Genomic DNA, 72,089 nt, shown 5'->3' with positions numbered 1-72,089 from the left:
GCGCTAAAGATACTATGCCGCTCAGTTGTCTTCATCATCTATTTGATATTACTTAAAATCATTCTCGTACGTTTATATTATTCAAAGTTTGTCATAACTACTGTTTCTTTTCAAAATACACACAAAACACATTTGATGATGGATAGCTTAAAGATCACATATACTTTAGGGGGGGTACAAATATATAAATCACTAACTGGCATCGTTATAAATGAAACCCCGTCATTAAAACTACTCATTTCGATTTTTAATTAACGTAAATCTACCTTTTTGACAACAGTGCACAATTCTCACCCGCGAACGAAATTTCATCCAATCAGAGCAGCGCGTCTCTGTGACGTCATATGAGGGCCGATGCAGAATTCATGTACATTTCAGGGGGGTAAGTTATTTTGTTTACAGGTTTGTATAAACCTGAAATCGTGACAGCTGTTGTGAAAAATGAAAGCTATATGTTCTCACAATCTACTGTCATTTAATTTTGTCTCCTGCTTCGCCTAGTTTCCGAGTTACAACTTGTTTTCATAGACGATTCTGTCAAAATCGATTGGTGTCGCTAGGCCTTATTTGTTCGAGCCAGACGCTAGTGATAAGGAAAACGATGACCAGCCTCGCTCATCACGGTTACGGTTAATTTCTTCAACCTAAACAGTGCGGCATTAAGAAGGGTGGATGCCCATATCAGATGCAGTTTTTTTGAAAAAATCCCCAACAGTTCTTGTCTGATTGTAATAAAGTATCAAAGCAGCGTGGGCTTTTTCAGGTTTTCTAATGCCTGGATGGTATAATGACTGATCCAACTTGATCCCATTTCTGTGTTTTTTTACCTCGATATTTAATCATGTCATGTAAAAATAAGACGTCTCTTACGTATGATATCAAAAATTGACATTTGATTTATTTGAATAGTTAAACTAAACAACCCTACTTTGCAACTGCTAGAAGAATCTGAAAATTTACTTAGGTAAATAGGTACATACAGTTTTAGCATACAGCAAATGCTTATATGTATCTCATGCAACAATGAAATTCTGTTCGTATTCTCAAAACAGTGTCAGCCCATACGTTTTCACATACAATACAGCAATTAATACTCCCTTGTTGTAACCCGTGTTAGATGGTATGAACCTACACATGTTATTTGTCATCATTCAATTGATGGTCAGTTAATGAAATTATACCAGGTATAATAAGTGGCAACACCACATAGATTACCCGACAAAGGTTCCCATTTGGCATTTCTTGTGTTTGGAGTAAATACTCAACAATATAAACATCGATCAAAGGATTAACCGATAGCACGCTGATTGATTAATTACTTTTATCTTGCACAGCTGATTTGTCAAAAAGTTGTGTTTATGTATGTAGATTTACTAATCTATACTGAATACACTCTGTCGTGTCTGTGCCTGTGTAAAAACAACGCCCTTTTTTCAAAGGATTATCCCGCCAATACATTGATTGATTGCTCAGTAATGGCTAACTAAATTACTTTTTTTGTAAAGAATGGCGGACATTATGCAATTATTTGCCAGGTGTGCTATCTTGGGTGAACAATGAGACTATACACCAATATGAAATACCTGAAACGATATCACTTTTTAGTACATTAGACTTGGAACAGCTGCAGATGAATGTCATATCACTCGTTTTTGTGGATATTGAGGGATACATTACTCGAACAAGGTAATAGCCTGACATTGTAGCTATAACTTTAATCTCTTTTAATTTTAATATGTTGTATTTTGTTTTTATTGATTTGTCGTAGCATTCAACAGAATCATTGTTTTCGCCGTGAAGTGTAATGAGACAGACAACATACACTAAAGTACTGTCGGAAATGCTAGAAAAATGCTTTTCGACTTATATATAAAATTCAGAGGTATTACAGTTACTTAAATAACAAATATCACTTTAAGAAACATCTACCTAATGTAGACCGAGGGAATAAATTTTGAGACATGCCCGAAAATGCGTTTTTACTGATGAAAATACCAAAAAACTTAGAAAATTAAGGGGTAGTGGGACGTTATTTGATACAAACATTAACTGCCTGTGTTACGTCATCAGCATGCACGGTATCGACAGGTGAAATTGACACCTGAGCACACGCTCGGGCGAGGCGTAATCTCAATAGATGTGTTCTTCAAAATGTTGAATATGTGTACGTATAGTATACGTATTGGTTATGTAAGGGATCATTTGTGTATGTGTGTTTGTTTTGAAATAAACATACGAATTACTGTACATTGGAAAGAATCCTATCACTTGTGTTATCTTATCGATTGATTGTAGAAATGTGCAACGTTTTAATAAATGTTTTGCATGTCAACAGTATATTTCATTGCAAAAATATGGATGTAATTCGGTCAGTTTCATCTAGTTGTGAACATTGGCCAAAGACTTAACGAAGTCACTGGTGTAGCTTTTTTTAGAATATATATATTCTTCTTCTCCTAAAGTTTGTAGACCGCCCGTCTAAGTACTCCCTTGTCAAAGTTGTCAAGGATGGTTTTACGTCCCGGTTTTGCTTTTGAGACGGTCCCTGTCTTGTCTGATTTGTTTACAATATTGTAAACGTGTTGGTAAGACATACTAACAGCTCTACAAGTTCTGTAATAAACCATTTCTATACTGATGAAAGGTTTACCTCTGTCTTTTTCAAGTACAAAAAACGTATAAACCTTTGCAACAATCGTCTGCAAATAGTTGGCCATAGTGGACGCTGTGATAAAGTTGTGCATACATGACGGGAAACTTATTTATCAAGACTTAACATTTATATTAATATTTCTTCAATAAAGAAACGATAATTAAGTAAAGTAACACAAACATTCAACATTTATTTGTTTAAGAAAAACGTTAATTTATATTTTTACATGACATGTATTATTAGCATAAATGTAAAGACTTTTTCAGATTTCTGTTGTTGAACTCTGAAAAAATCCTAAGTTGTTGTTTTGGTACCAAATTCTCTCCTGAAAACTGCCCTTTAAATGCATGGGAATGTTAACTCAATTGAAATAAAAAGTAGGTACACTATAGGTGAGTTGATATATTGACAACATAATACATTTATCACCTTTCTAAAGATATTAAGGCTAAAAAGCATTTTTCTAACATTTCCGACAGTACTTTAATTGTGATTCACATTGGCAAACTATAACTGTCTAGATATTACAGTCCTGTTATAAATTCACTATAAGTATCAGCATATCGTCTGTTTTTTATTTAGTTTCAAAATGCATACAAGTATGATAATAAACTAATTAGCATTATAACACCAAATATAAAGACGTACATTGACGAGTATCTACACACTGGTGACTGGACGTTAACCACGTGAATGTAGCAAGACATTTATCGCGCAGTATTGTCACTTCGACCCCCTTGTTTGTGACAAGTGTCACCTGTGGAGGCGGACACGTCACCTTTTGCGAACACATGGTACTATTGTTTCATTTGATAGTGTTTCAAAAACACGTGCTCATCTTGAATTCGGAATCGTACGAGTCTCATATGTCTTAAAAATCCTCGAAATTTTAACAACAAAACAAACAAAGTTAACAAACAATTGAAATAGTGAGAAATGTCAATCTATTTCCATGTCAGTGTATTTTGGTGATGAAACTCGTGTAGCTTTTGTCGTGCTATGTCGTCAATGATGTGGTCCCGTTGTACTAAATGTATGAGCACACTAATGAAGCTCCAAGCAGGTTCCGGAAATTATGGCTCTGGCTTATTTTAGACATGCCACATATGTACCTTAAATGTTCTCAATTTCAAGTCAGTATGTTTCCGTTTTCGACGGGAGAGTTGCTGCATGAAGTAAGACAAATATCACAAACTCATATTATGGTCCTTGGGGTTTATTCTTGCTGAATATTAACCATAACACGGTCGATGTTTCCTCGGACATTTTGCGAGTAAATAATATCGTCGTTATAACTTAATTTGCCATAGAAAACATCAGTTACAGATTAATTAATCAAAAGCAACAAAATCCTTTCCACCTTGATACCGGCTCATACAATGTCAGAGATTATGGTACCAGGGGGCTGAATATAGCTGAAATAACATCTCTTCTTTTTCTTCTTCTTGCGTACACTTTCCTCAGTCTAAGCATGTTCTCCACTCACAATAGCCAGCTGGCTACTTATTGTTTTCAACTTTACCCTAGTCACATTATGAGAGCATTAGAGAGAGAAAATAGTGTGCACCAGCTTTCTCAAGATAAATTTGACATTTTAATATTCCCAAACCGGTGTGGAATGGTAAGTTACAATCCACCAAGTATAACGTAAGGGAACAAGTGGATGTTCCCTGGCATTTAGGAGAATTGACCATTACTTTACAAATGTCTCCCAATGTGTCGGGGGATACAGATTTCAACGCGTGATGGATATATTGCTGCAGATAGATGCAACAATATTGTTGCCAAATGAGTGATAAACGCAATAGTTGAAAATAGATGTAATTCCTTGTGATCAGCTTACCCTGTTGTCTTTACCAATGAGTACTAAATCTGAGACGGACGTTTCTGGGCTAAAAGCTGACATCGATGCAACATAACAAGCATCATTTTGATGGTACAATGTGTCAGTGGCTTGGAAATTCCACTCCCTAAGTGACACAATTACTCCTGTTTTTGGTAGATTGATTCAACTGTCGTTGCTTTCAGAGACGTCACACCACGGGATTACACAGTAATTGTATGACGGTTAAAAAAAGCCTGGAAGCTTGCAGTGTGCTTTTCTTGAACGATATATCTGTACATGGCCTGTCTTTAATGACAGTTATATTTACTTGTTATATGTGAACGCCCCAATTGTGTCAAGATACTGATGATTCACTTTATGTTGTCACGCTCGATTGTTACAGACTGGCGCACCAGATGGCTGTGGAACAGCAGAACCTCTACATCATAATTATTGATAAAGTAAACAATGACATAACTATAATATACCCAGATAGCATTCCGAAGTCTAGAATGTCTGTAGATTCCGTTTGGCGTTAAAGGCAAAACAACGATAAAACATTCCTGAAAGGATCCACTCAAAAGGGACAGATGGCAAGAAATGTTCAAAATAATGGAAGACAAAGCTTCCAACACAACTCATACTGCTATCAGTGTATGCAAATATCACAAAGAGGTTGGTTCATCATTGATTCAAATCGTCCAAACATATACTCATGCAAACTCTTGAGTGTGTGAATGTCTTATTGGTTCAACCCAGTCACACATTATATAAACTAACAGGTTGTCCGGTTCTACATTTGGTCATAGTAATTCCTCAGACCAAGCTTGTGTTGCCTGACTTGAAATAGAATATACGGCGGTCATACTGTCATTGAGCTATTTTGACTTATACCATACGTTGTTCCGGAAATATTTCAAGGCATATGTTTATGCTGGGGAGAAGAGAGGCAGGGTACGCTCCCCTTTTCGCGAACACCTAGAATCATCTGTATTTCTTAGTGATTCATAAACATATACTCTGTAATCGTATGACATGGTGACAATCGGTTTATGCCCGGACTGTCGACAACAAGAAATAATCCGTCCAAATTACTTGTCGACAGTCCGGGAAAAGGGAGGTGATGTTCTACATGAGTGACTTCACTCCCAGTGTTCTCGAAATTAACAAACCAATTAAAACAGAGTGTGATATATATAGTAGACAATATATTTATTCAGTCAATATAACAACATGCATGTATCATGCATGTATCATATGTCACACAATATAACATATTTGTATATATATTTCATAAAGCTCACACAATATATTTGTGTGTGTGTTTTATATAAATAAGTGATTTCTGCAGGTGTATAAGTAATAAATATATAAAAGAACATCCTATTTTTCATTTGTCGACAGATCGGGCTGACACCGTCACAATCACTGGTTCAGTCCCGATTTCTTTACATCATACAGCTGTAATACTGTTGAAACAAATATCTCCTCATGGTATAGTCTGTATTGTACAATCGACTGCTTTTGGCAGATATTTCTTATGGATGTGGACAGGGTTTTGTCGCTTCTATTGTAACTATTTATGAAAAAGTAACATTTTATTCGTTTCTTTCAGATTATCACGGATGCATATCCAAAAGGGGTGAAAGAGATACTGTGTCAAATGCAAGTGACAGAATTCGATTGGAAGGAGTGGACGAGTATTCCATTATCCACCAAGGACCTAACTTAATATAATTAACCTCTGTTTAGTGATGTTTTCTTTGTATAGCGGGGGACATAAGTGTGATTCAGAATCCTTTATGACTTTTACGAATACCTGCAAATACTTTCTATACACGCACAAAATACTCCATCCACGTGACCTCGCGGCCGAAAGTTCACAATAAGGTTCGGAAGGACCAGGTCAGCCACAACCTCGACAACTGATGCTTGATACTAAAATTGAATATTTACAGTTATGAATTGCTGACATGATAAAGACGTTTAGATGCGGTTCTTAAACTATTGTCAGGTCCATTGCAATGACATGTGAGTTTGGCCTTCGTTTCGTGTAAAAGAACTATTGTAATTACACTGTTGTGTATAAGAAAATGTAGACGTACAGCCATGATTAAAATAAACAGCACAGTTCGTCATTGAAGGACATAATCACTATTGCTCATATCTATCCATCACAACAAGCATTACATTGAACATGAAAGATTCGACACTAAAATTTTATTGAAAGCTTGAATCATTGATGTGGAAGACCCCTTGAGCCAAAATGCATCTCGTCTACGACACAAGCAATAAACTGGACGTTTCTTTGATAAAATATATCAAGTTTTCTGGATAATTATGACTACAACCACGAAGATGCAGATGAATATGAGTGCCTGTATGCAGCCGGTCTATATATCAACAACAGTTTTACTGTCATCTATGGGTCATATTCGGATTTTAATTCTCAGGACTGTCACTCCCATGAGTCCGATGACAACTTCAAAATGTATTTTGACAACCGGGCGATATTTCAGAAGCTCCTTTCCCACCTATCACGAAGTGGTCTTCAGAAGTGTTGGTTGAAGGGTAATGGATTTTCTTTATCAATGTCTTGTGACGTATTCCATTTGGATACTTGTATTTATGGCCATCAAACGTTTCATGGCCGTGACGTTTCCAATGAGAATTTCTGTGATGTGGAACCTAAACCTTGCCCGACTAAGTATGATTATTCTTGGTATTGTTATAACAGCAATATATTCCCACACCTTCTGGACAACTCTGTCCCACGACGGCATTCAGTGTGGCATTGCGGAAGAATATGGTTTCTTTTTACAGAAGGATTTGGTATTGGATTAACGCCTCTTTGTATTCATTCATTCCATCAGTCATTCTCATTGTGTGTAACCTGCTCATTACGTTTCGTGTTAGGAAATCTGGACAGAGAAGGAGTCGGCTTTACTCTGAAACTGAACTTGAAAGGGGAACTTTTTTGAATCGATACGAACGACAACTTACTATTATACTGTTGACGGTCGCTGTGGTGTTACTTGTTGTGACTTTTCCAAGGACCGTCTTATTGGTGGATTCTTCATGGACCCCTGGTCGATGGTCCCTGAACTACGCCAGAAAACGTCTCCTTTACGTTTTTCTTGTATGACGCCACGCATTCTGTAAATAATTATTCATGCTTCATCACCGGCTTGCGAGTCTCACGTGTAAGGCCTGCGTAAGGAAGAAACAATCATGATGCATTCGAGGTACAAGTAGTCACATTTCAAATGTAATATCAAGCCCCCGCTAGGGATATTATAAAAGGGCTAATCATTTGGATATCGCTCGAGATGTAGAAAGGCGACTCTATATGTCATTTTTGTAGGTGTGGCAGCAAAGGTAGTAGGTGGCTTTGAGATAACACCGTTCGATGGCTTGACTTAGGTGATGACTGATACAAGCTGCGAATTCAAGAGTTCTTAGTTAGTCTTGTCTTGTGTGACTCTGCGATATCACTATGTCTGGCAGATTGTCAGATGTCTCTCATGACGGTAGATGAGTTTGTGACATGGATTCATAGCAAAAACTGAGTCTCTGAGTTGTTCAATTTCTTCGCATCTGATGGGTGCCGAGATGGATACAATTTATTAATAACATTTAGTATTCATTTACCCTTGACAAGCCAACTCCTTGATGTAACCTTTCCACCTTTTACTTATATCGGGATGTTTCTTGCCAGAACATTCATCCAAGTGTAATTTATTTATCAATAATTGCATCTACGGATATCTGGTATCATGGCCAATTGCTTTTTATATCCGTGTGTAATAACATGTCTATTATCATATTCAATAATTAAAATACTGTATTTAAACTTTGACTTTCAATGTGCTCTATTGTGCGAGCGCGCGCGTATGTGTGTGTTTAATCGTCAACGCTCGGGAATACCCAATCTTGACATCCTAAGAGACGGATTCCGTTAGTTGTAAAAGACAAAATAGCAAAATGATTATACACGAAAAGCTGAGGCTTATCACTTAATTCTATTTGACAGCAAGCTCTGTGCATTCTCAAGCTTTATCATGACCATTATCAAGCAGATTTGTTTGTCCAGTTTAGATAACTGTGAACCATGGACAGAATAAGCTACCAAGGCATATGCTATTATTCTTCATCGTTTGCAAAATGCAAGACATAACGATGCAGCCAGATAGATGTTGTTTCACGCCACAGTAAGCAATAGTGCAGCAATGTGACATCGGCGTGAAAACAACAGATTTAATATAAGTGAAGCACTCTTTAACTTCATAGTACATGAACAATGGATGTTTGGAATATACATGCTGTTTGAGCATTCGACACTGAACGTCATTTCACGTTTTTAATAGAAGCGTACGTATATAATCCGTGTCATCAATCTGTCCATGTTGTGTCATTATTGTCAGTGCCATCACTGTGTCACTATTGTGTCATTGAATCAACTATGTAGCATTGACGTCAAAGTGTCACCAGTGTGATGACATTGGTTCAGTATTGGCTAGTGTAGCCTGGATGGCTTCGCTCGCCATGCCTCACCGAGACATGGCTGAGTGCTACATCATTGGGTAACACATTGTATCATTGTCATTATGATCACTAATCACAATGTCCCCATGGTCCCTAGTATGGTGATCTACCTTCAGTTGTTGGCGATCTATAGCATATTTTTTTATATTGTATTGTCATTGATAGTTAAAATATTTTAGATTTGATTACTTGTCTTAAATTTATTCCTGTGATAATCTAGTTGTTCTACTTAGGGACTTACAGTGCCTTTGCTACCTGCACGGACCCTAGTTGGATTTATACCATCCCATCAAGCGCATATGAAAGATAACATGGTCGTCCATGACCCACAACCACCAGGAACTGCCGACTGCCGGATGTACTTGAAACCTGATCCCGACCAATATGATCTGGATGCCGAGGATCATGGGGGTGACATTTCACAAGGTCTTCAGAATATTTGAAATATCCATTGGCGCATATTTTTACCTTGTGGTGGCCTTTGATTGTGTACTGTTGCCTCCATCTGCATCCGAGTGCCAAGCGTATGGAATCTGAACGGATTTCTATCAGATTAATCGCTTATGGCAAATTTCATTAGTTCGTCTTATTTGGGACAGGACTTCATTTGGAATAAGATGATCAAACACGCACAGCACATCAGGATGTCTTGTTTTGTTTTTATTTCAGTATATTTCTCACCTTGACGTAACTAAGAACATCCTCTTTCAATACAGGTAAGAGCGGCATTTGGTATGCTTGAGACACATACCTTCACTTTCGGACTGTTAGTTGCATTTTCTTCAAAGGGGTTTGAAGTAGCGTAATAGTATTGTCCCACTGAAATTCCATTTCATTCAAACATTGTTTCATACCACATGTTTTAATGGTAGAACATGTATTTTGTTAATGTATGTCTAATGGACTACAATTGTCAATGGCTGAAGAGATGATGTAAATACAGCTTGGGTTCATGCAGGTAGCAAAGGTACTGTAAGTCCCCATGGCCCCTAGTATGGTGACGTACCTTCAGTTGTTGGCGATCTATAGCCCGTTTTTTTATTTTGTAATGTATTCTCTTTCATAGTTAAAATATTTTATATTTTCATACTAGTTTTACAATTAAATCTTTGATATGCTAGTAACTTTTACTATTCTCCATCGATAGGTTTTTATTATTTACCATGATTTATTATGAAATTAAAACTCTTTAGTCACAATAAAGCTGAAATATTGTCGAATAATATTAAAATCAAAACTCAGTCACTCACTTTCGGGCATGATAATAACTTTATACGTGTCCCTCTTTTCCTTGAAGATTTGAAGTTCCAGTAAGGATAGTTTTAGTTAAAGAGGGCACCAAAAGCCCATCTATTAATTTTGTTTAGGTAAACAGAAACTCAAAAGATTCTTGGGTTGTTATGCAAGTTATCATTTAATATCTTGTTACTAAGTGTTTCTCATTAGGGATCCAATGTTTCAGCTGGAGGAGAAACAGATATCTAAGGTGGTACTTTCTCTCTTCCTCCGATTTGCTGTCAAATGTCATAAATTTACCCTGAAAAATAACTGAATTTGGACGTGTGAACTAGAGGTTGACGGCATGGTTACGCGACCTTTGGTTACAGTGACACTGTATGAAACACTAGTAGCTGCTAGGGGGTTCGCAAATATTCAAAGGCGGTGGGGTAGCGTAGTGGTTAAAGCGTTTGTTCGTCACGCCGAAAGACCCGGGTTCCATTCCCCACTTGGATACAATGTGTGAAGCCCGTCGTAATATTTCAGGAATACTGCTAAAAGCGGCGTAAAACCATACTCACTCACTCACTGACTCACAAATCTTGAAACCTGTCTGGTCGCAAATACGAGGTTTCGTCATATGATTTTGTCACGTCAATGGTTGCTTTGATTTGGTCTGTAGGGTTTATACGCTTTAGACATGAATTTTGAAAATCATGGACGAGGTTTTTGTATTCAGAATGCTCTACATTACTTGTTCCAGTGAATACAAGTGTACTTAACTGCGTGTTGTTTAAAGTCGTACTCAGCAATATTCCAGCTGTATGAGTGAGTGAGTGAGTGAGTGAGTTAATATTTAACGTCACATCGGCAATATTTCAGCCATATCGTGACGAGAACATTTGATATCTATATATATTATAAAAAAACCTGCCGACGATGGACAGTAAAACAACTAGAATATCACAGATATGTATGTACAACTAGTAATTAAATCTAAAACGTTTTAACTATAGGGGAAAAACAAAACAGTATACAAATGGGCTATAAATCGCCAATAACTGAAGGTAGATCACCATACCATGGGGACCATGGGGACTTACATTACTTTTGCTACCTGCATGGACTCTAGTTGGATTTACAACATCCCTTCAGCCATTGGCGACAGAAGAGAAATGTAACCATAAATTAAAAGCTCACATATTCTACGATTAAAAACGTGGCAAGCCTAAATTTTGCCTGTTACGATAAGCATGGGTTGCTGAAAATCACATTCGTATCCGGATTATCACGGGTACTTTATGTATCTAATGTAGATCTAAATACTTTGTGTTAACGCAACGTTGAACTGTATTTCGGTACTATCCCCCAGGCTAAGGTTGATATCACTGGTAAACAAACACTGTCACAAACTGAGATGACTATTTACTACTACGTCAATACCAAAATATCTACATGTCATAGAACATACTAAGGATCATACTGCAGATCCTTACATGTTAAGGGAGATCATTCTTCACAACATCCTGCTGCTACAGCCTCATTCACTCTTGTATCGCCGACCTGCAGACTGTTGCTTTAACCGTACTCCTTCATCCGGTCAGCAAAACAAAATCTATAGTAATTACTCGTAGCAGTTGTCAATTAGTCTAACACGTGGGCAAACTATTCTGCCTACAGCGGTGGTGTTGTGAACACGTAGTGTCCATGTGGCTCGCCACGTTGCTGCTTTATCATACCCGAACCCGCTGGACTAGCATGGAACAGCGGACATGGTGATATGTCCTATACTGACTCTCGTAAACCAGCTCTGTGGTTGGTCTGGCTCCCTCGTGTTATAGACGGGATCCCAATAAGGATATAATTGGTGGCGGATATTGCTACTGAGCCAGTGGTCAGATGGTTCAAGAAGCCAAATACTTTTAATGGTACATTGTCAGGGTTCATTATTTACGAGGATTGTTGATCACTTTGAGTGTACTTTTCCTAATTAAGATGGTTAATATCCAAAGAGCATGAGTAAAGAGTTTTGTTTCATTAGTCCATAAAGGTGTTAATTCAGGCGATTTTATACTGAACATATATTTTGGGATCATGACTATTTTGAGGGATAAACTTGTTAAATTGTGTGTTTACTATAAATAATATCGCAGGACCCAGCTAGAACCCAACCATTCAATGTGAGGTACACACAAGGCACAAACCTTCTGAAATCAAAAGGAATCATAAGTAAACATCCACTGTACGACTTCAAGGTAACATCACCATGTGTTTGTGAATCCCTATTATATAGTGATGAGGCCAGCTGTTCGCTAAAGGCGACCTTATCTTTCCCCCATGACAAGTATTCACCTAGAAACAATATTTGTGATTTGTCAAATTGGAATTCAATTATGACATGTATGCCTAGAACGATGTAACACTGATGAAACAAGTAATCATCAAGGGCCGAAAGCAGCGCCTTGTTACATGGTAAGCTTGATCCACGATTGTTTTGAGCTTGTGAATGTGGGAACACTTCATCGTGGCAGTGACTGACTGACTGACTGAGTTTAGTTTTACGCCGCTTTTAGCAATATTCCAGCAATATCACGGCGGGGGACACCAGAAATGGGCTTAACACATTGTGCCCATGTGGGGAATCGAACCCGGATCCTCGGCGTGACGAGCCAACGCTTTAACCACTAGGCTACCCCCATCGTGGCAGTGGATAGTGATGGACAAAATCACATTGAGCTCTGCACTTCAGAGCACCAGGACGACATCAGTGAGGAGCTTTCATATAGTTGGTGGACACTGTCGTGAGGCAGAGTGATTCTGGTTCGTTACTCCAATTCCCGGCGTCCTTACTTGTGTCAATTAACACTGACAGAAAGCTTGAAGTTGTCAGCAGAACTGAAAGGACAATCTTAAAAAATGTCTGGATCGTTAGTGATCTGGCCGTCTTAATGAGTACATTTACAGACAGCACGTGTTGGAGTTTTCCCTTACCTCTACACAATACGCTGAAATGTATACATGATTTGACGACTGTACTGGGACGGTTTACAACAAAGGAGATGAATTTATACAGGAACGACCGAAACATGGTACTAAGATTTCAATCATTGGTGTTTGAAGTTGCAAGTTAATGATTCAGAGTTGACCTGAAGATACGAATAATGAGAAAACACGAGTGACAGCAAGTTTAATACTAAGTAATTTGTGTCTCATGAAGAGATAGGGAAGTATTGATTCGGGCGTTATTTTGGATGCAAGATTTTCTCAGGTGTCTGTTAATAAATGTTGACAGTTTGTCACGGACGACGGTACGGGCAGTAGGTTTACAACACTCCTTACGTAACGTTTGCGAGCATTTTGGATCACAGCCACAATAGTTGGAGTTTTCGTTTTTGCTCTTTTTCTCTTTTACTGCAACCGATGTGGTGTATTCTTGAATTTACTCCTGGTGGAACACTTTTATGGAAACATTTTGATTGCAATACATTTAGGCAAGTATTAGGCCTGATTATTTGGTAATGGCATTTCCTTCTGAAATAAAAACACAACTGTAAAACTCTCCCCTCTCTGCTGGCCTGTTTCTTACACACTTTAGAATTTCTTTTCGAGTTGGTGAGTGAGTGAGTTAATATTTAGCGTCACATCAAGCATATCGTGACGAGAACAATTTAATTTATAGCAATGTTAAATTAAATATATTTATAACGTAAAAACCTGTCGTCGAAGGACAGTAAAATACTAGATTACCACAGCTCTTAATTTAAACTAGTACGCTATCATAAACATAAATCACTAGAGACAACAGTGCAATATAAAAGACGGGCTATAGATCACCAACAACTGAAGTTTGATATCCATACTACGGACCATGGGGACTTACAGTACTTTTGTTACCTGCATGGACCCCAGCTGGATTTATGTCAACTCTTCAGCAGCTGGCGATTGTAGTCAAATTTAGCCACCATTAAAATTACAAAAATACTACATTCAAAACATCTGGTAAATTTAAATTTCCTTTGAATGTTTCGGGACTTACGTACTCTCTCAGGAGGACAATAATTTTACAATACTTTAACCCCACTTGAGGACACAGCCACAAACAATCTAATCTGCTATTCTAAACTACCAATCATTAAAATACATCTATCTGCAAAATATATCAGTCAAAATGACAATTAAATCAATTTATTTAAAATAATTAAATGAAAATTACCAGAAGTGAAGAGATCCTTAACAGTTTTCACATTGAAATATTTATCCAATTTTCGAGTTGGTCAATTCAAAACATGGGAATTGAGCGAATACACAAACACACACACACACACACACAAACCAAATTGTACCACAACAATATGTGTTTACTATTATTCCACACATCAACATGTACTACACACACATAGTTTTAACAAGCATAGATAAAATACGGTTTAGAAAATATAGCACATGTATATTGCAAGAATTGAAGAAATGATATCTGTAATAAGGATTTTCAGACTTTTGTCTTGTGTGTGCGTGTGTGTGTGTGTGTGTGTGTGTGTGTGTATATATATATATATATATATATATATATATATATATATATATATACATATATATATAATACACACACAGTAGTTGCAGCACGGTCATCGTAGTTTGGATCCATAATAATAAATTATTTTCATTTAATTATTTTCTTTAAGTTTTGACCAAATGATTCTCATTCGTTTACCTAACAAAAGACGAGTTGCACATAACCACTGTTACATGTTTTTGTCAGTAAGGCTGTATGCGTACGTGACAGATTAAATCAACTTATGGAAGGAGAAACGGATACTTGTGGCACAAAATGAGACAACTGTTCTTTGTGTCTCGAGCACTATTGTCATGGTAACAGTCGCAATATTTCTGATTCCATCAACAGTCAGCTACATGGTCAGTTGATATATACCTACCGGCAGCAATGTAGACGTCTAGTAGCCTTTGGGCAATTGCTCTGTTGTTGGCATAATTAACATGATCGCCTTTCACAGTATCTTCTAACGTCGACTTGAAGGACAACGTCCGTTACATCACAGAAAGACAATCTAATCGGATGATAGGTTCCGGTCAGACTTAAGGGACCTAAGTACTGGTGCGCGGTAGATGTTTAGGCCTCGAAACGAACCTGAGACTCGAATACTCGATGACAGGCCCCTGTCACACAAAAGGACGCAATATACACAAAATATTTTGTCTTATTCGGCAAGTACCGGTGAGACATTTTCGTCGCAAACTGAACGTTTGAGAATTGTACATTTAGCTCATACACATTTCTCATTCACTGACGCTGTACTGATTAGGTACGTGATGTTTCAAAATTCAAATCAATGTTTGAAAATCAATATACGAGACTTACTGAAGTGAGTGAGTTTATATTGCCTTAAGCTTCACCAGTAATATTACAGCTATTCACGTATTTTCTCTTAGATAAGTGGTGAAATGTGACAAAGAATTCAGGCAATATTTTGAGAAAAAGTGATAATGTAGAAATGGCGAAAAGCGTTCTTAATTTAATATGTCCTACCTTACCATGTGATGAAAACTGAAAGACACCGTTCGGGTGAATACCCAACGTGCGTGGCTGACCGCTAAAGACAATATTAAAATGCCGTTATTATTCATCTCCTCAACAAAATTCTAAACATTTGCACTGAGAAGTAAGTTGCCCTTTTCTCAAACACTTCAGTGGTGCATTCCCACAATGTACACACATATTAAACACATTAAAATGAAACTGCTTCAGCAGACAATTACGACATATGGTTAGGACAACAGTATGAATGTATTGTATTTCTCTACAATCTCAGCAAGTGTGAGTGAGTAAGTATGGTTTTACGCCGGTCTTGGCAATATTTCGGCAATGTCACGGCGGGGAACAACAGAAATGGTCTTCACACATTGTACGCATTTCGGGATTTGAACCCGGGTCTTCGGCGTGACGAGCGGACGCTTTAACCACTAGGCTACCCCACCGCTCCTCTCAGGAAGTGAGCGAGCGGAGTAATATGAATATAAAAAGCAACAATATTGCTTCTATAATCACAACTGTCCACGTTAGAGTATGCAAAAGTTTTTATTTCTTTATGGATCACTGTCAATCACTGATGATAGTAGATGTTCGTAATAACGTGGGCGTATCATCCACGGAGTCATGAACACGTACAGATAGTCAACACTTGATAGTAATTATCCTCTAGTGTCTGCCAAAACAAATAGCATTGGGCGGTAAGGGGAAACATAGCGATGGTCAAGTTATGCGATATCAAGAGAACGCATGAACAAGTCAATACAGAGATCTCTATCAAATATAGTTCGTGTCACTTGTGTGGTTCACGTTGTAAATCAACTGGTTTAGGTGATGGTGATGTACAAAGTTGAAAACGTTTGAGTTCTTTTGTGCAACAGTCTTATACGTTTGGGATCGACATGGTAATTAAGCATACTTTTCTCAATACACTCTCAGAAGATAATATTAAGTCCTCACATGGTAGCACAGCAAAAAATGACTTCGTTTCCGGACACCGGAAACCTAACTGAATCAAACTGGAAACTTAAGTTTCAGTTAAGATTCCGGACCAGTAGGTGTGCGGACAAAAAAAACTGTGGACAAAATCCCCCTAGGAAAAAAAAAACAGGACAAAAACCCATTGGGACAAAAAAAAACATCACAATTTGGGCACTAACCATCTACACAACCTGATGTTATGTCCCACACCCTTCGTCGGACACCACAGGCGATGTCAATTCGGGGGGTTAGGACTGCAGCCACCTTCTGTTTTCTTTTCTCAGTCCAGTTAATACTACTAGATTCATCGGGCGCTGTTGGAGTTTCTGGGGGGGGAAAATACAATTCATGCATTCTGAAAGTTATGTCCAACATGTATTCTTGAGAGAGGCACTTGGTCTAATTAGATAATTTTATTACAGTTATGTTGTGGTGTGATAATATGTAGCCCATCATGTCAGTTAAATGACTAAGGGTGTTTCAACTCTGGTGTCAGGAAGTGTATAAACCGGTACAAATGGTTTTATATAGTCCAGTTTCAGGAACTTACAGATCGGATTCTTTTGTTTCTTTAGCATCTACCGCGTGATTTTGATTCTTTCCTGAAATATGCCATGACGGTGGTCGCCCTTGCTCTTCCAGGTTCCCCAAAAGGCTTCTATTAAGAGAAGCAAATGCGTTCATTTTGATTTTTCAAATAATATATTATTACAATCCGACACTCCTTATTTTGATTATTATCTTATTCACCATGTATCAAGTGAGTGAGTGAGTGAGTGAGTTAAAATTTAAAGTCACTTTAGCAATATTTCAGCCATATCGTGACTAAAACAACATACATATTAACAATAATTAAAGATAGAGTTAATATCCTGTCAACGAAGGACAGTAAAAAAACCTAGAATATCACAGATATAAATGTAAAACTAGTAATTAAATCTAAAACATTTTAACTATAGAGGACAACACAATACACCATGTATCAAACCAAAAAAACGAGTTGATGACAATTATAATTTTGGTTTGCATTTATGTGTAAAATGGCGGAGGCAATGACATTCGTAATCTTATAAAAGTTAAAACCCAACATATATGGTATTATCATGTCGAGCAATAATAAAACTTGGAGAAAGTTATTTTACCTTAAATAAGTCCGTTTTAGTGGATTTTCAAGGGACCCCACGAACTTGTCCATGATTCTTCTCACAACCGTCTAAAACATAAAGAGACACGCATCTGGATTATGAACATATGTGGATTGGTAATATTTTCCACCTAATTATCATGAACTACTTATTTCATCAATATTTGTTTCTTTCTTTGTTTATTTTTTTTTTTTTTAACATCTTTATTTCCACATTTTACATAGTACATGAAGAATGCATTCACATAAGTATATTCATACAAATATTCATATACAATATATCAAGTATATTCAATACACCCTCACAAATCCCCTTCATACAATGAATAAACGTCTTTGAAAATCTTATCTCAGTGATTCCAATACTAATAATAGTAATTAAATACATTTATTATATGTTTTCTGACCTAGTATTTTCTGTAAATAGATTGTGGAAAGATTACCAGAAGGTAAAAAACTCACTATTGCTGCATGTAGAGTACGCATTATATTTTGTAATTTCATAGTATTTTGATACCTCGCTTACTACATGCTTGAAAATTGGAACTTGTTCTTTTATTTTTTGTGTGTATATTACCTGTTTCACAACAAGACATATTGCATTTAAAGAATTATTGTTTTTCCCTTTAAATCCAAGTAAGATGTTTTCAGGGGTAAAGTAAATGTTACCTTCAGTTACAGTCATTAGCCATCCGGTCAAACTCTCCCAAATCTTTTTAACATGACAACAATTACAGAGTAGGTGGTCAATTGTTTCTAGTTCCTTTGAACAGAATGTACATAAAGGTGTGTCCTTTAGACCGATCATATTTAAGAAAATATTTGTGGGTATAATATCATATAATATCTTCATCTGTGAATATTTCAAATTGCTACATTTTGTGGATCGTTTTGCCATCATATATATGTTTCGTAGTATTGTGTTATCATACTGTGTTTCAAAGACTCTTTCCCACTTTTTATGTGCATATGACTTGTTGTAATTGGAGTCCAGTAAAGAAAGGTAGAAGGGTTTGGTGCCTTTGACCTTTAGATTTAGTTTGGATATATTAAATGGAAGTATTGGTGAGAATGGGAGTGTTTTAGGTAGAGTGATTTGTCTTCTCTTTAAGCAGGCAATTATGGAAGATTTAATACTGTGGTATCTTAAGATATTTGTTTTAACTTGATATATACCCAACCACAGTATAGAATTCCCCTGTGGTTGGGTTCATTAGATCATATATAAAGTGTATTCCTGCATTGTACCAATTGTTTATAAAATTTGTTTCGTTACCTATGCTAAACATGTAATTAAACCAAATACATTGGTTTAACATGTCATTTGGGTTTATTGTTTTATAATGCTTTTGTAAATATGATCCCCATGCAGAGATTACATCTCTCCAAAATGGATTTTTTATGTATGGTTTTATATGTTTTTCCAAATATTCAGGATCAGCTAACCAAAGTCTTCCGTAGTTAGGTATACAGTTATCCACTAATGCTTTCCATTTGCAGTTACTGGAATATAATTTTTTTATCCATGCTATTTTATGTGCATAAATATTATTCTTAATGAGTGGGACACTAATTCCTCCGTAATCAGGTGGCATAGCTAAAACGTCTCTTTTAATTTTGTCCGGTTTGTTTTTCCATACAAATTTGAAGCAGGCTTGTTGAAATTGATTTATTATTTCATCTGGGGGTGATGGAATTGAGGAAAATAAATGATTTAATTTTGCAAGTGGTAGTGATTTCAAAACAACATTTCTACCGATTGGAGTAAGTGTTCTTATTGACCATAATTTCATTTCCTTCTCTATCTTTTTGAACTTATTATCGTAGTTCAGTTTCACCATTTTGTCAAGGTCTACATCAAACATAATACCCAGTACCTTGAAGTCACTTTGAGTCCAATCTAAGTTCCAGTCTTTACAGAGTTTATATCTACATCTTTTCTTTGAACCTATCCAGATCAGTCTTGTCTTGTGAGCATTAACTTTCAAGCCAGAAAACCTTGCAAAAAAGGATAAAATGTTCAACAAGGCATATAGACTACTCTCAGTGCCGTCTAAAGATAAAGAGGTATCATCAGCAAATTGTGCAAGAACATATTCAATACTTCCCTTTTTAATACCTTTTATATTTTTATTATTTCTGATAAGTATAGCTAAAATTTCTGCGCATAAAACAAAAATATATGACGATACCGGATCTCCTTGGCGACAACCTCTGGCTATAGGAAAAAAGGTGCTAGCAAATCCATTTACAAGTACACTTGATTGCATATCTTTAAAAAAAGTTCTGATCCACTTCTGAAAACTAGGTCCAAAATTAAAGAATCTTAACACATTTAGTATAAAGTTTCCGTCAACTGAATCAAAAGCCTTTTCAAAATCTATTAGAACTAATAGTCCTGGTATTTGGTAAGATTCTGTGTACTCCATTAGATCGTATATCAGCCTTGTGACCTCACCAATATATCTTCCTGGTACAAAGCCTTTGATCATCATTTATTATTAGTGGTAATACTTTCTTCATTCTATTAGCTATAACCGCTGATGCAATTTTATATGATGTGTTAAGAAGAGAAATTGGCCGCCAATTTTTTAAAAATAGTTTTGGTTTGTTTTCTTTTAATAAGCATGTAATTAATCCTTGTTTCTGGGTAACTGATAGATTTTCGTTTTGATATGCATAATTTAACGAGTTTATCAAGAATTTGTTCAAGTTTATCCAGAAGAATTTTAGAAATTCTGTTGTAAAACCGTCTGGTCCGGGACTTTTTTCATTTTTCATTTTTTTCAATGCTTCTAGGGTTTCCTCATATGTTAGTTCTCCCTCTAAAGGTGCGGCACTGTCTTCATTTAGTTTTGGTATATTGTATTTGTTTAACAAAGATTAATTTGTGTGCAGTTTTCATTTTTATATAGTTGTTTATAAAAGCTTTGGGTTTCTTTTAGTATTTCTTCTTGATCTCTAATGGTTGATCCATCGGGTTTTTTAATTTCTGATATAGACTTGTTTAGAAAATTTCTAAATTCCAAGTTTAAAAAGTATCTACTTGGTTTTTCTCCCTGTTCTGTCCATTTTGCTTTTGGTCTAATAAATGCTCCCTTTGTTTTATTTGTTTTAAATTCATTAAGTTCAGTTTTTGTATCATTTATTCTTTTTAAAATTTCTTCTTTGGCCTGTAAACTGTCATTGTTATCCAGTTCTATCTCTAAATCGTGCAATAATGTTTCTAGTTCATTGATTCTGCTCTTATCTTTTTTCCTCTTTGTTGATGTATAGTAAATTGTAAATCCTCTGATTTCCATAAGAATCATTTCCCATAGAAGTTGATCATTAATTTGGTATTTTGGAATTTGGTCTTCTGCTTTTGTGTTATATTTGGTCAACGTGCTTTTAATAGTTTCCTTGACTAATTGTACATACTTTGGATCTTGTAATAAAGAATTGTTGAATATTTGTTTCTTTGCTGCATATTACCATTTCAGACTCAACAAACAGGTATATTTTAATGGGGAACACGGAAAGCGTTCTTGTCTTATGGTTATATCTTAACGGAATGTTCAGCTGTTATCAACAATAATGTTGTGTTTTACAGATTTCACACCAAAATGCAACGTCCACATTAATAACCGTGAGGGAAATCGAAATGCGAGCGAACCGTTACTGTAAAATAACGTTGCTACCGAAAACGTTTAATTCGATGCAAACTGACTGTTATGATAAGAAGAAAATAATGAATTTCAATTTCATCTGAAACCAACCAGACAAGGACGGGGTACAGCTAATTTCTCTGCCCTGGGTTTCCGTTGAGATCGCTCAAGTTTCCGGATCCTCAGTTCCAAAGCTTCGATTGTGAAATATGTTGCCATGTCTCAAGAAAATTGCATACAGAGTGCCATTTCTACTACCTTACTCTCATAGACCTTACTTCAAAACAACAATTGCGAAGTTTTCCCATCTCGTGCTTGTACGTTTGAACAAAGATGGCGGCATTTCAAACAAAGACTTATGGGTGCTCAATTATTTTAAAAAATTCTATTGTAAACATGCCAATAGTCTGCTTACCCTTCACAGTTTTAGAAAAAAACTCATAACTGCAAAATGTGTTTATGTAAATTGTTTGTTTTCACAATGACAATCACATCTCGCGGGGCCTTATTCATTCCTAATCAAGCGCTTCCGGTTACGTGGTCTGGCTGCCAGGTGGACAGCACCTGCTCCATCGACCGGGACAGACACAGGGACAGGGCAGCTGTCTACCTTGGCAGAATTTCTTCAACCTAATCAATGAAACAATAAGAACGGTGGATGCAGTTGTAGTCTGATTGTAATAAAGTATTGCAGTAGTGTGAGCTTTTTCAGATTTTCTGATGCGTCGATGGTATGATGACCGATCCAATTGATCCTATTTCTGTGATGTCTGATGACCTGTTATATTCAAACCACGCATTTGATGTATTGGAATCCGTAAAGTAAACCATCCCCACTTTGCCATTGCAAGATTTACTTGCAATAAATTGGCATTTAGGTATACACACTTTTTAACTTTAGTACACAGCAAATGCTGCATTTCTTATGCAACAATGAAGTTCCGTTCATATCCTCAAACAGCGTCGACCCCTAAGTGTTTTAGGCAATTAAAATTGTATGCAATACAGCGATCACTACTCCATTGCTGTAACCCATGTTTGGTGATATAAACCTACACCTGTTTATTTGTCATCATTCAATTCATGGTCAAATTAATGAATTTATAACAGGTATAATTAGTGGTAACACCGCTCAGATTACCGGACAAAGATTCCCATTTTGCATTTCTCAAGTCTGCACTAAATATTAAAATTAAGGTCTGATGTATTTCATGTTATGTAATACATGCATGAAGGTGCAGCAAAAGGAATTATCAACTGAGTTAAAAAACAAACACAGATGAAAGGATTAAACGATAGCACGCTTATTGATTTATTACGTTTATCTTGCCCAACGGATATGTCAAAAGGTAGGGTTTATGTTTGTAGAGTTACTAACCTATACTGAATACACCCACATTCTGTCGTGTAAACACAACGACCTTCCTTCAAGGATTATTCGACAATACGTTGATCGCTCATTGTTTTTTTAAAAAGAATTCTGGACATTATGTAAATATTTGTCAGGTGTGTTATCTTAGGTGTCCAATGAGAACATACACCAATGTGAAAAAAAACTGAAACAAAGTCACGTGACATGGAACATGTTTTTGTCAGCTGCAGATGAATGGCATATCGCTCCTTTATGTGGATATTGATGGATACATTCCTCGAACAAGGTAAGGGAACATGCCAAAAGGGCCAAAGGCCAAAAGGGCCAAAATTGAAAAAAGTCAAAAGGGCCAAAGAAAAGTCAAAAGGGCCAAACTTTTAAAAAATAGTAAGATTAACAGAAATTCACTACATGTTGTTGCAGTAGTTCTAATCCTAAACATTCTAAACATATCAGAGTGTCTCAGTGTTGTTTATTTAAAAAAACTCAGAGTGGTTAATTGTTTACTTTATACCATACAACTGTTTTTGTAATGATTACAAGTAGTCAGTAATCAAAACAAGATTAACAGTAGTGGTTTTAAAAGTGTTTATGTTATGAGTATAACCAACCATACAACTGTTTGTGTAATGATTTCATAACTATTTAATCAAATATCAACTATCGAGTGTATGATGGTCACACTATAAATTATTACTTTTGTTACTATTAACATATTGATACAAATAATAATAATAAATATTAATATAATAAAACATATACAATATATATTAGTTTGCATGTTCTCTTTTTACCTATGGCCCTTTTGACTTTTCTTTGGCCCTTTTGACTTTTTCAATCCTTTTTGCCCTTTGGCCCTTTAGACTTCAACCCACAAGGTAATAGCCTTATAGTTTTGCTATAACGTTAGTTCGCTATCTGTATTTTCTTCTTATGTTTATTGTAGCATTCAACAAAATCATTCCCCTTCAAATTTTTCGCTGTGAAGTTCTTCTAGGCGAGACAGACAAATGTGTGTGAAATATGATTCACTTATAATTTAGGTACTCTATAACATATCTAGAAATTAAAGTCATTTTATAAATTCACTATAAACAGATCGTGCAATTCCTTATGGGGTTTCAAAGCGCATATAAATATACTAACAATTAATTATGCTAGGATTATGAGGTAAAAATATAAATACTATGTGAAACTAGATTATGACAGAAACCTATCTCAAAATACTTAGCTAATGTTTATCATAGATATTCTAGATAACTGTGGATAAACACCGCTGTCTTCAATGACTGTATGTAATCTCATTCGCAACTATCGAATGTGCAGACATATGACTTGCTGTGAAATAGCTATGGTAACGGATGTTTGCAAAAACGCGATCAAAGTCTGTCTCACCACAGGTATCTGTGACAAACTAATCAAACTAACAAAGTCGATAACATATGGTTCACACAAAAACCAAAAAGGAAACCATGGTACACTGAAAGTAGTCCAAATCATCCGCTACTTTTGTGGTCGTTGCAAACTATATTTGATTTACACTGCTTAAATAGCTTTTAAATGTACCATCAAATCTCTTATAAATTTAAGTTTTCCTTAATATTACCAAACAAAACGTAAAGAATCTTCAGGTTCCATATTCTTTCAATTAGGTTTCCGTTTTCCTGAAGTTAATTTTATTTTATGTGACAATATCTTTTATTTGAATTCTGATGTACAGAAACACTGACATCACGAAACTAAAACCAATATAATACATAGGCAGTTTAACGTGGGTTAATGTAGGTTTCTGGATATATGGAGTCAAAGTTTTCTACGATCGTTTCATTCAAGTTCTCACTAATAGAAACCATCAATGATGGTTTCCAGTTGCTTTATGCAATGGAAACTAACAATGATACTTCACTGTCAGTTTCCATTTCTGGAAACTAACCTTGTTTGTTTTCTTGTTAGTTTCAGCAACAGGAAACTGCCGGAAACAAACATTCATAGTTTCCGTGAGCGGAAACCTACATAATTCTGGCATTACCCAGTTTCATGTAGGTTTCCGGAAGTCTGGAAACCTTGTTATTTTTGCTGTGTAGCAGTAAGCATCAACTACACGGCACGTTACACATGATGGAAAATATGTTAATGTGAATGGAGTTAGTATGAACATTGCACACTAATCCATTTAGATGTTTGCATTAAAATATTGGTGCATAACTAAGACGAGTAATTATGCTTGTATTCAAACTTGCTAACATGCTGTTTCCCTGCATCCCTGAATTAGATACAACAAGCATGTTCCTGCTGATCCTTTGTTAGTGTTTAAGGGTTTATTCAAATTGTCATTAAAATGTAAACACAATTCAATACACGGAATATAAATAGGACATCAACCCCAACTCAAATGCAAATGTGCAATGCTTAATTTGGCTTCTCTGTACATATTCACCTGAAAACAACAACAATACATACTAAGACACACAGTCATGTATAGGTGTCTGTTCCCATTACGCAGCTTGCGACGATATAACACACGCCTTTCCTGTCAGTGTTCCATCATTCACTACGGAAATAGCATAATGGTCCATTCTCCTGACTGTGATTCCAAACCAAGTAGTGTATTTTTGTGCAAGATTTTGAGAAATTCAATTACTGACAGTCATCAAAATGTCGGAGAAGAAATTAGCTGTGGTATTTGAGAAGGACGCTGAATGAAGCATCCCTCTTGTTTTTCCAAAGTGTCCTTCCGTCCTTCCTATCAGAGACAAACTGCAGCCTTTGAACACAATACAATGACAACGTGGATAGGAGTAATTGAGACATCAGTCGGAGCTTTATCAGTACGTTTTCTCCTGAGAGCAACTACATAAGACGTTAGACACACGTTTTGGTAATGTTAATGGTACAACTAGGTAAATGTGTGGAGATATGGCCTGGACCCTGAGTGAGGCAGTGGACCAGTGTGTCAAGACTTTATATGCGCCATAGAAACATGACCCAGGTCAGAATTACCAACAAGATAGTTAAGTGGTGTCACAAGTGATCTACGAGAAGAAAAGCAAATCTGACTTTTAGAATACATAAAACACTACATTTGGGTCACATCATCAATATTGAAAATCGATATGGAAAACAATATGTTGTGAACAGTATTACCACAAAGACGTTTGAGACTTTCAAGGTTGGTTGATTGGGAAAGAAACGTCTCAAGATCGGATAGCAGTAATAGAAGCGGCCGAAATAAACTGAGAACTTACAGAACCTTTAAGAACACCTTCACTGTAGAACTTTACGTCAGAGCCGAGCTGCCCGGAAGTCAGAGATCGGCACTAGCCAAGTTTACCTGCGGAGTTGCCACCATAAAGGTGAAGACCGGTAGAGGCACCCCTCACATGGTCAATGAGACATTAATGTCCTCTTCAAATCTGGACTGACAGACGAAGATCCTGGATGTTACCTCTAATAAGTCATAATCAGAATATGGGATGAGAAGTGGTGTCACAGATTTGCTGAGAGCTGCATTTTACTGCAGCATCAGCCATCGTGTTATCATTGATTCCAACATGGCTGGTTAACCAACAAAAGACGATGTCATATTGGCCAGGTGCAAGATCAGTATATTATTTGATGATTGCAATTAAAGTGGATGTTTACAAGAAAGATTTTAATAGCCTGAAGGCAAGAAGGTGTGTCCGAAAATATGACATAATGTTTATATTCAGGGTGTATCTTTAGAATCAATTGGAGTAGAACAATTCAGAACCAGACTTCGAAATGTTTGCACAATAACAAGGAGAGGTTTGACTGTCCTTTCCTAGTTTATTACTTCGTGGCCTCCTGCCTGAAAACTCTGACAACCTAAAACTAATCAAATGTGTTATTGAGTCTGCTACAATTACAGTCTTGTGCAACTGATCAACTTTCTGATCCGAATGTCTCTTGACAAACGCAGGTAAAATCTTGAATCAAATCGAACTATATCAAACCATCTACCTATCAAAGTCACCACTTACTTCTTTAGAAGAATGCCACGTATCAAGCAGAGTTCTTTCTTTCTCGCAAAATCATTTTTCTTAGCAGACCTAAATAAATTCATGTACACTCCCAGAGCCAGTGCATAGGCCTTCAAAACTGTAGCCTAAATACAGTAGTCTCAAATTCAATCAGCCCGGAGAGCGGAAGGTCGCGGGTTCGATCCCCGGCCGCGTCATACCAAAAATACGTTAAAATAGGGTACTTGTCTGCTCCTGCCTACCATTAATGGGTACAACAAGGACTGGTCGGCTCTCAGTAAGTATGATGTGTCTGAGTGGGGTATTCATGCTTAACTGATGCACGGTATCTCAGTGATCTAGCACTATAAAACCAGCTTAAGTCTGGGCTAGTACAAGCAACCACACTTACACTACGACTGTTTTGTTCTAGGGTGTAGTATAACCAACCGAAGTATTGGTTATACTTTGGTGACTACTTTCTTCTGTTCGTCTGCTTCTTAAAGAGACACACGAATGCAAACGATCAAATCAACCTTTATTTCGGAAACTACATTGTTGCAACCTTGACATTGACTGTAAATTTCAAAGACCCAACGTCACATGTTGTCGCCGTGTACGTCGCCATCGCAGAGCCTTCATAGCTCCGTTTTCTTCCGCGGCTTAAGACGCTGCTCACCATCTCCTATTGTTGCTCGTTTACATGTTTGTGCTCCCTTCTGGACCCAGTGGTTCGTGCGCCGAACTGCTCATCCACCCCGCTGTTGCATAGTCGTGTAGCACAGGTCGTCCGCAATGAATGGTTTGTGTAGAAACCTGAAAATACAACACATAAATTGATAATTTCATTGAAATATCAAAAATGAAAACCGGACTTCTACCTTTATTCTTGCATGTAGACACTTTTTCTTAAGACTTTAGCAAAATCCCTCATCTTCAAATCCTGCTTCTTGACCCACTTTTCTGACAACTTTAGCCCAGGATAGACACTATTAGGTAAGTGGTATAAGAAAGAAGGTATGTGAAAGTTATGCTTTTAATGGGACAAATCATGTTACCATTTCCTCACAGTTATGTTAACATAAATGAAGCACTGCTTAGCGTTAAACTTCTCACAAGTTAATTCTTCATTGGCATGTCGCATGTACGTTATAGGAATGCGTGGTGTAAATATACAAACGAACTGACTCAGTCTGGCTGTGGTCAGCAAGAATGTCATAGACATTCGTCTAATAGTTCCATTTTCACTGCTCAGGCCAAAGCTATCTTCACGGCTTTGACCTTTTTTAAACAGAACTATTCTACAAACTTCATCATTTTTACAGATTCATTGCCTTGCCCATCGTCAAGCACTTACGTCGAGCCACCCTATCATCCTGGACACCTTAGAACTGTACAACGACCTTTCTACTGGCAAATGTGACATCGGCCTCATAGTCACGTCGGCATAGCAGGTAACACAGAGGCTGATGCTGCGGCAAAAGCAGCTCTTGACAAGCCGTGACTTCAAACTCAGCATCAAAAGTTATACTCGGGACCTTATGCAAAAAGGGTGGACACCCAGGTAGGAAGAAATAAACTTCATGAATTGAAACCAACAATCAGTAATACCTACTTGGGTCGTCAGTCACGACGTGATGAGGTAATTTTACGACGATATCGTATTGGCCACAGTCGGTTTACTAATGACTATCTGCTGAAAACATATGGAGATGGACCTCCTATGTGTATCTCTTGTGATGAAGTGTTTACCATCAAGCACATTCTGCTTGACTGTGTGGACTTTTCAGTTGCAACGGATTCACCTTATGAAGCAATAAACCTGAAAGATCGGTTTTCCTGCGTAAGCGGGCACCTTATGGTAACTATGAAATGTGAATGACGGATTACTTGTTTTTAAATTTGGTGCTATGACATATTCTGTTTATAAATAATAATTTAATTGATATATATGTTGTTAAAACCCCAAGTCATTTAAGCTTTGTACTTAAAATATTCATGTATAAAGACTTGGTCTCGTCGCTATATGGCTGAAATAATGCCGATGCGACAGAAAACTCAATTCAACTCAATTATCGCCACATGTTGTTATGGTGCAGTGCAATTCATTTTGAAACATTGTTGCAATTGTGTTACATCTTTACTTTTACGGTAGAGGGCACAAGTGGTCCAGACGACAGATTTAGACAAGGTGACCAACTGATTTGAATGCTTCTCGTGCAGTCTGAACAGTCCAGCAGAATCTGACAAATAATATTGTAACCTGTTTCGTTCCAGAAGACATTGATACAACATGTATAGGGCCACCCCATGCCTCTCTGATCACACATTTCATCAAGACGACTAGTCGTGTGAGGGACGTTCACTTTTCATTCTGGATTTCCAACGTATGTCTGTTTTCGAATTTTGACCACTGAAGGTGCAACATGTCAATGAATGCTGACATCACTGTGACTGCCGCGTATAAGTGAATACCATCATCACTGTATTATAATGCTGCACTCACTAATATATCTTATAGCCACTATGTGTTGGGGGCCTGAGTGCAGCTTTCGCATTTGACTTTATGTGTCTGCCTTCCTTAATGAATGGCTGGATGATCTGGTCGACAGTAATTTTAGCAAACGTTTTCAGTTCATATTTTCGGATATGCGTCTTGTTTATGTAGGTGCTTTACGTAAGCTTCAGTCAGTAAACGCTCTCTCGTACTGGAGCCCTTTGTCTGGTGCAAGTTGGTTGAGTTGGTGCTGTTGCGAATAGTGTAGGTACAGGTGACCAGCTGTCAGAAGGCGATCTGACAGATGGCATTGTGACACCGAGGATGGTTCTGTAAAAGAAGTATTGTCACTATCCATGTTAGTTGTTAAGGTGTCCAGTGTTGTATCGGCGAGGTAGCTCGCCAGATGATGGTGTTATAACTCCAGAAGTTGAGGGCGAGTGCCGTGGCCCGGGTATACTGAGAGCGATTAGCCTCCGTGATGGATTGCCCCTCGCTGGTGACCTTACACTTTGACAGAGGCAGACTATTCGTGATCACAGAAGCATTTGGAGGAAATACGACTTCAGGAATGGGCAATTGGTGGTTGTGGAACTTACCCTATCAGTGTCTAAGGTCAGGCCACGGGTAGAACTATCAGTGAAGAGGCTAGAGCTACATCAAACGTGAGAGCACCACCTGTAACTCGATCCAGGATATGCAGAGAACAGGACCTGACAGCGAAGGGTTTGGCAACGGCCAGGCTGTCCCTCAGCCAGACAATTACCAAGTGGAGTGTCATTTCTGAAACATTTCTGACATTCTAAACTTGATGACCACAGCTCTATCTATCTTTTCTTTTTCAGTTCACTTTTTTATAGGTCAAAGTGAAACGTGCGTAAAATCATATGATCTTTGTCAATATCTGCATGCCTTTATCCAGTCTGATTTACAGGCAGAGAAAACTGCTTTGCACGGTAGGTTTTCTGGTGGGATTATTGTGTTGATAAAACGCCTTCTAGTCAGTGCGTATGTGAAGACAACACTGAGTTCCCAGAATGCTATATTTACGGTTTTTGACAAGTCATTATTTGATATAAACAAAGAAGTGATATTTGCGTGTGTCTATATTCTTGTATATAATTTTCGTGGTATCTCACAAACCCACTAAATATGGCATCTCAATATTTCAAGACGCAGTTACACAAGACTGTGGTGACTTGTAGTTGTTCATTGGTGGTGACTTAAATGCAGATCGGCAAGCGAACCCAACCTTACAGATGATGATGATGCGTACTTCTACAGCGCTAAATTCCATATACTGAAGGCGTATACAAAATAAAGATCACAAGGTAGTGTGAAAAGATGGGTTCTGAATGAATCAAATGATGGGGCATGACTGAAGTTATAGGGCAGTCCATTCCACAATTTTGCTGACAGGACAGGAAAAGATTTTCACTAACAGTTGCTAGCTTGAAATTGGGAATTGTAACACGGGCGGATCCAGAAATTATGAAAGGGGGGGGGGGGGATTGAACCTCCTGAACCCCCCCATTGACTCAGCCAACGTAAACAAAATCTTCAAGGGGGTCTTAAGTCATTTTCAAAAGGGTGGGTGGGTCGAATCTCAGTGTTTCAAGACTCGCTTACACAAGAATGTGGTGATTTGTAGTTGTCCATTGGTTAATTCAACCCCCTGACCCCCCCTCCCCCGGATCCGCCAATGCTGTAAGACGATAAGGGGCTTGCGAGCAAAGTACTCTAGCTGGTGATCTAGATGAAGACATAACAGCGTTATGCTTCCATCTAAAGGGTTGCTCTTGTGATATAATACTAAACAAAACAGGGACCCAGTTACTTAATTTCTTGCTTAGCTTTTAATACAGAGAGATTTATTCAGTGAGAGAGTGAGTGAGTGAGTTACAATTTATCGTCACATCGGCAAAGGATGAAATATATTTAAGGTTATAAAATCCTATCGTCAAAGGAGAGTACAACAACTAGTACATCACATTTTTTTTAAAACTAGTTACGGAGCATATAAAGTCACAACACAATATAAAAATGGGCGATTCATTCAGCCAAGCCGCCACATGCGTATTATACATCAGGTTACAGAATATAAAGTCACACCAGCACCGTACAACTTAAATTACATTTGTGACGTCATTCCATTGCCTGCTGGCCCCATTACCTTTCAGGAATGGAGCAATGTGTACCAGTTTCAAATTAAAGACTTCATTTTGTCATTTTGACATTTACTTTTGATAACAGAAATATTCCCAATACTTTGAATGTAATTTAAGTAGGGTAATATTCTCATAACTTTCCATTCCTTAAAAATAATTATTTTTAAGGAATGGAGAGTTACTCGGACATTACCCTATACATCATGGTACCTGCACAATTAACCATAAAACACGCACGCTTTCAACTTCTCATACATGAATCACTATCAACAATGATGGCCCGGATGCTCAAGTAATGAGCCTACAAGGAATAAAGCTGGTAAATGATACAGGACAGTAACTGCTTGGATCAGTATGACCCCGGCCTGCGTTGCTGTTGGTAACTCACTGTGTCATTACGCCACGACGGAGGGCAATTTCTGAATATTTCATCAACTGTATTACGTTGCGTACCCCAAACTGAATCAGAAGAGCGTTTCAGGTGATGATTAGAGTGAGTGAGTCTAGTTTTCCGCCGCTTTTAGCAATATTCCAGCTAACTACACGGCGGGGGTACACCAGAAATGGGCTTCACATATTGTACCCATGTGGGGAATCGAACCCGGGTCTTCGGCGTGACGAGCGAACGCTTTAACCACTAAGCTACCCCACCGTCCCAGATGATGATTAGAAAGGTTGGCTACTCCAGTCGTCGTGTCTTAGACTTAGACTCGGAGTAATTCATGGAGAAAATATATTTGGATGTTATCCCCACCACTATTAGCCGTTAAACTCTGCCGCTTTCTTCTCCTGCTGTACTTGGTATATCCGAGGGTGTTATTTGAGGAATAGCTTGCAAAAGATGCCCGTGTTCGATTTATTTGTTGATTTGGTATTTTTGAAATTGTGAAGTCATGATTCTTTTATCCTTTGCCGCCAATCTATTGAATGGTGACTTCACATTGTACCCGGGTGTCCGGGAGTGCACGGTAGGGTTTCTGCGAAAATCTTTCCAGGTGATAATATCCTCCGTTAATACGGTTCTCCATGTATGTACGTTTTACACATGGGATGGTGACAAGGTCCAATCTTGCATACACAACTTTTAAGAGCTTCTGGTTTCGTTTTAACTTTGTATACACGAGGCAAAGACGTCATCACTGATTTTCAGAAATATTCATTCAGACATATTTCAACGCTATTTAGCATTAAAAGTAAAAAAAATATATGTTACGGTAGTGATTATTCTCTTGTGCCAATGGTAGGAATAGTCTGTGGATGGAACTAATACAAGGGCTTCCAAATTCAACAGACCCAGCATATGCTTGGTACCTCTGCATTTACTTGATTACTCACTTTACTTGAATACAAGTCTGATTCTACTGCAATATTTACAATGGTGTTTGCAGATGAATGCAATAGGAACAGCAGCTCACATTACCATCGCACTTGCTCTATAAGCTGGCGGTGACAACATGCCCGAATCACAACAGATCTTAATCCATCCCCACTGTCACATCTCTGACATACAAACAAAATGTTAACTACTGAAAACTATATGTTTTCCATAACGTAACGGCCGTGCTTGTAACTGAGCTAGAATGAACAATTCAAAGCTTACTCCCCTGAAATACCCCTGTTTAGCGCCACCGATCGGCGAAGACTACTCTCTTTCTTACATCAAAGCTCCACACCTCTAGGAGAAGGTGGTTTCCTTCTTATTCATCTTTCAAACGAAAGAAATAACATTTCTCCCATACCAACCGTTACGCCACATAACAACACATTTGACAGTGGTTCACGTTGTGCGTTGCGTGGTTCAGAGCTACAAAGGAATTCCAGTCGTCGTCCGAATCATCCGCCAGTTCTTTGGGAACATTGTGTCCTTCCTATTCATCCCTCAAACGAAAGGGATATCATTTCTTTACTTTTCTGCAAATTCCCGAAAAAGCGTTGTAAATAGTTTTTCTTTATCTTTGACGACAACAAATTGAATCCATGAATCTAGTACAGGGACACATTTAAATTTTGATCAGTCCCATCTGTATCTACATCTACGTTTTGAACGAGGTTTTTGTTGAGATATAGTGACAAAAAGGTGATTCAGCATATCTGTTACCCACCAACCATGGAGTGCCAAAGATATGTGAGATGTTTAATTGCATCAGATATCCAACATGCAAACACCGGGGATACAGTGATGGTATGAAAAGTTGCCCCAACATGTTTTGTTTTGCTTGAAAACCATGTGCTCAGTGCAGTTTGCAAATTCGAAGTCAGGCTAGCAGATATTTAGGTGTGATAAATAATGTAATATTGCAAGTCAATATATGTTACTATAATGAGAACCTAACAAAGCCTTTTTATATTATGTGTTTCAGGAAAAGGATTGACAGGGATAATATTGCAATGTTTCTCACCTGTAATGTAAAGAAAACTGTCTCCGTAAGATTTCAAACAAAATTCACGACCACGGTAGGTGAGAATGAACGTTTTAAGAAGTGGACCAAAGCGCCACATCAAAAGACAGGTAGCATCTTGCAGAAAGCATATATTGGATAATAATATTAAGTGGTGGTCATATCTAAAACTAAATAGGGGAAGTGACCAGTTTGCAGCCCCGTGTGCCTTATATAATTATAGCGTGCGCGTTGTTTTGCCTGAGCTTTTTCAAGCTTCCCCAGTGCAAACACACACACAGTATGACTGACTGACTGACTGAGTTGGGTTTTACGCCGCTTTTAGCAATATTCCAGCAACATCACGGCGGGGGACACCAGAAAAATGGGCTTCACACATTGTGCCCATGTGGGGATTCGAACCCGGGTCTTCGGCGTGACGAGCCAACGCTTTAACCACTAGGCTACCCCACCGCCCCCACACAGTATGAAATATGCGCTGAAAAGTACAAGCAAAACTGCCGACAAAATACTTTTTCATTGTATGATAAAGTTGTTTCGGTGCATGGCAATCTTCATGATATGTGTGGCATACACAGGGAAAAACATCTGTTGACATTGATTTTACGTGTTACACGCCTGACTTTACACCGGTCCCAAATGAGTGAACATTTTGTAGACAGTTGTGATCAGAGGAGGACAGCTATCCACGCTGCACTGACAACCCTGTCCCGATTAAGGAACTTCATCCAGTCTGTGAAGTTCGCCCTATGAAGATAAGACAAACGTGCTTATTCTATGCTGAAGAGGCAAACTTGGGTGATGCTGCCATTAGCAATCAAGAAGCATTTCAAGAAGTTGACATTCGGACTCGCTGTTTTAGTATGACCAGAAATTATTGAGAATTTTAGGAATATGTTTAATTGGATTTATAGTATAAACAACCTTGACCAGCTATCAGGTGCTTGTTTCATTCAAGAGAGACAACTCCGTTTGTCCTTTTTCATTAGTTTGTGAAGAGTTATCCCCCTTTGTTTACTTGCTAGCAGACGACATTTTCAGTGATGATTTAGAGAAGAGAAAGTTGATTTTAGAGTATTATAACAAGGACATCAGATCAGCTAAAGTGATTTCAAGTAGAACAGGCATCCCTTTGTCCACTGTTTATCGTGTTTTGAAAAATATTGCAAATGGATATGGCATTGAGCACCAGAGAGGCGCAAGTAGGCCCAGAAAATTGACTGTCGGTGACAGGAGGCGGCTTGGTATTTTTGTTTCTAAAAACAAACGAAGGAGTTTAGAAAACTTTAGGCTGGATATGATTGATAGAGTAACTGTGGCTGTCTGTAAGGAGACAATTAGAGCTGAGCTGCATGCAATGGGTTGGTAGAAAGGTTTAACTGGTGCTTGCAGCATTGAAATTTTAACTGGGACAATGTGATTTTTTCAGATGAAAGTTCTGTGTGGCTGTTTCCTAATACACTGAAATTCTGGACCAAACAAACTGAAAAACCTTTGTATCAGCGCCAAAAGTACAGTTCGAAATTTAACGTGTGGGGTGGCATATCTGTGTTAGGGGCAACGCCCCTCTGTGTATTTGAAGGGAACATGAACAGTGAGCGGTACACAGATATTATCGAGGGACATTTACTTCCATCTGCTCGGGTGTTCTATGGACATTTTTGGGTTTTCCAGCAGGACAACCACCCAAAACATCGTTCAAAGTATTCACAGGCCTGGTTTCGGACCCAAAATATGACATTATTAGATTGGCCAAGCTATAGCCCTGACCTAAATCCAATAGAAAATGTTTGGGGACTTATTTGAAGGAAAGTGTCAATAAGAAAAATCTGACAAATATTGCTGAAATGAAAGAAGAGGTGGTCCGATATTGGGACAGCATGGACCACGACTTTCTAACTTCTTTGATCAGTAGTATGCCCCGCCGCATTGAAGCCTACATTGCTGCCCATGGTGACTAACTGTTCACCTTTCTGGAATTATGTTCTGCTAATATTCACATTAATACGTGAATAATGAGTGAAAAAAATGAAAACATTTACAATCTTTAAATTCTCAATAATTTCTGGTTGTACTATATGCGTTTTGTTGCCTCTTTTGAGGATGGGCTATTTGATCACTGAATATCACTTTGCCAAATGGAAAGTAAAAATATTATTTGCACATAGTGCAAGGGAAAACGAGGGTAAGAAGACAGATAATTCAGGTGGCCATGCCACACGTGTCTATATATAATCAATTTCGTTCTGAAAGCTGAATTGACTGGTGAGTATTTGAAATATGACATTTGGCTATTTGTATGGAGAGTACATGCGTTTCTATAAAGGATGTATTATGCTTTCGGTCTCTAAACTAAACTAACATGTAACTAAAACAGCAAACTTTTTTTTCTGTTCAAATGCAACAATATAGCTGAAATTATTCCTCCTCTGTCGGGATCTTTTGAATTTGACTTTACAGATTTGTTTTCGATCCCTGACGAGCCCCTAAATGTCACAAAATCACAAAAGTACACCGTAAGGATGGTCAGCCCATTATTATCGGATATTTATATAGCGCACATATCCACGCAAGTAGTACGTGCTCAAGGCGCTGGTATTTTTTCACTCGATCGTTGGATGTGAATCTCAACGGCACATCTTATTATCAATCTCAACTCCCTGGGGATCATACAACTCTTGCTGCCACAAGACGCACGGAGTTATTGCGGCTTTCCCATCCTTACGAGGTACCCATTGACAGCTGTGTGGATTGGGACACAGTCACAGTACTTTGTCCAAGTTTACTGCACGTTGCTGTACCCGCAACTAGGTGTTTGCACGTATTCATGTAGCCACCATCTGGTCATATACCAACGGATTCGTGGGTTATTTTAAGTGAACAGGGTTGTGACCTGTACATTAAGGGTTGTGCCAACATTGAAAGAGTCTGCACACAAAGTTGACTCCAAGGTTTTTACACCCGGTCACAGGTGGGCTCGATCCCGTCACCTCAAGCTCGCTGGGTCCTTAGTCAGCTCGCTCACAAATTATAGCACTTTTTCATATACATTCCACACAAGAGAATGAAGATATATCGTTGTTGTTAACCAGAACCAAAAGATCTACCGACTCGCATCCGAGTAGAGTTCTTGAATACATGAATCCTGCATTCAGGCGATAACTAAGTATATGTATAAATATTTGTGTAAGCAGACTGATTTAAGTTACATTAGATGGAGAAAGTTGTTTTGCTTTTCGGTTATGAAATACCTTCATGCACATCTGTTCGCACGTAACTCAAAGTTATATGATTTAGGCTTGTTTTCAAAAACAAAGTTTTCGTTTTTTAAGGAAACGTGCAAATAATCTGGAGGTCTGGAGACGTAGCAATGCATTAACACCTTGCGCAGATATCTGCTGTCACTTCAAGTCTCCACGGCTGCATGGAAAATTGGGGAAAGAAATGCCAAATAAGCGACCCCACAAGCACACCGCTCATGCAATGTACATGGATGTGCAGACGCACATATGCCCACGCACGTGTTATAGTAGAGTATTATGGTAGCCTTTCCACCTCCATCATGCATCTTCAGATCCTTATGTCGTACATCGCGAAAACCCCTTGAAATCCACCTTCTTAACACCTCTCCGACATAATCTACTTGGTTATGCATGGTGGAAGTCAGGTGAATGTGGATTCCTCGATATTTTATGTATAGCAAAATTATTACAAAATCATTAGTATTGGATTTAATGTTGAACAAAATGATGAAACCTTAAGGTTGTACTTTTTTCTAGCAAAGTCTGCATGCTCACCAAATCAAAACAATCATCTCAACATATAATATATATTTAAGACAGCAGCACCCACGCTCAAATAAATTGGTTTTCTAAACAATTGATCTTCTTAGCACTTTGATCTTAAGTTTTCCTGGTGCTTTCAATACACTCTCTCAATTATGTTAGTAAATATACTACCCATCAAAAGTTTAGACTCACTAGTGTAAATATAAAACATTGACTTTCATCATCATTTAAAGTTGTGTTTATTGACAACGTGCATTCAGTTTCTCATATAAATTCTGGGTGGCAATATTTTCCTCACTAATATAGTATTAACTCTTCCTTATTCGCATGCACATATATCACACGACAATGTTGGGGGTAAATGTCAATTGTAATTGACGACTATAAACATATACATTTAAAACACACCTCTAACACATGCAAACATGTGAAACTTGCTTGAAAAAGAGTACACACTTAAAAACAAACAAAAAACAAAGTAGTATCTCAAGATTAAAAGAAAAATGCTGACAGACTAAAAGTCTTTGACCCGGGTGGGTGGGAGGTCGCTGCTGGGTCAGATCGGGTCTCGCTTGACTGCTGCACGTGCAGGGACTCTCGGGTGTTTCCGCCACGTTCCGAACCCAGCCGAGTTAAACACAAAATAATCAGTTCAATCATTTTCCTCCAAAATAACTGGGTGGCAATTATCCTAGATGGCAAACTAAACTAAACTCACAAACTATACGCACCTGCTCACTTATGATAGTTATATTGCTGTGAAATAGCCATGGTGACAGGTGTTTGCAAAACCACGATCACACTTTGCCTCACCACGGGTATCTGAAACAGCCCCACAGGAAGGAAGACAAACGGGAACATATGGTTAACACAAAATGGAACATATGGCACAAGTGAAAAAGGTCACTTCTTTCAACACTTGTGACTACAGTCACATCATATTCTGTTTATACTGTTTTAAATAACTGTTATCTTGAATATCCCCAACCTATACAAATGCCACAACAAACAAACAAACAAGAGGACACAAACCACTCATCAGAGTCTACACACTCCAAGTTGAATGCTGGGGGGAACAACAGTTGTCCTACATGGGAGGTGTGGTCTTGACAAACCAATAAACACAATTGGGCGATGTTCTCACCTGTAATTACAGGCACATTAGAATTCTGGTAGAATTGAAAAGGATCTCCAGTGAGCTCATGGACTCCGAACCAGAGGAAATGTAGATTTGTTCATTCCGGACTTTTGCGTAGCAGAAAAGGGTTTGGATTAAAGGAAATAATAAAGTTCTGTGACCACGAGACAGGCTGCAGGTCTGTCTAAGCAGGGTAAATATGGCTCGATCAAGGCGGGAGAGCGCATTAATAAAACCTTAATATCATAGTAAATTAGTATTCGTATTTTAAAAATAAACCAAACTGAAGCGGGAAAAATAATAAAACCTACCAGATTTATGGACATATGGATGAAACAAAAGTATTACGCAAAGGTTTCTTGTAATCCCATCAGCATACGTGATCCCGTAGGCATGTCTATAACGCGTTATTATATGGTTTGCATTATGCAAGCACCATCAAGAAAGGGCAGCACAAAGGTTTGCTAAGCACTAAAAGAATGGAATTCTTCAAAGGCATTTAGAAGCTGGTATAGTAATACAAGACAAATCTTATGGATAACAACTTCTTAGTTTATGTTTCACAACGTTTATGGGCTAGTTCTTGCCCCTTCTTCAGGTACCGGTGAATGGAGTTTAGAGCGAACATGAGTTCGAAGTCATGGGAGGCGATGTTGCTTTGGTGCCTTATACTTAATATCGCTGAACATTGGTAAATATGTTTTTACAGCTAAGATATGGGCAAACAGAAGTTTATCTTCATCACTTGGTGATAGGAGACTTTCTTCTCTCTGTAAGAACAATATAGTTACTTAGACAATTTAAGAAACTGGCTCTGAGGTTACGTTCAGACTTATAATCTTGTTATCTCTTAACCCGATTTCATATATCGCAAGTCAAATGGTGTGAATCTCATACAATCCGCAATGGACTATTGTTCAATAGTTGGTCTCATGTTCAATAATGTACACACATCTAATAAAAATGACTCACTCAGTTTGGTTTTATGCTGCTTTTAGCAATATTCCAGCAACACCACGGCGGGGGACATCAGAAATGGGCTTTACATATTGTACCCATGTGGGGATCCGAACCCGGGTCTGCGGCGTGATGCGCTTTAACCTCTAGGCCACCGCACCGCCCCTATAATAAGAATGAGTCGTGTGAGGAAGTCATAGCCGTAGGACATGCTTTTCACTGACAGTTACATTATGAGCGTGCGTTTGTTTTCATGACGGTTGTCTGTAATTATTCGAGTCTTGGCCATGTAATTCAGTGATTGGCATCGTGCGATCCGACGACAGAGCATGTGCCATGACTCGCTTACAAGTAGTGCTGATACCAGGTGTTCGCGAAAAAGTGGGGCACCCGTCATAAATATAGCAAATGTTAATCAATTGTCTTCTTGCGAAAGTGAGAGGGGTTATGTCGTTTCCATCCTCCATAAAACCTTTGAAGAGACATTTTACGACTGGTCCAGTTTAATGATATTTTGGGGTTATGGAGTTTGCATGTTACTTTCTCCCTCCTTCTGAATCATCCTTGTAAATTTGACTGGTATGTTAAAGTAAGGAGAATTTGATTCATTCCTCATGAAGATAGTATGCTTACGTAAGAGTTTCATTCAATTGAGTGCAGTTATTCAGGTATGTACCAATGAACAAATTTGGAAAAAAAGTTTAGATCAACATTTAGTTCAGCAAGTAAATAGGAATGTTATGGCTATGTATACACGTTGTGTTTATGAGACGTTTTCTTCTAAACTTACATGCTTTATGTACATAGCAACACGTACCGTATTGATTATTTATAACAAAACGTGTTTCACAAACACACACATGTCAGATAATTTATCCACACGTGTTCACTGGTAACTGGGGAAAAGTGTCATTGAAAGGCTGTTCCAACCTGCTCAACGATTTCTGTCAAAAAAAACAAAACAATCGGTTCTAGCTGTTACGAAAAGAACTGAGAAAAACTCAGAGGCGTCAACGGATTTAGATAATCATAATAGTGCCGACAAGAATATCACTAGCAATGAAAGTGTTAGTAAGAATCCAAACTTTTGCCCTACTTTTCGTAATGCATACATTTGGCTACAGTTGGGGTGGCCTCATATGTAGAAATACTGGTATGTAAAATTCATTTGAAACAAATCCAGGATGCAGATAGTTTCAATATACTACGTTAACCACAAAGGAACAATCGTCGAAAATCTAATAATGTTCTACCGGAATCTGGCTTTGAGTGAGTGAGTGAGTTAAAATTTAAAGTCACCTCGGCAATATTTCAGCCATATAGTAACGAGAAACGTACGAATCTGGCTTTGAATAGTTACATGTTGTGCGTGAGTGAGCCCATGACACCCCTAGTTTGGTGGTACAGACTGCTGTAATATATACTACTGGAATAAAGTAACTGTGCATTATTTGATGTTATGCCGTTTTTAATGCAAATAGATGATAACATGACTTGTAGTGTTTTCTTTAATCAGGCTAATATTGAAATTATGAATATGATTTGACATAAGGCATCGATCGTGACACGCACTTGTCAAAAATCAGTTCACAAATTCAGTATCGTGTGTGTCCACCATTGGCGTTGATGCAGGGACACAAGTGAGGACAATTTTAGCATAGACGTGAAGGAGGTTGGGGAATACGGCCGGATGTTGCCAGTCGCAAAGAGGTCGGTTCTCAAGTTATCAGCAAAGATATTTGATCCATTGTGACTGCTGTCTCCATATACAGGGCGGTGTAAGGTACTCTTGCAGCAGCTTTGTAAAGAAAGGGCGGCTTGGGATGAGGAACTTGAAAGGAAGCTGAGAACATTGTGGGATTCACTGTTGGGTGACTTCTGTCAAGTGTTCACAATCAACGGAGCTAGGGTGTTCGGTGACACACAGAGGTCTCCAGACAGCTACATGGGCTCTGTGATGTGTCTCAGAATGCGTATGCAGCCGTTGTGTATCTGCGTACTGAATGCAGTGACAACAAAGTGGATGTTCAGATTGTGGCTTCCAAAACAAGAGTCTCACTAATGAAGAACCAGTCCATACCTCGACTTGAACTACTTGGAGCAGTCCTGCTTGTCCATCTGATGAGCAAGTAATTTCAGACCATTGATTTCCACATACACAGACATACTGGACAGACTCATTCACATCCCTGTGTTGGATAAGTAATTGTAAACAGTGGAAGCAGTATGTGCAACACCGAATAGTACAGATTCGTGAGGAAACCTGAGGAATGGAACTTCTGCCCTGCATCAATCAACAGAAGACAGAAGCCGACATGGTGAACCTTCGGACCAGACTAGTGAATAACGGTGTTCTGACTTCCCTCCTGAGGAGGAAAGCTACACAGAGCCAGAAGCGTATCTTTGCAGCCTGGAACGAGTACTGAGATCGCCATCTCAACCTACTATATACATCATATACGTACATTTCTCTGTCGCCGTTCTACTGTGTCGCCGTTTCAGCTGGTCCCCGAATAACTAAGCTATCATGTCACTGATATTTTCCCAAACTGTCGCACAATTGGCACCAAGTAACGGCTAAACAGTCTCGTGTATGAAACATACAACTTTATAGATGACAACTTCTTGTTTATTGCACAGAACGTCGAAACGTCGCTTTATGCAGTAAACAAGAGGTTGTTATCCATAAAATTGTACTCACCAACTTCCAGAACTTCTAGAATGTCGATCAAGCACTTAGTGTCGTATATATCAAAGTTATAAGAGACGTTTCAAGCCAACTCCGATACTTCTCATCGTTGTTCTCAGGGAGTAATGGTCAATCAAGTGTTGCAGTCTTCATGTACGACATGTATATTGAATTGAGATAAACAGATCCTGATTTATTAGATTATAAGATTATTACTAAACGCACACCTAATCAACACGAAGAAGAGAGTCTCCAATCCCGTATTCGCAGTTTTAACACATTCTATCATTTGATATATCGTACATCGGTTTTACTATTTCAAATGTGCCTTCCGGTTAAATGTTGCTTTCAATTAGGCTTTACCGTTTCGACTTATTTGACAAATCCGTGCCTAGCTACACGTAAGGTAAAACAAAATATTACGGCTGTATTGTCAACAGATATTTTTCATCATACGAATTCATGCGAGATTGTTATAAAAGTATTGGTATTGCCATCTACAACATGTTAATGTAGTTGGCTTCTTTGTTATTTCAATGTTTAAGATATTGTGTTTCATCTCCATTTATAGAACATTCTGGTTTGTCTCTGTTCAGTTGATACGTAATTTCCGCAAAGCGCCACCGACAAGACTGACTCACTGACTGAGTTTGGTTTTACGCCGCTTTTAGCAATATTCCAGCAATATCACGGCGGGGGAGACCAGAAATGGGCTTCACTCATTGTACCCATGTGGGGATTCGAACCAGGGTCTTCGGCGTGACGAGCCAACGCTTTAACCACTAGACTACCCCACCGCCCCGCCACCGACAAGTAGTCAGCCTGTCTGTGTATTAGAATAAAACAACCGACGCTTTTTTAGTGTATTTTGCTTTCCATATTTACATTCTATTGATCGCACCGATCAATTAAGTGATGCCAGTTGTGAGATACACACGTGCGCGTGATGGTATTTTGATGAAAAAAACTACGCATAACGATTAGGTACATCTCTCAACTTCTATCGAAATCTCGAATTGATTGTTTTATTACATGAGGTATCGAACAGGTCAATGGTAATTCCGTCTGGGTGACACACGTTATCACGACCAAGATATTTTGATGTGTATAAACTTTCTTTGTCATATGAAATTAGAGTGTAAATATATTCATACTAGCTTGACAACGATAAAATAATCTTTATCGACACGTCGCATCATCTGAGTAAAGGAGTTGTTCATCCATAAAGATTGTCGTTGTCTGTAAATATATTGTTGTTTATCCAGATGAGGCATTGAATACCTTAGTTACCAGGATATGCACATGAACAGTCTTGCATTTCGATATCTTGCAATATATTTTATGTGCATAAATTTTCTTCGTCAGTGAAATTACTCTGTAAATATCTTGTTGTTCATCTAGGTAAGCCAGTGGAAGCCATTGGAAACCATAGTTACTAAAATAAGACCATGAATATTCTTGAATATCGATATTTTGTAAGGTTCTCTTATATCTGTTTGTGGCATCATTGTGTGTGTGTGTGTGTGTGTGTGTGTGTGTGTGTGTGTGTGTGATTGGATAACCTGTTAACCTTGATAGAAATACAATGCACCTTGACCTTTCATACGAAGTACACATACATTACAATGTAACATTCTTGTGAAAAAACCCCATTAAAATTGATGTATTTGTTTTCTTGTATATCACGATATGGCTTTCTATTTACCTATTGTGGAAAACTCAATACTTTTGTCATGTTCATGATGCATTTCAAATCGAACATGTCAAATGCCCTCACACATATAGTGATCTCCAATACATGTTCATAATCGTACGTATACAATCAATCAATTCGAATCTGTTGTCATGAAACATAGTTGTCATGAATCTTGTAAAGAGCCAGGATAGTTAAAACTTAGATAGTTTCGCAAACCACAATTGAATTTTGCTCGCCAATGGGTAATTTTTTTTCGCCCATTGGGGAGTAAATTTCTTTCGCCCATGGGATACATATCGTAATAGCGCTCTAAATTAGCCGAATTATGTCAAATGATTTTAATTTAGATACTTATGAAGATGTTTTCATTTATTTACCACCTCCAAAACTTGAAAAAACATGAAGTTTGTGCAAAAGGTGGTGTTTTTCGTCCATGGGCGATATATCTGTATAAATGCGCCGTAAAACAAAAATCACTCACTCACCACTCCGATGTTGACAAAGCCAGTTTTTTTTCAATTCGACCGGGCTGACAGTGAAAAGGTAAATACATACGTATTTCACGGGATAACGTCGACGCCTCATGTCTTCATTCTAAAAGGCTTGACTGTTGTGTCACTCCTTGGCTTTAGATCTTTTGAATTTCTTCCTCAAGCATGTGGGACAGTCAACGTGCTCTGTTACCATCAATACCTCGTCAAGGAACTAAGGTTCTGTGCACGGTCAGTGATCCACTACGAAGTTGTGTCACGTCCCTCTATACCAATCCATTACGCAACAAAACAATGCAATCAACAGTGGGCCACGCTGTGCGTTTCACAGCCGAGATATAGTTATGCAAGTGCAACCTACATTCGCCACATACGTCTGATCACAATACATTGCTGTTGCCCGCCACGTAAAACAACAGGGATACAACTCTTGGAGAAAATACTCTGAAACTGTGTTCCCTCAACGAATGCAAACGGCAACTACTGGAGGCTTTGCAGTATACATGTGATCTAATACACATATCCATCGGCATGTTAGCACTATTTATATCCAGGACACAGGTAACTGACACAATATACTTAACAAGTATATTTTAAGCTGCATCACTATTAATAGACTGCAACTTCGGAACCGACAAGAAGAACATTTACTGACAATAACATGCGTGGACATACTGCCCTAGAACATAACCGCTCCATTACTATAACAGCTTTTCAGTCCTAGCACTATATTCTGACTGCACGTACGACAGCTTACATTAGTATTATAACGGCTGTTCAGCTCAGAGCAATATACATCATCGTATGTCTGCACATACAGCAGCCCAGAGCAATATACATCATCGTATGTCTGCACATACAGCAGCCCAGAGCAATAAACATCATCGTATGTCGGTACATACAGAAGCCCAGAGCAATATACATCATCGTATGTCTGCACATACAGCAGCCCAGAGCAATATACATCATCGTATGTCTGCACATATAGCAGCCCAGAGCAATATACATCATCGTATATCTGAACATACAGCAGCCCAGAGCAATATACATCATCGTATGTCTGCACATACAGCAGCCCAGAGCAATGTCTGCACATACAGCAGCCCAAATAACTATCGCACTGGTTACGTCACCTGGCGAACACAACACGCCTGAATTACGGCAGATCTTCTCGAATGTCGATCTTATGTAAGGTTCTTTTATATGCATTATCTGTTTGTGGCATTAGAGTGTGTGTGTGTGTGTGTGTGTGTGTGTGTGTGTGTGTGTGTGTGTGTGTGCGCGCGCGTGCGTGTGTGTGTGTGTGTGTGTGTGTAACTTTGTTTACTATGTTAGAAATACAATAAACTTTGACAAAATTGGCCAATGAGCCGTTTCATTCTGACATTAGAGTCTAGGCAGATTTCACTTTGATAACATAAATACTTTGGCAAAGACCAGTAAAAACCCATTTTGTACTCAAATAATAAAAATGCATAATTTATGCACAGAGCTTGGCGTGACCAGCCAATTGATAGAACTGGTCCGATTCTACCACCGTCTGTATGAAGTAAGTGTTGAAGTGTTGTGTTGGGCGAAAGGTACACGGTTCCTGGCTCCTTTGCCTTCAACCACCAGGATTCCTTGTTCCACCGACAAAGGGACCAACGGCAGGCAGATTTCCCAATTCAGTCGCCTCTGGAGACCAGCAGAGTTGTGCGGAGGATCAATGCTGCCCAGGGTCCACACAAAGGAAGAACTATAAGCTATCACCACAAAGACTTTGCTTTTCACGAGTGTCTCACATGGTTGTATGTGTGTGTGTGTGTGTGAGTATGGTTTTACGCCGTTTTAGCAATATTCCAGCAATATCACGGCGGGGGACACCAGAAATGGGCTTCACACATTGTACCCATGTGGGGAATCGAACCCGGGTCGTCAGCGTGACGAGCCGACGCTTTAACCATTAGGCTACCCCACCGCCCTCACATGGTTGTAACTCATGGTTGACGAACATAACACATGGCTTGAGTGAGTCAGTATAGGTTTACGCCACCTTTAGCAATATTCCAGTAATATCACGGCTGGGAAAACCAGAAATTTGCTTCACATAGTGTCTCAGTGTGAGGGATCGAACCCGCGGCTTCAGCGTGGCGAGTGAACGCATTAGCCACAAAGCTAACCCATTGACCCGCACATGCTTGGAAACCATGTGCTCAGTGAAATTTGCAAATTCGAAATCAGGGTAGCAAATATTTAGGTGTGATGAATTAAGTAATAATACAAGTTAATATATTTTATGAGAAGCTAACAAAGCCTTTTGACAGTATGTGTTTCAGGAAAAGGATGGAAAAGATAATATAGGTATGTTTCTCACCTGCAATGAAGTAAACTATGTCAGTATGAGATGACAATCTGCATGATATTTGTGGCCTACACAGGGCAAAACATCTGTTGACATTGATTTTACGTGTTACAAGCCTGACTCTACACCGGACCCAACTGAGTGAACATTTTGTAGACAGTCGTGATCAGAGAAGGACATTTATCGACGCTGCGCTGACTGCCCTCACCAGAAAAACGAACTTAATCCAATCTGTTAAGTTCGCCCTGTGATGAACGTATTCTTCGCTGAACAGGCAAACTTGGGGGATGCCGCTAGCAATCATCAAGAAGAATATCAGGAAGCTGATACTCGGATTCGTTGTTATATGCGCTTCGTTGCCTCTATTGAGGATGAACTATATGAGCACTGAACATCACTTTGCCAAATGGAAAATACAAAGATCGTTTGTACATGGTGCAAGGGACAACGAAGGTAAGAAGACATTTAATTCAGGTGGCCATGCCACATGTATCTACTTATAATCAGGTTCGTTCTGAAAGCTGAATGGACTTGTGAGTATTTTAAATATGACCTTTGTCTATTTGTCTGGAGAGTAGATGCGTTCCTATAAATAATTTATTATACTTTGGGTGTAATAGTTCGTAAATTGATCTATTTTCATACAATAACCTTTGTTAGGTTTAAAACCAGAAATAATCTCATTTAAAACTAATCTTCTGACACATTTTGACCGTTGATTTTGATTATCTGGTAGACATGTTTGTAACTAAAACATATAATCAAATGCAACAATATGGCTGAAATTATTCCTCCCCTGTCAGCATCATTTGAATTTTGCTTTCTAAATTCTTTTACATCACGGACGAGCCCCTAAATACCAAAAATTAAAAGCACACCGTAAGGATAGTCGGCACATACAGCTACAATTGAAAATGAAATATTCAGGCTGAATGCATTCATTACAAATTATAACCTTGTTTGATATACAGTTGCATGGAACAGTGACATTCCACATATGAGAATGAAAGTATATCCTTGTTGTTATTCAGGACCAAAAGATCTAACAACATTTCACATGTCAAAGCAAACTGGTCAAGAGCGCACAAATGTTACTGCATATCCACTCTACAGGAAATAGCGGTGTGCTCTTGACAATTGTCTGCCTTGATAATTGGGTGAAAGATCTTCCTCAGTCATTTCTCCCAATCTGTGGAACTCATTACCTCTCTCCAACAGAACCTCCACAAGCTTTGATCTTCCGCTCTTCTCTGACAACTTACCTTCAGAGAAGCCTTTCTCCTAAAGACCTCTCACAGCGCCAATGACCAATTTACTTAGTTGGAAGTCAGGTTTTATATACATGTATTATTATTATTAAAAATAGAAATAATATATTAAAATGAATGAATATGATCACCGTGCTTGACGGTTTAGATCGGTAAGGGCGCGACAGCTTATCAAGGGTTGTATGGCATGAAGCTTATGAGATATTTGCTTGTTCCATCTTCGCTGCCACGTGTTTTTGACGCATTGCTTAATTAGCAGGGTGCTCCCCATCGACTTTGCGAAAGCAGATTTAATTACAGAACGTGCCTTAGAATTTCCCCCAATGCCAATGTGACTTGGTATCCAACAAACCAAGATGTCAATGTTAGCCTGGGACAAATTCCCATGATATGAAAACCTTCAACTAAAAAGGGACCATCAGATTTACGATGATTGTTTATTGACAAGCAGGATACAATATCTGGAAATATTATTGTTACTAAGACTCGTTAACTTCCAGCTAGCTGTTAATCTAATGGATAGAGTATCATCATGAGTAGCAGCTGCAGTAAACACCTTGTCTCCATTTTTCGATCCATCAGTGAGTGCTATTTTATAACCATAATATTGTGTTTAGTTTCTGGGAAAGCTTGTTGATATGACGAGGGGTTTGTATCAGTCTTTTTCAATTTGGTTCATTCCAAATTAACACCAGGCTGTATTTATTTCCGATGTGGCACATCAGGTAATTTGAAATCGGTAATTGCAGATGAAGTTAAATTTGCTGCTGCTATGTGTTGTTGAATATAGTTTGAGTTCAGTATCCTATCATAGAATGATTTGTAAAGTGGATTAAAGACCAGAGCTAAATGCAGGAGTGGCGGTCTGGAATGGAGTTTCCTAACATATTGCAGTGCCAGTTTTATTCGACTGGCATCAAGACAAGGCACATTAGCTTCAACATAATGCCTTTCAATAGGGGTTATAAATAAAATTATAAATGCGGCCAGACACACTCCGATACCTTGATGATGAATAGTGTTGAGCTCTGAAATATACGATTTATGGGCTCAACCATACATAAAACAGCCATAGTCCAGGTTAATGTTCAGTAGTGGTAGATCAGAGTTTGTTTGTCTCAACCTCATTGTCACTTGAAACGACCGTTATTATATCCACTGCTTTTACCAACTGCGTTGATCGATGCTCATGCTGTTGATTACCGGATTGTCTGGTCCAGACTCGATTATTTACAGACCGCAGCCATATAGCTGGAATATCGCTGATTGTGACGAACATGCAAACTCATTTCCAGAGTAAATTGAAAATTTCGTCTTAACGTTCCCAATGAAACTCTGAAGAAACGCCCAACCTAAACTTGGTGACACCTTGTTTTCTTGCAGTAGATATGTAGTCTGGGCACAGTGAAGCAAATTATAAGCTGTATTACTGTACACAAGTGCTTACCAGGCGAAGGCAACATTTAAAGAAAACAATCAAAATACTGAACTAATTGCTCAAATGTATACACGTGAAGAGGTCCAAACCTTACACCTTTAGTTGGAGCAGCAATGAGAACTTCTACTCGGCTAATAAAGAAAATCGGCCACCCCATCCAGCAGCGTAAGTATAGTGCAGGAGAATGACTCGTCTCAAGACACATATTAATCAACATCTTGCAGTCCAAGAGAGACATCCTATCTCGTCCTTTGAAACGAATTTCAGAACTTCATTTCATTGTATTTCAGATTATGAGGACAACGTCAATGCGTCACGCGTACGCATTTCTTGCTGGGTTATGACAAGCCCCCAAAATCTCGAAAAAAGATCGAGATATATCCAAATGACGTGGGGTAAACGCTGTGACAAGTTGGTGTTCATCAGCTCAGAAACAAACACGACCTTCCCAGCAGTTGGACAAAATGTATCGGAAGGGAGAAATCATCTAACCGAAAAGACTCTCGGTGGATACCATTATGTATATGAAAATCACTTCGACGACTGCGATTGGTTCTTTAAAGCTGATGACGATACTTACCTCATCGCAGAAAACCTTCGTCTTTTCCTGGCCGATTTCGATACAAACAAGCCTATATATTTCGGCCATCACTTTAAGGCTATTATCAAACAAGGATACTCTAGTGGCGGATCAGGACTGGTAGTCAGCAAAGAGGCCCTCAGAAGGTTTGGTCTACAAGGACATGATCCCAAGATATGTCGTCAAACTGGCACTGCGGGTGATGCCGCGTTTGGTCAATGCATGCAGTCCCTTGGAATACCTATTGGAAACTCTACTGATTCCAAAGGTCGAAGTCGCTTCCATTGTTTGTCACCGGCAACTCACATAGATGGGATATATCCAAAATGGTTCCTTGATTATGACGCAAATGGAGCTAAAAAGGTATTTATTTGAATTAATGTATCGTCATAATGCAAAAATATACATGAGTAGTCTCAATAGTATTTGAACGAATGAGGTATCACGTTGCATGTGACAATTATCCATTATTCCGAGGGTTTCTAGAAGCAACTATATTTTAGGAATGAGTTGATTATTTCTGGGTATGGATTGGTAGTGCTATTCAGTAATGCATGCATGAGGCGAGAAAACATAGAATCACTATTAATAAATCAATGTTCAAATGACCGTACAATATGCATCTTCGCGTGTCGGTGCCAATACTGTGAATATCTCCGAGTTTCCGTGGCTTTGGTTATATTGCAAGCGTTCAGCTCTCAGTTCCAGATTTTAGTCAGTGTTATTACTATTATTATTATCATTACTATTATTATCATCATTATTATCATTCCAGGGTATTAGCAGCATGAGTGACTACCCCATCTCATTCCATTACGTGGCCGGCAGCAAAATGTTGGAGCTGGAGTATCTGATTTACCACACTCGTGTACATCTACTTGACAGAGGTCGTCCTTTACCAAACATAAAATAGATAAACATTTTATATTTTGTTGTGTTCATATGCAAACACCATTGTAAATATTACAATAGAATCAGGCTTTTATTCATGTAAATACAGAGGTATAAAGCATCTGCTATCCGTTTTGTTCCATCCACACACTATTCCTTCCACTGGACGCATGTTTTAAGATTATTCTATATATTATTACTCTTTTCCGGTTTATGGAGATATCTTTTAGCCGATATCTTTTACAATATGAGATGTTCCGCAATAAGCCAGATGTTTCAGTGCACTGGAGTTCTTGAATACATGAATCCTGCCTTCAGTCAATAACTAAACATTTGCATAGTATACATATTTGTGTTCGCAAAATGCTTTAATCTACATGCAGAAAGTTGTTTTACTTTTCGATTACTGAATTTCTTCGCACGTAACTCAAAGTTATATGATTTATGTTTGTTTTTAAAGGTATCGTTTATACAAACAGTGAGTGAGTGAGTTAAGATTTTAAGTCACATCGGCAGTATTTCAGCCATATCGTAACTATATCAAGTTACATATTAATAACAATTATGGGTAAATTAGAAAAAGCCTGTCAACGAAGGAAAGTAAAACAACCAGAATATCACAGATAAAATTTTAAACTAGTAATTAAATCTAAAACATTTTAATTGTAGAGGACAACACAATATAAAAACGGGCTTTAGATCGCTAAAACTGAAGGTAGATCACCATTCCGAGGACCATGTTTATACAAATAATCTGGAGGTTTGGAGACGATGCAATTCACCTTATACCTTATACAGATACCTCCTGTCACTTCCGTGTCTCCATTTATGGATAATGGAGGAAGGTAATGCCAAATTAGTGATCCCACTGCATATCGCTCGTGCAATATCCATGGATGTGCAGACGCACATATGCTCACGCACGTGTTATAGTATTATGGTAGCCTTTCCACCTCCATCAAGCATTAAGTCAATGTCATGAATACATGTTGATCAGCTTACAATGAAAACATTATAAAAATTGAACCATGACTGAAAGAAGGGATTAAAATTTAGGTGTGTGACATTTCATCAATAACGAGAACAATTTGGAAGATAACGGTACACCCATCTCAATTTTACTCACGAAACTTTGGGAATGATTATTTCTTGGGGAACAACAACTGCCAAAAGCTAAACGACTCCCTTTTGTGGCGTTATTCACTCAAACGCTCCCAAGAAAAAGGTGCGTTGAAATTTAACAGTGCAAAAATGAAATATGTTATAATTCCAGGTAAAGCTTTTGCAGTGAATTTGTGGTAGAACATATTTACAGATCCCTGTTTCCTAAGCAGAGCGATAAAATATCTTCAGTGACCACTGTCTAATTTCAAATAATACCAATGGATACTGTTCACGTCCCTGGACGGTGGGTAGCCTTGTCGCTATAACGTTTGCTCGTCACGCCGAAGACCTAGGTTCGATTTCCCACATTGGTACGATACATGAAGCCCATTTCTGGTGTCACCCACCGTGATATTGGAGTGAGTGAGAGAGTTAACATTTAAAGTTGGGACATGATGGGCGGGCTGGCTAAGGCGCCAGGCAAGTGATCCAGTGGGCTTGAGGTGCCGGGATCGAGCCCACCTGCGACCGGGTGTATAAACCTTCGAGTAAACTTTGCGTGCAGACTCTTTCAGTGTACACTACACAACCCTGTGCACTTAAAAGAACCCACGAATCTGTTGGTATATGACCAGATGGTGGCCACATGAATAGGTGCAAACACCTAGTTTTAATTAGTTTTCATATAATTCAATGATTTCTATTAAAGGTGGATGTTGAGAAGACACATTTTTAATAGCCTGAAGGCACGAAAGAGAGTCGCAAAAAGATAATGTATTGTTTATGTTCAGGTGGTTTATTAATATTTTAAGGTTGTTAATATGGCAGTTGCTTCAGCTGTAAAGATAGTGCTATTATCAAGCAATCGAGAATATATTGTTTAGGATCCAATGACAGTGGCACAAGCAACTGTGCCACCATCCTTAGATCCATCTGTAAATAAGGATTTGTAAGTTTTATATTAATTTCTTAATTGTTCTTTTTTAATGCTGTTCATTTTCATTTAATTCTTGGTTTTTTAAAAGAAATTGATTAAATTAATGAATTTTGATTAATATGTCTGTAGATAGATGTATTTTAATGATATGTAGTTGAACTTAGTAACTTAGATTGTCAGTGGCTGTACCCTCAAAGGTGGTTTAAGTACTGTAAAATTATTGTCCTCCTGAGAGGGTACGTAAGTCCCAAAACTTTCAAAGTTAATTTAAACATACTACCATTTTAAACGTAGAATATATGTTCGTTGAATTTGTGACTAGATTATCTAAAATTGCTAGTGGCTAAAGGGATGGTGTAAATCCAGCTAGGGTCCATGCAGGAAGCAAATGTACTGTAAGTCCCCATGGTCCCTATTATGGTGATCTACCTTCAGTTATTGGCAATATATAGCCTGTTGTTACCTTGTATTGTCATCTATAGTTTAACTGTTTTAGATTTAAGTACTAGTTTTAAACTCTAATCTGTGATAATGTAGTTATTTAACTGTCCTTCGTTGACAGGTTTTTTACCATTTTACCATTACTTCAATTCAATTCAATTCAATTCAATCTTTATTTCGTACTGAAGAGGCCACAGGCCTATAGTACATATACATATATAATGGGGAATTACATAAATAAATATATTTACATTACAGTGATAAAACTTTTGTTCTATACAACATTGCAATATGGATGAACATGGCAAGATTTTGTAATATATTTTGATTTTTACTGCTTATAAGGGTAGATAATTTTATGATGCTTGGATGGATTTAGTAATACACTCTCTCAAAAAAGAAACGCAACCCCTGTTTTTTTGGGTAATGTTTATATCAATTTTAACTGGTTATTACATTTGTATTTTTAAAGATAATGCCATGGAATTTGACATGGTGAACCTTAGGTCAGCACGGTATAAGGTAACAGTTAATGCAGGTCAGTATCGAACTCTCAATTTACGCTAGGGGGCGTTGTCTTCAGTATCTCGTTGTAGAGCCACGAGCTCTAATCACAGCAGTGCACCTCCTCGGAACAGAACGAATCAGACGGCGGATGTTTTCCTGGGGGATTGCTCTCCACTCTTCCTGGAGTGCTGCGGCCAGTTCAACCAACGTGTGCGGTTGTGGTGTACGTGCACGAACACGACGATCCAGCTGGTCCCACAGATGTTCGATAGGATTGATGTCTGGCGATCTGGAGGGCCACGGCATCACGTTGACGTTTGAATTCTGTAGGAATGCCACTGTTGCACGAGCTGTATGAGGGCGGGCATTGTCATGTTGAAACAACTCCCTCTGTTGGTCGATTATCGGCAGAAGATGTGGCTGTAAGACGTCATCAATGTACCGTTGTGCCGTCAAATTGCCACGAATGATGACCAAGTCTGACCGTTGGTTGTAAGACATGGCTCCCCATACCATGATGCTTCCTCCTCCAAATCTTTCGACCTGTCGAACGCAGTTCGGTGCAAAACGTTCATTTGCTCGTCTATAGACACGTTGTCTACCGTCACGTCGTTGAAGAAGAAAACGAGACTCGTCACTAAACCAGACTCTTCTCCAGTTTTTTTAGGGTCCATCTCCTTACGTTAGTACACCACCTGAGACGTTGGCGTCGATGTTGGCGTTTCAAGACGGGCCCAACAACTGGTCTTCTTGCACGTAAATTTGCCTCATGTAAACGGTTCCTGATGGTTTGGGCCGATACTCTCCTCAAACCTGGCACCTGTGTTGCAGTGATGGTGGGTGTGGCATGCCGATTACGTAGGTGGCTGAGTCGAATAAAGCGATCCTGAGCCGGTGTGGTGATCCTAGGTCTACCGCTCCTGGGACGATCTTCAATTGCATGGAACTGTGTGTAACGATTCCAAAGTCGTGAGATTGTTGTTTTGTGTACGTTTAGATGACGGGCAACTGTTCCAAAGCTTTCCCCGGCCTCAATGCGACCAATGGCAATATTTCGATTTGCTGTACTCAAACGGGGCATTCTCGAACTTGATTTGCAGAGCAAATTATGAGAGAAAAATTACAAACTACGCGTGCTTTTAAAACCCTCTACATGAACTGTGTTTTCAACGATTTGCACGTGCAACAGGCTTTTTAGCATTTTGTACATGACAATTTCGCACTTTCTCAAATAACACGGATACAAAGGTCATCATGTGTGAAAATGGTTCCGTTTGGGAGCTTATACTGATCAGATGGGAACGTATTAACAGTATTTTGAAGAAAATTCTAATTTACATTCACCATCTTTATTCTAGAAATGATGTCAGATATTTAGATAGGGGTTGCGTTTCTTTTTTGAGAGAGTGTATCTTTTAATGTATTTACAACGTATTGAATAATATGATGGACAGATGGGGAGAAAGTGATATTCATCTTCAATTTCATTTAAACGACAAAGTGTACATATTCTCTCTTCTCTTTTAACATTTTTATATCTGCCGCTTTCAATCAACAAATCGTGAGATGAACATCGGAATCTTGCTAGTGATCGCCTAAATTTCTTTATATTAACACATGATAAGTATATTTCATTGAATAGATCTTTTTTTAAATTTTGAATAGTAAAACCATTTTCTTGACAAAGATATTTTCTCACACCATGTTTGAAGATATATGCCTTTAAGTCTTATGGTTACTAATGGTTACTTACTATGTATAAGATTAATTGTTCTCGTCACGATATGGCTGAAAATTTGACGATGTGACGACAAGTTTTAACTCACTCACTGTTTTGGAAGAAGGTATTTTTAATTTGTTTTTTGAGTGGAGTCCACGTTTGGCAGCTTGGTCTGCCATTTCGTTTCCATGGACTCCGATATGTGATCCATAGATATTTTGAGCTCACAACCGGCAGGTATCCACGAGCCACGCGGCTTATAGTTTGGCATGAAATGCATGTGGACCCGGTTTTTTGTAAATATCTCTTCATCCAATGACCCAATCGATCTCAAACTGTGCAAGAGGATGTTTTGTCAGACAACCTAATCACATTGTAAATCACCGATTTTATGCATTTGTATTAAAGCATGTGTCTATGTAACTGTCAACAAAATAAACAGCAGAACGCAGAAGGCTTGCAGAGGGAGGGAGCCAATGACCTGTAACAGCGGCATAACATACACACTTGTTTCTGTTGTATGTAAGGTAACATGCATAACCCCTAGCGATTATAGACATAAATATAATTAATCAAAAATTAACAATGATATACAAACTTACCTTAGGTATTTTATTCCCAACTATTGCTTTTATAGCAATTAGCAGGTTTATGGCACTTTTCCCCTTTCTGTACAAATTATTTCATTTTAATTACCCATACTGTTTCCACCATGGTATTTCCCCATCACATCGAAATGATGGTGTGGACTTTTTCATTCCTCTCTTTTACATGTTTTCTTTCTTTTCTCTACTTTTGTAAAAACATTTTCTTTGACTTAATGGATGCTTTTACTCTCCCCCAGTTGACTCTGATATCTATTTGCAAACTTATATGTGGAAAGAAATGACAAAACAAGTACATGATGGTTTTGCTGTGCATCTACCCGCTGCCTACAATAGAGTGTTTGAATGTATAGATGCCGGTTGACATCAGTCAGTACAGACAGGCAGTGGGGACATTTGCAGTCGGGCTACACTCACATGCAGCGTGTAAACTAAATATTTTCACTTGTCTATCCCGACATCTTTGCGTTTTCAGCAAATCTGTTAGTATTATCGCATCTCTTCTAATACTCTGTTGTGGAGACGTACATCCTAACCCTGGCCCAGTACTAAATACTTTAAAGATAGTCCACCTAAATGTTTGCAGTCTCAAAGACAAATTAGATGTTATAGAAGTTGAATTTAATTCTTTTGATATCGATTGCATGACTGAAACGTGGTTGCATAAAGACATTCCGAACGATGATATTCTTATACCGGGATTTCAACCTCCATTCCGCAAAGATCGAGGGAGTCGCGGGGGCGGTGTGGCTATATATGTTAAAGACAATTTGTATGCGGAGCATATGCACCAGCTAGACATTGCTGGACTTGAAGCCGTATGGGTTCATGTTAAATGTAAACACCGTACCTACCTCATAAGTACCTTCTACAGAGCTGACCGGAGCATTGCGTACTGGGAACTAATTGATCAGTCAATTGGAAACGCTGTTGATCTTAACTTATTTACCGTTATTACTGGCGACTTTAATGTAGATGTTTTAAATGAAAGCAATCGTAAAATTCAATTATTGGAATCCTTACACGGACTAACCCAAATTATTGACAAACCAACTCGAACCACCCCGCAATCCAGTACTTTAATTGATCTCATATTTATATCCTCTATGCAAAATGTGCAGGATCGCGGGGTGATAGACCCTATTTGCAGTGACCATTGTCCGATATATGTTGATATCAAATCTGTTAGACCCAAGTGTGATACATTTAAACGTAAAATATATGATTATCAACATATGGACGTTAATGGTATGATTTCTGATATCAATAATCTTGACACTAATGACTTATTCTTAAACAACCACGTGGATGACATAGCAAATAAATTAACGACTATAATAAGGAATACTTGTGACAAGAATATCCCAAATAAAATTGTTACTATTCGACCATCTGATCCACTTTGGATGAATAACGAAATTAGATGCTAATATGTAAGCGCAATAGACATCATCAGCTCGCTAAGAGGAAAAATTCTGTTACCCTTTGGGCTCGATTCAGACAAAGCAGAAATAGAGTAATCTCGGCTATCCGAAAAGCGAAAAGAGCGTATGCAAATAAACTAGATGAAACGGTAAATCGATCCACTACGGACAAATGTTGGTGGAAATTATTCAATAATTACGTGAAGAGAAATAAAATAAACTATAATTTTCCCCCGTTGATTTTCAATGATGTCGTAAGCGATGATTTACAAGATATAACTGATTCTCTAAATGATTATTTCACTCGGCAATCCCGAGTAGAACATCCGGATTCAACACCCCCCAATATCAATATAAAGACAATCAATAGTCTATCAGAAATTGAACTTATTAACAGTGATGTATATGATATCTTAATGAGTGTTAATGCTGTGAAAGCAACCGGCCCCGACGGCATTGGAAATCGAATTCTTAAATTAATCGCTGTCAGTATTTCACCCCTTTTAACGGAACTTTTTAATCTATCACTTCAACAACGCGTATTCCCGGCAGTTTGGAAAGAAGCAAGCGTTATACCGATTCACAAAAAGGGAAGTGTAAATGATTGTACAAATTACGGACCAGTAGCCTTAACTAATTGTGTATGTAAAATATTTGAGCGATGTATATTCAAACATGTTTTCAACTATCTCAGAGGCAATAACATCTTATCCAATTTACAGTCAGGTTTCCTCCCTGGGGACTCTTGCGTGAATCAGTTGACATATTTGTATAATTTCATAGCAAGGCAATGGACGAAGGTAAGGAAATACGTGCAGTATTTTGCGATATCAGCAAAGCTTTTGATCGAGTATGGCACAAAGGTCTCGTGCATAAGCTAAAATCATGTGGAATCGATGGTTCACTATTACAATGGTTTAAAAGTTATTTAGAATATCGATCCCAGCGTGTAGTCATAAATGGTTATAGTTCTAATGTTAAACCGGTAAAAGCTGGCGTCCCGCAGGGTTCTGTTCTAGGACCACTTCTGTTTTTGGTCTACATAAATGATATTGTTGAAGGCATTAACAGTAATATACGATTATTGGCAGATGATGCTTCTATCTATGTAATAATAGATGACCCTTACGTAGCGGCGTTTAGTCTGAATAATGTTCTACTAAAAATAGCAAACTGGGCAAAAACCATCCAAAACTAAAACAGTCTTATTCAGTAGGAAACCAAATTCAAATCCTCATCCAAGCTTGTTTTTCAACGACGTTCGAATTGAAGAAACTTCGAGCCATAAACATTTAGGTATAACTCTTCAAAACGATTGTACATGGGGTATACATATAAACGATATCGTTAAGAGAGTCAGCCCCATGATAAATTGCTTAAGAAGCCTTAAATATCGACTAACGAGAAACACCCTGAATCGTATGTATACGTCGTTTATAATTCCGATCTTTGACTACTGTAGCCATATTTATGACAATTGTACCAAAATTCAAGCAACAATCTTGGAAAACATGCACTTAGACGCGTTACGTACGATATGTGGAGCTGTTCGCGGCACCAGTCACGATAAAATCTACGCTGAAACATCCTCTGTTTCTCTTCGCGAAAGAAGAAGAATAACTAAACTAATCACATTTTTCAAAATGTATCATAACAGATTACCCCACTATCTAAACGATCTCGTCCCTCCCTTCGTCTCTCAAGTCAGTAACTATCCCTTACGTAACGCATCGCATTTGCAAGCTATTGCCTGCCGTACTGCTCTATATGACAATTCATTTCTACCGGACGCTGTAAGTTTATGGAATGCTTTACCGCAAAATATTAAATCTCTTACAGACATCAATGATTTTAAATCTGCTTTAAGTCATAGAGCTAAAGACATTCATTTCGATCCAAATATAGGTTCAAGAGTTTGTCAAATCCTCCACTGTCGCTTAAGGTTAGGATGTAGCGATCTCAACGCTGACAAACGCAACAGACATATATCAGAGAGAGCAGATTGTTTGTGTGGCCACCCTAATGAAGATGCACGTCATTATTTCTTTGTATGTCCCAGATTTGATGCTGTAAGAATAAATAATTTTTATTATACCAATGGCTTTTCATTAGAAACAATCTTATACGGAACGTCTTCGATGGACCTACAAATTCAATCACATATCTTAAAATCAGTCCATTTATTTATAATTGAAACTAGGCGCTTTAACTGAGCAAGCCATACACTAAAACCTATAATTCTCAAAGCTATACTGCTATGGATCCCGACTGCAGATGCCATGAATGTATACAACCATCATGATTTTAAGTTTCCGACTACATGTCATACCATCTACTTTCATTTTAGATATCATCTTTTCTTGTCATGATACTGTTTCATATATCTATGTATATTGTAGAGGTCTTCATATAAGTTCTTTCGAGCTTGTTGACCAATCCAGTTCATGAAAATTCTGTCTTTGCTTTTTCATGAAATAAATATGTTTAAACCATATGTGATGGGACCAAGATAAAATGTATTTGATTATATTTATTTTGGTGGTATGGTATTCTTCTAGATATGTTATTTATTAGATCTGGTCTTTTTGTTCCGGAATCCGTAAAAGTGCAGATGGTAGTGAAATACACAATGCCATTTACAAAGTGGTCAAATGTAACATATGTCACATTTGGGATTACACTTTCTTAGTAAAGTACAGATTCTATTACTTTTGTTGGGTTGAGTTCCATCCGGGATTTGAACCCACACCCTCAGAGTCAGGCACCTAATCCCCAGCACACAAAGTCAGACGCCCAGACCGCTCAGCCACCGTTGCTTCCGCAAAAATGGAAGTCGGACAACTGGTAGTCTAGACTGTACTAGAATGTGTACTTTACTAAGAAAGAGTAATCCCAAATATGACATATGTTACATTTGACCACTTTCTAAATGACATTGTGTATTTCATAGCTTTCGACCGTGGGAGCCGTGCCATTCAAGTGCAGCTTGAATTTGTTTTTGTGCTTTGTGTATATTTTTTTCATTAACCAATATTGCTCCATCGTCGGCAAACTGGGATTTTTACTGAGGTTCTTGAATATATCATGAACCATATCATTAAAGAGAGTGGGTTAAATGATACTTCCCTCGGGTGTGCCATTTTCTAGTGTATAGTTTTGGGTGATTTGATGGTCTATGGAGACCTTAAAGTCTCTGTCTGTTAGTAAGGCTGATACAAAAATTGCCCCTTTTAAACCTGTTTTTTGTAATTTTTGGATGACATACGGTCTCCAGAGCATATCAAAGGCCTTAGAGAAATCTAAAAAGACTGCAAGTGTGTATTTCTTTGTATTTTGTGCAGTTCTGATTGAGTTCTGATAGATTTGTGCCAGATGATCTATGGTGGAGCGATTTTTGGGAAAGCCTGAGTGAATTGTATTATATAGATTTTGTGTTTCAAGATTACTAGTTATTACAATTTGCCGCAGGTTATTACAATTTACCGTACTAGTTAATACAATTTGCCGCAGTTTGTTACAATTTACAGCACATGCCTCTCAGTTAGAGTGATAGAAATAGCCCAAACTATTTCCCTTTTGTCCTGTTTTAACACGCCAGTGGTGGTATGTGACCATGATGAAGTCGAACAAACACTGGAATTCGCCTTTCTTTGGAAATTAGAAGGAATCAGAGATGTTATTACGATTTACCGCACTTGTTATTACAATTTGCCGCAGATTGTTACAATTTACGGCACCTGCCTTTCAGTTCGAATGATAGAAATAGCCCAAACTATTTCCGTTTTTTCTTTTATTTAACATCCCAGAGATGGGATCTGACCATGATGAAGAGGAACAAACACTGCATTTCGACTTTCTTTAGAAAGAGTCAGAGATGTTATTACAATTTACCGCACTTGTTATTACAATTTGGCGCAGTTTGTTACAATTTTCGGTTCCTGCCGATGTTTTCAAAGTGCGGGTTGTGATTTTTATAAAGCTGGAATTTGACCTTCTGTCGAAATTAGAAGGACTCAGAGATACCAATGTTTTCAAAGTCCGGGTTGTGGTTTTTATAAAGCTTAGTCGCAAATGTCAACATCAAGAATGTTTCCTTTCATAATAGGCAATAAAATGTATTTTAATACAATTTGCCACAGTGGTTATTACAATTTACGGCAGTTTAAGTTCTTACAAATTGCCGCAGTTTTTATTACAATTTACCGCGGTATTACAATATACCGCAGTGTTATTACAATTTGCCGCAGTTTATTACATTTTACCGCGTTATTATAATCTACGTCATAACATGGTTACATTTTAGAAAAGGCTCATCGGCTCCGAGGGAAGACAAAGCCTTAGACCTTGGTGATGTATAGAATCTAACAGTTTAAGGTTGCTTTTACATGCTCCACCATATACAATGGAGCCGTAATCTAGTTTCGAGCGAATGAGTGATCTGTATAAGTGAAGTAGGCTAGTTGATCACCTCCCCATTTTGATTTGGAAACAACTTTTAACAAGTCGAGTGCCTTCGGTCATTTAGCCTTAAGGGATTGAATATGCGGCAAAAACGTCAAGCATGAGTCGAAAATAAGACCCTGAAACTTGGCCTTCAGGGTCCATATGTGGTTTGTAGAAATGTATGCAATTAGTTGTGAACTATATATTTATATATTTATTTTATTTAGACACAACTGCAGTTGCCGTTCAATAGTATGCATATGTTTTACCGCGACAAGAAATATTAAAATCATCCACAAAAAGTGATCCATGAATCATTTAAAACCTTGGATAAACTGTTGATCTTGATACTAAACAATGTTAGAGACAAAATACTACCTTGTGGGACACCCCGATCCTGATTGTAATGATCAGACAGGGTAGAACCCATTCGGACTTGACATTGTTTGTCATTTAAAACGTTGACCATATATAGAAGCAAACGGCCTCGCAATCCGAAGCCATGTTAAAAATGCCATATTTCCACGTAGTGTCATATGCTTTTTCGAGATAAAAAAAGGTAGACACAGCATGTTGTTTATTAATGAGGGCGTTTTTAGCAAATGATTCCAAGCGCACTAAGTGATCGATAATACTTCTGTTTTATGGAAACCACATTGTATATCTGTTATGAGCTTATTTGTTTCCAGGTAACAAACAAGTCGATTATTTATCACGTGTTCCATGGCTTTGCAAACACAGCTAATTAGTGAAATCGGTTGATAATTGGACGGATCCGTACGATCGCATCCAGGTTTAGGTATTGGTACTATTATAGCGTTACGCCATGAAGACGGAAATTTCCCGGACGGCCAAATATCATCCAAAATATTTTAAAGTGTCTCTAGACAGAATTCTGGTAAGTGCTTCAGGAGTTGATAATGTATGTTATCAGCTGCTGTAGCAGTATTGTGAGCTTGTTCAAGAGCAGTCTGGAGCTCATGAATAGAAAATATACTACAAACGTGGTGAGGTCATTAATAATCTAAGGTAAATGCAACTTTGTGTATGCTTAATGGTCACTTTAAACGACATGTTGGAACATGCAGTGAAGCAACTGATTCAATATTCTTTGAGTATGAGTGAAATGAAACATTGTTAAAAACAGCGAAAAACAAGGGTGCTGAAACACACCAGCATCATGTTTGATACAAACGCCCAAACGCAACAGCCTAGTGCAGGTGGACGTCAGACTTCCCATGTCGCAAATGTTCTAGCCCGGATGACTCACCAGGTATCAAACCTGGGTTTTGGGTGTGCAAGACAGGCGCCTTATCCACTACACCATTGCGTTGAAGGTGTTATCGGGATAATGATAACCATAAAATAACAAGAACCACTGTAAGGATGCAATGATCAAGCTGCTTTTACACGGTACGATCTGTAGTAAATGACTTGTAGCGTGCGATCCGTCGTGAGAAATAGGGCATGTTCTAATTTTGGCAACACAACGTGAGCTACTTCAAATCGTTACAAGGGTGTTCACACGTTTCGATATCGAATTGATTCAGGTCACTGCTACACGTCCTTACTAATGAGGGTCCCAGTTCAGCAAACGTTTCTTATTCATTTGAAAATTCTCAACCCACTGGTCGTCATCAAAGGTGCCTTTCATTTGAAAATTCTCAACCCACTGGTCGTCATCGAAGGTGCCTTTCACAATGTCTTTCCACCAGGTTCTTCAACGGGTCTTTTCCCAATCATTCTTGTCCTTTGTTAGACCTAGGTCAAGTCCTGATGCCACACCATACTGCAGATCTCGTCTGCGTTTTGAAATCAATAGCCTACTCATTTTGTCTCAAAAAGACAAAAGTTATTCAAAACCAGATGTCTAGGGGTATGCAAATCAGATTTACACCTATTAAATATCTATGTGAACAGAAAGTAAATGTACTTTTACTCCTGTAAGTTTATTTACTCCATAAGTAAATATACGTACAGGAGAAAATGTGTGCTGACAATTTCAAACATTTTTAAGATTCAAATATATTTTGGCATGTAAACGCGTTTAAACTATCGCACAACGATTCACCACTTTTTTTCAAAACGATAGTGATGATATTACTAATAATTACTTGTGATAATGATAATGATACAGATCACGATACAGTTATAACACACAGTTATAAATTACCAAACAATACACTGCTTGGGATCCAAGGACTCCGGGGTGAGTGGCTGCAAACATTCATTTTTAGTGAATGCGACAAGTCAAACTGTCATGTTTAACTTTCATTTTCGGAACGTTTGTTCTTGAAATACATAACATAGTGGTGTCCTGTATCCAGGCTCCAACAGTGGGATTTCACAGTCGTAAAGAACCATTGCTTTTGCAACATGAGCACGCATGTTATGGAATATAAGAAATAACCATTTTCTCCGATGAGTGAAACCAGAATTAACACAAATAGCAATCTACATGGCTCATGACCTTGGCCGAAATATATACAATGGCACAAATATTTAAGGATCCTGGATGAAATGAATTATGGAGCGACAATTGCAGTCCACTAATACTGATCTGGATAGAGGAATACATTGAAACATCACTTACGATATTCTTATGACGAGGCACAGCTTACGACGTCACTAAAGGGCAGTGGGGTAGTCTGGTGGTTAAAGCATTGGCTCGTGACGCCGATGGCCCGAGTTCGATACCCCACGTGCGTACAATGTGTGGATGCCGCCGTGATATTCCAGGAATATTGCTAAAACCTTAAACTTAAACCCACTCACAAAGTCACGCAAAAGGATATATCTTTCTTTTGTTCAGTTACCACTCATGTCAAAACACAAGTGTGGGTTTCAGGTTTCCTAATTTCAGACAGTCATTCTGTGGAAACTTGCATCTTATTGTATTCTTTATGGCGAATTATACATTCAATTCTATGCCTCAGATCAGCTAACAACTCACTGCTGACAATTCCCATAGCCAACCTGAAAACCTTTGGACACAGACGCTTCAGTTGCACATCCGCCTCTCTCGGGAATGATCTGCCCTTCTTCGTTTAAAACTCGGAAACACTGTCGTCCTTTAAGTCAAATTTGAAAACTCTTCTCTTCCGAAAATATCACCCTGATGCCTAGTCTAGCTGTCTTATCAAAAGCGCCATGAGCAATCACTTGGTGTTTGGGAACTATAGCGCTATAGAAGATGACATTATTATTAATAATAATTCCAGCAGATTATCACCGTCTTTCCAATGTAAACACAAATTAGGGCGTAAAACCGTTAGTCCACCTTTACTTCATATAACGCTGAATGCACTTTGGAACCAAATTGTTATTACTAGGAGCTGGGTCCACAATAAGATTCTGGGGCGGAGGGGTAGCCCAATTGTTAAAGCGTTCGCTCGTCATTACAACCACGCTGGGTCTGATTCCCCACATGGGTACAATGTGTGAAGCCGATATCTGGTGTACCCCGCCACGACATTGCTGGAATATTGCTAAAAACACCCACCCGAAATCGTTCTTCTCCCCTGAGCTTTACCATACACCAATATTTAAGATTTAACCTTTCGTGAGGATCGGCAGATCTGATTCCATGGCAACGTATGGGCACACGCAATACTAATGGAGAAAGATGCGCTTGTATTGAACTAGGCGTTCATAAAATCCCCCATTATCTCCTCTGTATCAATCCATGTCTCACTCCTTCAATCTGTGAGCCCAAGGAGATTCAGGTCGCCTGCGACTAAGCTTCATCATTGTCAGTTGTTGTTGTTTTATTCCGGTACGTGTTTTCATCGTTTGACGTATCAAGTCTCTGACGTTACGAAACCGACCGGACTTTTTATTGAAGAATGCTATTTGTTCAAGAGTATTATGTCCCCGTACATTCATATATTCCACATGGCTTTTGCATAAGGCAAATTAGTGGAAATGTTATCAATGACTCGCTGAAAATCGGTGAGGACACAGGTGTCCTCAAAGCGCTCGCAGGCCAGGGTCAACGTTACTCCCAACAAGTTACTTTGGTATAGTGTTATTCTCTGTACAACAGTGTTGAATTGTAATGGACTATTTCGGATAAGGTTTAGTAACGGTCTTCGTTAGCAACATACACATGTAATAGATTTATGCTCAATGACAGATTTATGTGTAAGCTTCCAGGGCACTCGGGACGACCCAGCAAGGTTAACCCCAGCTTATAGCAGCCATTAGGAGCAGCCTCTCCGTGGCGAGTCGGCTTTTGCAGGTGTTAGCCCATGGGCCAGTTCTGTGAAATAATTACGTTCTATATTTTCTGTTATGTTATCTGGATATCCTAGGTATATCTGTGTGTGCTGCAGCATGTCCGAAATCAACCATCTGTTAGCATTGTATTTATCATACTCTGTGGAGGGTGGGGAGCCAGGATGATGAAGCACTAATAAAGCAACATGAAGTCCTCCCCAAAATGAAATAACTAAAGCAAACGTCCACTCGACAAGGATCATAAACACCGATCCTCCAAATCCATTGATTAATGGCCACGTTTCCCGGTTACCTAGTTAGTGAGTGAGTTTTTAGTTTTACGCCGATTTTAGCAATATTCCATCAAAACGGGCTTAACACCTGTACGACCGCCTCCGTGGTGTAGTGGTTAGAGCGTCCCCCCGGAGAGCGGAAGGTCGCGGGTTCGACCCCGACCGCGTCATACCAAAATACGTTAAAATATGGTACTTGTTGGTCCCTGCCTGGTGCTCGACATTAATGGCTACAACAAGGACTGGTCGGCTCGGAGTCAGTATACTGTGCCTGAGTGGGGTATCCATGCTTCACTGCGGCATGGTATCTCAGTGAGCTAGCACTATAAAACCAGCTTAAGTCTGGGCTAGTACAAGCAGCCGCACATACACATACACACGCATGCACGTCGTCATATGAGCTAAATATTCTCAAGCACGACGTTAAACCCAATTTCACCTCACCTCACACACTGTACCCATGTTGGGAGCGAACGCTTTAACCACTAGGCTTCCCCACCGCCCATCCTGGTTATTGCGACTCTTGATAAGACTCCCGTGATCCTTTTGCGATTTCTTAATGTATCAACTACGTTGCAAGAGATGTTAACATATGAAACGCTTGTGGACTGGATCTCCAATGTAATAGAAAACAGCAAGATACCAACCTGCTATCAACATACCCATAGAACACTGAATAGCAACATACCCGTGAAGGTCCGGGTTAGAATATTGATCTTCAGTAACCCATGCTTGTCGTAAGAGGCGACTAACGGGATCGGATGGTCATGCTCGCTGACTTGGTTGACACATGTCATCGGTTCCCAATTGCGCAGATGGATGCTCATACTGTTGATCACTGCATTGTCTGGTCCAGACTCGATAATTTACAGACCGCCACCATATAGCTGGAATATTGCTGAGTGCGGCATACAACTAAACCCACTCACTCACTGAATAGCAACAAGAGACCGAGGTCGCCTGTTTGCAGACATGACGGAGATGATATAGTATTCGAGATGTAAGGACTCAAGAGAGATGTCTTGCTCCTGAAACTCAATCTCAATCTGGAAGAAATAGGAAACCAACTGTACAATCGAAAATAAAATCAAGAACAGAAACTTCCAAAGCAAATCCAGCTCCTGAAGGATAATTTGTTTGAGTTGCATTCTAGAAGTTGGTGGTATAGAGATGACAAGACTTTATTGTTGATCAACTTCTTTACATTCACGATAGCGACGTTTCGTTATAGGATACATGTAAAATATGACAATAACAAAGGTTGGATAACAAAACATCCAAGAAATGTTATATCAAAACGTCGCTATTGTGAATATTAAGAAGTTGATGATCCATAAAGTTTTGTCATCCCTGAACGATGAGATAAGACAAACTTACGTAATAAGTCTTTATCACTGGAGGACATGGGTGTGTCCGAAAACGTCTATCCTAGGGCAAATACCTTTTCACCCAACTAAAACGTGCCAGACAGATCCCCAGTAACTAGACAGCATCCGTGGTGTAGTGGTTAGAGCGTCCGGCCGAAGAGCGGAAGGTCGCGGGTTCGATCCCCGACCGCGTCATACCAAAAGACGTTAAAATATGGTACTTGTTGGTCCCTGCCTGGCGCTCGGCATTAATGGGTACAACAAGGGCTATTCATGCTTCACTGCGGCATGACATCTCAGTGGGCTAGCACTATAAAACCAGCTTAAGTCTGGGCTAGTACAAGCAGCCGCACATACACATACACACGCATGCACGTCGTCATATGAGCGAAATATTCTCAAGCACGACGTAAAACCCAATTTCACCTCACCTCACCTGCCCAGTAACTGTCTCTAAAAATAGTCAACCAAGTCAGCGAACCTGACCACCCGATCCCGTTAGTCGCCTCTTACGACAAGTATGGGTTACTGAAGGCCAATATTCTAACCCGGACCTTCACGTGTGTTCGCATTAGAATTGTTCAGAAACCCATACTTGTCGTAAGAGGCGACTAACGGTTTTGGCTGATTTGTTTTACACATATCTTCGTATTCCAATTGCGTAGTTTTTCCATCACAGTGAATAAGTATTTCAATGTCAAAACATTGAAGGATCATTTTAGTTTGAATTATCATGTAATTATTGCATTTTAAAAGAAATATAGTTATTAGATAAAGTTTGATTAAAGTTGTGTAAATAGATAAATGGTTTTTTTTATGATTGGTAGTTTGAAAAATCAACCGATATTTGTTTGTTTTTTAATTAAAAATGTATTTCTGAATCCCTGTTGCAGTCAAAACTAAGCCGCCAGAAGAAGGCTCAGTCCGAATTTATACAGTAAAACATGTACTAAAACAACTGACATTGCTAATGGCTGCATCCTCCATGGGGGTTAAAGTACCAGCCTGCCACCTGGAATATTGCTGAGCGTGTCCTTTAACAACAAACCAACAAAAAACTTGTTTTAGTAACAAACCAACCAATCATGCTACTCCCATCGGCATGCCTGATCGCGTGAGCATGTATATTACGTGTTAAAGTATAAGTTGTTCACTGGTCACAAGGGGGACATGCATTGATGTACTAAAGTGGGACCTGAGGGTCCAGTGAACAACGCATTTATCTTACTAAACACCTCAATGTTATATTTTGAACTGTTTGAAGCACGGGTATCGGATCATAATAAGGAGTACCAGAAATAGCCAATTAGCGGATACAGACAGCGACAGACATGAAACACAAATTTAGAGTTATTTCCCTTCCATCGATTTGCAATCGCAAAACAAGTAACCAACCAAACAGTTTCAGACAGGGTAACAAGAAGTACGTAGATACTACTCACTACCTCCCCTCCGTGCTGACGCCTTGTCAATAGACTGTTTAATTAGTAGGCGTATGGGCTGTTGGCATGTTGGCGTTTTCAGATCAGGTGCTCGTGACGCATTGGTTATTATTGTCTATAAATTAAATGACCATCGAGATACAGTAGTGTCATTCTGATATCATTTATATTTCCCAAAAAGGTTTCTCATCCACAGTAAACCCTCCGTGAAATGTACAATGTTTCCGAAAACAATTCAAAGGCATTTAGAAGCTGAAAATATGAGTATGTTGAACATGAAACAACATTATCAAGGCATATACTATGTCCATTAAAACTGAATCATCTGAATTCACAATTAAAAATAATGTTAATTGTCATTGCGCGTAAGTGTTAAAGAAAATATAGAAATATATCTTGTTGTGTGTTACAACTTACATTGAAGTGACTAGACTAGTAACTGCGAGTATCAAGACCTAACGTGTTAATGGGTATATTCAATCACATAAACTCTGTACCATTGAGGACCATGCAGTTAGAAAAAAATGTTTTATTGTCACGATATTGCTGAAATACTGCCGATGTGATTTTGAATCTTACTCTTCTAACTCTGTGTTTTAGAACCTCTGAGGTAAATGGCATCAGTGTGGATGCAGTTTGCAATGAGAAACATCAGATTTCAATGAACGCCTGCGACTGGCACGAACCATGCACTGCAATCAAGGATGCCAACTTCGTGGCGGTGAGGGCTAATCATAGTGTCTGATGTCCAATCAACCAGAAAGACACCTTGTAACACGGTGCCATTTCGTTTTCCGACACAAAGTGACGAATAATAATAGGATCACGCCAACGCTGTCTGGGACCAGATTCCATTCCAGTCGCAAGATAATTGTTCTTCGAAGACACCATAGCAATATTTGTAAAACGTGTCATTATTAAAAATGTCGAAGTGCAAGAAATGCATGATGGTGTACTTGAATCGATTGAGCTTTCATTACTTTTGTCGCGTGTACTGCAATACGAAAGGTAAGACTGTATAGACTTCCTCCTCATTTTGACTTATATTTTTCTTGTGAAATGTCACGGTTATTTCTGCAGGTTGCAGGGGAAATAGGAGGTATTGTCACGAGTACCAATCTATCTGGCATGCTAATTATCCTATTATTACATATTCTGTGTCATTTCCTACCTGGAAATTTAATGATGAAATATTTCACTATATTGATTCCATTAATGGCTTTTTTTCTGAGGTGATTGTCATTGTTGAAAGTAAAGTAAAATACAGTAATTAAAATTGCCTTTCGTTTGCCAGAAGGTACGTGCGAATAGAGGGATATAATTTGATGAAAATTATGTGTCTGGCATGATGAAACTTAGTTTAATACCATCAGCAGCATACAATGCATTTCAAGTTTTCATGATAATAAATGTGTCAGTACCACTACAAGAGTGGTTGAAGCATAAGCCAAGAAAGCTCTCTGATAAGTTTCACACAGTGGGCTCCAGGGTCTCTCCATTTATGCTCTGTTTCTATTTCATGTCATTTGCTCAAGTCATGTTTTGGGACGCAATCAATTCATGCTGTTCATTTTAAGGTATTATCGAAGTATACTTTTAGAATTAAATCATTTGAGATCCTGTAGAATAATATCTAATGTCAGTTATTTTTTCCATGTACCGGTGAAGATCCGGGTTACAATTGGTCATCAGCATCCCATGCTTGTCGTTACATATAGCTGAGTGCGGCGTTAAACAAGTACCAACCAGCCGTTTTACAGGATGTAAAGGGATACTGACGTTTAACAACGGGACAAATGTTGATAAACTAGATTAAGAAGTCAGTGCCGTGGGATATGTGTGTTCCATTAACAACGCAAATATGTCTGTTGGGGAGAGTAAGCAAGTATTCAAACACAAGTGTTCCTAAAATACTCGTAAATGAGGCGAAAATAATGATGTTATCACGCGGTACATTATTTCTAGCCAATCTACCCCATACTAGATTTCTCAAGGCGGAACATTATTAATAACAGCACAGTGAATTGAAGTGGAACACTTTTTTATGGATAGACAACTTCTTTGTTGCAGTAGTAGTTGCGACGTTTCGGTGTAGATCCTAACACCGTTATCAAGCAAATGATACACAACATTTGCACAAGGAGAAACATATACATGGCGGGTATTGGTCTATACAATAGAAGAGGTTGATGTACGGTGTGTTGACATGAGACTTGTTGTGGTAGGAATGATTAAAGCCAGTAGACAAAGGAGGGTTATTCTTGATTAGGCTTGATTAGTTGATCGTAAGCCGTGGGGATGTAATAATCCTGATATCTGTTGATTACCGGGTTG

The 72,089-nt window shown here is 38.4% G+C and overlaps 1 protein-coding gene across 1 annotated transcript; it reads left to right on the top strand.

The window, feature by feature from the left end:
- Window positions 1-47,364: 47,364 nt before the first annotated feature.
- Window positions 47,365-70,500, top strand: LOC124261274 (glycoprotein-N-acetylgalactosamine 3-beta-galactosyltransferase 1-B-like). Its single transcript, XM_046695585.1, has 5 exons — window positions 47,365-47,530; window positions 50,074-50,726; window positions 51,139-51,231; window positions 69,207-69,250; window positions 70,356-70,500. Exons 1-5 carry the CDS (start codon window positions 47,365-47,367, stop codon window positions 70,498-70,500), a joined length of 1,101 nt encoding a protein of 366 aa, XP_046551541.1.
- Window positions 70,501-72,089: the final 1,589 nt, after the last annotated feature.

This window comes from Haliotis rubra, unplaced genomic scaffold (assembly GCF_003918875.1).
Source record: "Haliotis rubra isolate DU_JTF1 unplaced genomic scaffold, ASM391887v1 Scf793, whole genome shotgun sequence".
NCBI classification, from domain to species: domain Eukaryota; kingdom Metazoa; phylum Mollusca; class Gastropoda; order Lepetellida; family Haliotidae; genus Haliotis; species Haliotis rubra.
The sequence above is the reverse complement of the archived record's forward strand: the minus strand, read 5'-3'. Positions and strand labels throughout refer to the sequence as shown.

What these genes read in the sequence shown, in the direction of transcription:
- LOC124261274 (XM_046695585.1), top strand. Translation starts at nt 47,365, where the DNA reads ATGCCGCTAGCAATCATCAAGAAGAATATCAGGAAGCTGATACTCGGA. An exon ending in TGGTGCAAGGGACAACGAAG is followed by an intron (nt 47,531 to 50,073) that starts GTAAGAAGACAT and finishes ATTGTATTTCAG; the next exon opens with ATTATGAGGACAACGTCAAT. An exon ending in ATCTGATTTACCACACTCGT is followed by an intron (nt 51,232 to 69,206) that starts GTACATCTACTT and finishes TCCCTGTTGCAG; the next exon opens with TCAAAACTAAGCCGCCAGAA.